The sequence below is a fragment of the Elaeis guineensis genome, chromosome 10, assembly GCF_000442705.2.
Source record: "Elaeis guineensis isolate ETL-2024a chromosome 10, EG11, whole genome shotgun sequence".
NCBI classification, from domain to species: Eukaryota; Viridiplantae; Streptophyta; class Magnoliopsida; order Arecales; family Arecaceae; genus Elaeis; species Elaeis guineensis.
The window spans coordinates 59,719,309-59,791,397 of NC_026002.2; the positions used below are offsets into that span (position 1 = coordinate 59,719,309).

Sequence of the window (72,089 nt, forward strand, 5' to 3'; positions counted from 1 at the left end):
GGAATAAAATGAAAAACCACCACAAAATAATTAAAACCCTAAAGGAACCATCGTCTGAGTGGTCCCATCAGTTATGCCCATCTGCATCGATCGCATTAGGCTGATGTTACATGCTTTAAATACATAAGGTAGATGTCAAAGCAGAAGGGGCGTGGCATTGGTCCGAAGCACTTTTGGAGTACTCCTTTCGCCTCATTCTCAGACTCAGAAGTAGGGAGATAGTGTTATGATGGTTATCGCAAGCACCTCGAATCAGCACTATATCACAAGATATTTCAAATTCTCGAATCATCAACACGACCGCTGACCGCTGTATGAGTTGAAGAGTCTATCTCCATACTAAGCTAAGACATCTTCGAGATATGACCTGTGTATGAGCTGCTCAACCAATTTCTCTTCAACGTACGTGACAGCTATCTATCCCAAATAGATAAGATTTGACAACCATCTCTTCTGATCTCGCGAGAGCGATTAAGAATTAAGGACTGAATTATCTCATCCAGTTTAGCATGACCAACGATCCGACAATCTCGCGACTGTATAATCTCACAGCTAACAATCCAACAATCCGACATCTTTCTATATAAACAACCAAAGCTCCGACAATCCGAATAAATCCAATCAAATCCCTCTCAAAAAATCCGTTGCTGTTCATTTATTCTCTACTTTTCTGACTTGAACATCGAAAAATCCTCACCTAAACTACAACCTCTAATTTCAAACTTATTTTATAGATCACTCCAGCACCAACATCCCTATACAAAAACCAAATGTCCATCATCCGAACTCGATCGATTTCAGCCGCCGTGATTAAACTTTTTTATACTGGGATGCATTGACCCCACCAACATACTCAAAATGATAATAATAAAATAAAAAAATTGCACAATCCAATAAAAACACTACTCACAAAATAATAACTTAAATCAAAGTTTATATATTAATTTATTAAAAAATATATATACAACTGACATCTCACCGTAGTTAACGGATACCCAACTAACAAAACGTTCGCCATCCACAACCATGACACAGATTGCCGTCCACTGAGAAATTAAACCGCTATTGCTCGATTTCAGGGTAATGCCCAACACAGGCCTTCTCCACCTTGATTGATAACTACTGGGTTGAATGGCGGGGCCTTTATGGCAGCTCATACAGCACACCAAGGCCCTAATATTTCTCTCACTTTTACCCATTTGGGAAATAAGAACACATCCGATGCCCCTGCGAGAAGGCAAATCCTTATGCTGCCAAAGTTCCGCAACCAAGATGAAGACCATTATAGAAAATCAGCTTTCGGATATTCCGTGGATCTACCGGAAGATAAATAATATAAAACGCAGAAATATAATGACAAAACAAACTTAGATGTTACAAAAACCACCACATCTTACCCCCAGTAAAATCTGAGGCAGCATAGCGTACCTTATCAACCGTTTTTCAAGATCATCCAAAAAGAAACAATCGAAACATGAATTAGACCACACACAAGAATCGTCCACAAAACCAAAATCCCCATAACCGACTGAGGGAATTTTACTATCAGAACTTGCAAGAAAAATACCGCATGTACCCTCCCAATGCAAACAATTCAGCATACATGATACCAAGTACAAGCCTTAGGAAATCATTGACCGAATCATGCTCAGTAGCATCCATGCCTAGGATACAAGAAGTCAGCTACAAGGTGCTTAGATTGATATTTTAGATTGCCATCTGAACCTAGATGCAGTAAAAAGAAAAGTACAAAAAGAATAGCAAGAGCACATACTACCATCTTAAATAAACTGGATTCCACATGTTGATATCGCTCACACAAACAGAAATAAAACAAGGTAGAAAATTACAAACACAAGCCATCAAAGACACTAACGATGATCCACCTTGCCATCACCAGCATGCCTGCAATCAGAATCCAGTTGAAAAATATAACTATAATTAATTTTCTTTTTGTGATTGAGAGGATCTAAAATGCCTGAAACCATAATAAGAGTCATGGTGGGGAAAACTTAAAATTCAAAATACTTCTGAAATTATAAAAGGTAGAAAAATGAGAAAATGTTGACAGTGGCCACATTTCACCTTTTTTCCCTTCATAGAAAAAGCAAACAAAATGGTCCTTTAGACCACAAACTTAATAGAAACAAGAAGCATTCTGAATATTTGATAATAATTCAATGAACATGAGACATGTGGAACCATCTGCACTTAGGGCATGTTTTTTTTTTTTTTGAATTCGCTACCAGAATCAAAATCAAAATCGATTGGAATGAGAATCGGAACAGCCATATCCCTTGACGTGTTTGGTTCACGACTGGAACTAGAATTATTATGGTACTTGAATATTAGGAAAGAGTAGAGACTGAGTTTGGGGAGATTATGGAATTTATATTCCTTCCTAGAATCAGAATGGGAATATGACTCCCCTCCAACTGCTGGAATGGGTATCATTCCCATTCCCATTTCAGAGTCCAACTCCCCTCAACCAAACATGCCCTTAGATACTTATAAAATTCTTTATCTGCAATTTTTGTACATTGGTGGAGAGCTTGGCCCGACCAACAATGAGTTCGAACCTCTATATTGATGTTAAACATGAGCATTTATTTTTTTGGGGGGGGGGAAAAAGATTGTCAAGGATGTACGTATTAAAATAAACTTGCAAAATGTTATTTTTCTCATGGCCTTAAATTAATTAGGGAGTTTAGACAAGAAACATTTATATTAAAGGGCCTTACAAATAATATAATTTAACATTTTCTCATATACAATATCTATAGGTATAAACATATGTCATTTAGTTAGTACTATATTATATTCTTGACATCCCCATCTCTCCATTTTATCATCTTGCCAAGTCAGACACTTAGATGTGTCTGAATCTGATCATCATGTCCATGTTCATGCAACACTAACTAAAACAGCCGAATCAATGAAAGGATAGCAGACCAACAAAAAAGTAACACCTTAGGGCATATTGCAAGATACCATACTGAACATAATGCAATTGTTTGTTTTTATTAGAAACAAAAATACGTTAAATCCAAATATACCTCCATGATGTAGTCAAATTCCGTGCTTTTCTGTCCAACTGAATGTTTTCTAAAGCATTTGAAGCTCGAATCACATCTTCTGAAAGCTCATCAGCATCATATCTCCAATTGTAATCATCCTTCCGGATATTAGAGGCTGAGGAACCTAATCTCCGGTCTGGAGGAACTAATGTCAGAGATAAAAGGTAACATAAAAGCAGAAGACTAGTTCCATAGATACATGATTGTTAGATACCTGATGACTGGGAAACCAGGACTGGCCTATCATATCCATCAACAAAATTTTGAAACAAGTCAGAAAAGGTTCTAAAACAGTGTCACTACACATGCAAGACTTGCAGATTTACCTTCCCAATGGAGGTAAGCCTCCACCAATGGAAGATGATGATGATGATGATGGCCTCCGAGTGTTTCTGGACTCGGTACTCAACACTGAGTCAGTTTCTGTATTGATCATTCTCCTTCCAGCCGCTCTTGCTTGAGAGAGGTTCTGTTTAACATGATTTCAGAATTGAGGGGGAGAAAATCAAGGGATGTAAGGAATATACTTTGTAATACCACTTGCCAATCATAAACCATAAGAACCACAACGAAGGGGGAAAAAATTTTAAGGAAATAGATACTGAAATACCAGAAAAGGGGCGGATGCTACATTCAGCAAGACTATTGCATCAATAGATAAGATATGACAGCTACCGGAATCAAAAGAGTAACTTCATCATCAGTGTTTAAATATCAACAAGTGCAGCACCATCATGAACAACAAATGGTCTGCTCAGTCTTTCATCAATCACAAATTGACGATACCTAAAGGGCATGCTGGCTAGGTGGCATTGACCATAACAGAAATCCAAATAAATACGGTACAGAGATGGGACCCAAGTCTCATATTGGAATCCAAAGTTCCCTGTCGGTTCTTGTGTACCAAGCTGTCAGCCAAGAGAAGGCAATACGTATTTATTCTGCTCCAAAGAGAGTTCAAAATATTTAAAATCATTCATCAGGAGGAAATACAGTGCAACAACATTGTATGAAGATTAGCTGGCATGCCAGCTGGTAACTTATTATGAGGTTGGTTGGGGTACATATCTTGTCACATAAGCATATAGTGTAGCTATAGACAGCTATTGTATGGGTTATCCCACCTCACCTCATCATAGAGCCGACCTCAACTTAAAGCTGAGGTCACCATAAAACCGACTTCAACTTGAGGCCGAGGTCACCATAAAACCGATCTCAACAGGAGCCAACCTCAACAGAAAGCTGAGAACATCAGGAAGCTGAGCTTAACCTAAAAATTGACCTCAACAGGCTGAGCCCATCATAAAACCGACCTAAACCAGAGGCCGAGCTCATAAGAAAGCCGATCTGAATTGGAGGTTCAGTTCATATAAAATCGACCTGTTTCGAAAGCTGAGCTCATAAGAAAACTGACCTGAATTGAAGGCTGAGTTCATATAAAGCTGACCTGAATTAAAGGCTGAATGCTGATCTCGCTCAATCCAGCTCATCTAAACACCGAGCTACCTGAATTGACTTCTAGTGAAATATTATGATCAGCTCATATAAATACCGATCTAACTCATTTTAGCTCATATACATACCAACCTGAAACAAAGTATTCCATATATCCGAGACGTCCAATCTCATATGATACTTGATCTCACCTCGATCTTTTACCAAGATGAGCCATTGCATTAGCGGCAGCAATCATTCAACCTCGATCTTTTACCAAGATGAGCCATTGCATTAGCGGCAGCAATCATTCTACGAAAGCCCACCACAATCTCTACAACCAAACTACAACTGGCCACGATCTCACATACAGCCATGCTACAACTCATCTCCAGTTGGCACATACAGTTAAATATGACCTCATTTCCAGCTAATACATACAGCTATGCTCTAGCTCACTTACAGCTGGCATCTAACGGCTTAACAAACTCTCTAATGATCTCATCAACCCCTTTATAAATAGAAAGCTAGGGGATCCTGAAGGAAACGTAGGTAGTGCTATGCATGCAATTTCAAAATTTTTGTGCAGCGGAAGAATAAGATTAAACTATTTAACCTAAATCACATGCATAAGATCTAATCTAGACTACCATGCCATGAAAAAAATATGAAATATGATGTACCTTAGATCTGAAAATAAAAACACACATCGATCTCATCGATGCTGAAATCCTACATCTAACTATTAGATCTAACGGTACGATCAAAATAGATTAGAGATGATTACCAAACCAATTGGGTTTTGATCTTCTCTGGTCCAACACTTGGAGAGAGTATTTCTCAGGTCGCTTACAGCCACATGAAGTCGTCCGATCTCTACAAAAAAATCCACGCAAAGACTGACGCAGATCAGGGGCTTGGAGGTGCTAGCCTGCAAGCAACTTCGACAACTGATCTCTTCCTTTTTCTTCAAGCACCTTGGACACTCCGAAGCAAAAGAGATTTGGAGGAGAAAGAGAGGAGGAGAAGAGGCTCTGGAAACAAAAACCAGCAAGAGAATTGATCATAGGACGTCCAAGAGAGAGGACCCTTTTTATAGACTAGGAATTAGGATTTTTACAAGGGCACCAATAATCCACGCCAAAACCACCTTTTGGCATCCCAAAAAATTTCTGAAAAATCATTAGGACGTGGAGAAGGATTCTGGAGTCTCACATGCCAAAGGATTCTCCAAAAAAAATAAAAAAAATAATATGATGCCAACAATATTCTATATATGAAAAATCTCTTTCCTAGTTTACATCTCATCTCTAATTCAGATCGCATTCGAATTAAGTAAGAGATAAGATTATGACTCATCAAATATTGCCACCCACTCTTATTGGACCCTCTATCATGATGCCAAAAATTACAATCCAAATCCAATTAAGCATGGAGAAATTGGCATGGGTTCAAGAGTGGCGCAAGAGATAAGAATAAAGTCCAAGTTGACAAGGACTCTTCATTTTCAATTCTGATTCTAATCCAAATCAAATTTGGATTGAACCCACTGATGGACATGAACCTAATCTAATTAAGAACCAGATATCTCATCAAATTCCTAATCCAATTAGAAATTAGCCGAGTCAAAATCCTGATCGAATCAGGATCAAATTTTTCTTGTAATCAAGCTCGATCATATCAAACCCAATCAGAGTCGAACTGAATCTCATTCAATTAGACTTGATCTAAATCTCTTTGCTCAATCAAATTAAGTCAATTAGTAATCTAATTATTAATTAATTCTTCATAAATAGTAGAGTTGCAGTCCTAGTGGGATTTTTTTTTAGAGTCCTAGTCCGAGTAGAACTCCTCACCAGAGTCACAATCCAATTAGACTCTTCAGCCATCAGATCTGATCAAATTTTCTAATACGTGTGACCCCATAGGTTCGAACCTAAGCCGACAGCATAGGAACAACTTCTAACCATCTAGCAATAATGGCCCGACGATCGAATAGGTCGAAATATTGCAAAACAACCTTTTAGAACATCCTGACGTATGGTTACTGTATAATTCATCTCTTTGACCCAAATGCTCAAGGTGATCTAGGATTTAACTGTCAACCCTAATTAAGTCGACCACATTATATTTCAATCTTTCAAATCTATCACATGGATTATCCTGACCAAGATTTTACTAAATTGAAATACACTGATCCATATCTCCTACTAATTCAGAGGGATCAATTCCATTTTGACTCACACATCGACTTGTTAAGTACTTGACTGCACCCAATATCCTTCTGTAACTGAATTAAAAACTCAGATGGTCCGGTACTAAAATACAGTAAGTTGCTTACAAATCACCGTGGTGATCTCAGATCCAAAAGATACTTATACCCATACCCTTCTCGAGCTACTTTTGATAGCAGAGTGCCCGGCACATGATCACATTCGATGCGAATGTACTCTTACATTTCATCTACACGTCATAACAGTGTCTCCACACTCCTTGGTCAAGAGGACAACCAACTCATATGGCGCGCAACGACCTACACTTGATATCACTATCGTCCTTATAATAGCATATCATTTGGTCGCAAATATTTTTAAGGATTTAACGATAAATCCTCCTTTATCGATTAATTAATAGTCCTAAGGACTTCATTACAATACAGGAGTTCAAAGATGATCAATTTGTAATAAAAAAACTAACTTTTATTAATGAAAATTCATATACAATTTACAAAATGAGCACAATCGTCTAACGATTGATTTTGGGATATATTTTCTAACAACTCCCACTTAGACTAAAATCAATCGATACAGTATCGTATACCCATCCTCAATTTGTGATCATCAAACTCCTTGATCCCGAGAGCCTTAGTAAATAGGTCTGCCAAGCTCTTCTTCTAGTGGATCTTCTAAAGGTCAACGTCATCTCGATCCACGATCTCACAATCAGATGGTAGCGGCGCAGAATATGCTTGGTGCGTTGATGGAACTTCGACTCTTTAGCTTGAGCAATGGCTCCAGTGTTGTCGCAGTATAACAAGACAGGATCATCAACAAAGGGTGCCACTCCGAGCTCGTCGATGAACTTCCACAACCATACAGCTTCCTTTGCAGTATCGGATGTCACAATATACTCTGCTTCGCAAACAGAGTCAGCCACAGTGTGCTGCTTGAAACTCTTCCAACAGATTACTCCACCATTCAGGATAAAAACATAACCCGACGCACTCTGACTATCATCATGATCTGACTGAAAGCTGGAGTCGGTGAACCCCACTAGTTTCAAGTCAGTTTCACCATATACAAGCCACTGATCCTTAGTATTTCTCAAATACTTAAGGATGATCTGCTCACTACCCCGAGTATGCCATGTCTGATCTCATACATGTCATGACGTACATTATAGAATCCACTACTGAAGCATATGAAACTCTACTTATACGCTCTCTTGAGGAGTTGTCGGATAATCCTTCTTCGAGAGAGATTCTTTGACCTATCGAAAGATAGCCTTTCTTGAAATTTTCCATGCTGAACCGCTTCAGCACGATGTCAATGTATATGTACTGGGACAATCCAAGCAACCTTTTCGATCTATCTCTATAGATCTTCATCCCAAGGATGTAGGATGCTTTTCCCAAATTCTTCATAAAGAACTGAGACGATAACCAAACTTTTATTTTTTGTAATGCAGGGATGTCATTCTCGAATTAAAAAAATATCATCCACATACAGAACGAGGAATACAACCACAGAATCATTTGTCCATTTGTAAATGCAGGGCTCTTCTTCATTCCTAACGAAGTCATACGTTCTGATAACTTTATCGAAATACATGTTCCAACTCTTGGATGCCTACTTTAATCCATAGATGGATCTCTGAAACTTGCATACCTTGGACTCATCTGTGGATGTGAAACCCTCAGATTGTATCATATACACCTCTTCTTGCAGCTCTCCATTTAGAAAAACTGTTTTCACGTCCATTTGTCAAATTTCATAATCCATGTATGCCGCTATCGTAAGCATAATCCGAATGGATTGGAGCATTGCCGCAAGAGAAAACATCTCGTCATAGTCAATACCATAATGCTGACGATAATCCTTGGCAACCAAATAAGCTTTATAGATCTCCACCTTCCCATCTACGTCCCTCTTCCTTTTGAAGACCCACTTACACCCTATGGGTTTAACCCCTTCAAGTGGGTCAACTAATGTCCATACATCGTTGACCTTTATGGACTCCATTTCGGATTTCATGATTTCAAGCCATTTATCAGAGTCGAACCTCTGCATTGCATCCATATAGGTGATCGGATCCTCATTGTTCTCATCGAGTTCAACAGGATCCCCATCTTTGATCAAGAAACCGTAGTATCTGTCCAGTTGACACAATACTCTATCGAATCTTCTTAATGGTACCTCTACAATGGGTTCCGGATTTGATCTCATCAAATCCGATTCTGTGGGTTCACTAGACTGTATCGGTTCTACCTGTTAAACTTCCTCAAATTCAATCTTAGAGGCATTAATCCCTTCCCCAAGAAATTTCTTTTCTAAAAAGATTGTCCTAAGATTGACAAACACTTTTTGTTCATCAGCAAGGTAGAAGTAATACCCCTTGATTTCTTTGGGATACCCAATAAAATTACATCTATCAGACCTGACTCCTAGTCCATTTTCAAACGTTTGACATAAGCCGAATATCCCCAAACCCTAAGATGAGTGAGCGCTGACTTACGTCCAGTCCATATCTCATATGGTGTTTTACTTACAGACTTATTAGGAATCCTATTAAGCACATAACAAGCCGACGCGAGTGCATATCCCTAAAAAGATATCGGCAAAGTAGAAAAGCCCATCATGGATCGAACCATGTCCAACAAGATTCGATTTCTCCTTTTCGATACACCATTATATTGTGACTTCCAAAAGGTGTTCATTAAAAGAGAATCCCATTCTCCTCAAGGTATGTCAGAAATTCATTAGAGAGATATTCACCTCATCGATCTGATCGAAGAGTTTTAATACTCTTTTCAGTTTATAACGTTTGAACATTTCAAATGATTCAGACTTGTGTTTCATCAAATAGACGTACCCATATCTCGATAGGTCATCTGTGAACGTAATGAAATAGTGATATTCTCCTCTGGCACTTGTGCTTATAGGTCCACATACATTAGTATGTACTAGACTCAGAACATCACTAGCTTGTTCATCTTTTTCAGTAAAAGATGACTTCGTCATCTTTCCAAGTAAACAAGACTCACAGGTAGACAACGATTCATAATCGTCTTTATCAAGAATGCCTTCTTGAGCTAACCTGTTCATCCTGTTCTTGTTGATATGACCTAGCCTACAATGCCAAAAGTAGGCATCCATGACATTGACAATCCTAGGACACTTATTTGACATGTACATTACATTAGACCTAAATACAATATAGATTCCATTATTTAACCGTCCATGCAAAATTATAACACCATTCAAAATAATATCACAACTTTTTCTTTATCGATATTTCATAATTTGAATTGGCCAAAAGGCCTATACAAATAACATTTAAAAGAAAACTAAGACAGTAATTATATTCATTTAGAACAATAGAATGAGATTCGAATACAAACTTGATGATTCCTGTTGGGTAAAAAATACCCCCCAGCCGAAGTTCGTGTCAGGAATGACCCTCCGGAGATTCTACCGACGTCCGACTTTCGACGACATCTTTCCAAACCTCTCCGACAGCCGAGCCTCCACAACATTCTCAAGTTATGCCGACGGATGAACCCCTATCAGTGTCAACCGGATTCTCCACAATGGACGGACTCCATCCAAGTTTCTACGGTGGTTGCCCACCTTCTAGACTTCGTCCGGACTCCTACGGGAGCCGGACCTCTTCCCCGAACTCCAACTGTAGGCAGCCTTCGTTCGGACTCCTACGGGAGCCGGACCTCTTCCCCAAACTCCAACTGCAGGTAGCCTTCGTCCGGGCTCCTACGGGAGCCGGACCTCTTCCCTGAACTTCGACTGCAGGTAGATTTTGTCCGGACTCCTACGGAAGCCGGACTCCTTCCCCGAACAAGTAGACTTCATCCGAGCTCCTACAGGAGCCGGACTTCCGCCCTGAACTCCTGTTACAGGTAGACCTCACCCCGAACTCCTACAAGGGCCGGACTCCAAGCTTCTACTGCAAGCGACCCACTCCGAGCTTCTGCTACAAACGATTTTCTTCAAATTTCTACCACGAGCGGTCCGTGTCGGATTCCCACTGTAAGCCTTCACCCGAGCTTCCATTGTGAACGAATTCCTTTCGAATTTTTATTGTAGACAGGCCTCGACCGAGATTCCTCGATAAATGATCTCCATCTGGGCTTCTACGGAGATCGGACTCCGACCGAACTTCTATAGCGGACAAACGCCGGGTTCACGGAATCCAGCAGCTGGACCCCTCCAACAGATGAACCTCTCCAGCGCCATCTGACATCCACCGCCGGTCGACCCTCTGTCGAATTCTGCGCAAAATCGAATTACGTCTGCGGAAAGCCTCTGACCGAGCTCCTACGGCAAGTGGTCTTCGCCTGCAGTCTTAACGCCCAAGGCACCCAATAGGATTTGCAACATCCGAGCTCCTCTTAGATGGATAGCTACTCTCCGCCAGGCACCTCAACCGAACTTCGGCCGATAGGCCTGGACCCCCTGGCAGGCCATAGTAACGACCACGACTCTGCTCCACTTCCTGCGACGGATTCCGCGCGGCTCCATCACTCCCTAGCAGGCCATAGTAACGGCCACGACGCTGCTCCACTTCCTGCGATGGATTCCGCGCGGCTCCATCACTCCCTGGCAGGCCACAGTAATGGCCACGACTCTGCTCCACTTCCTACGACGGATACCGCACGGCTCCACTCTCTGGCAAGTCACGACAACAGACGCCGCTCCACTCCCCGCAACAAACTCCACATGGCAGGTCACGGTGATGGCCACGATTTCACTCCACTACTCTTCATAACAAACTCCTCCTGGCCCCGAACGGCCCACTGTCAGACGGTTACAAATGTCGCTATCAGTCTATTGCACCCTCCGTCTATAAAAAGAGGACCCCAGATACGTTATTTTTTAAGCTCTAATTTCTATCTCAAAACTCTGCTAAAATTTTCGTTCGAGCACTCCATTCTTGTTGAGGCAGAGAATTGACTTGAGCGTCGGAGGATCTTTGCCGGAGCACCCCCAACTCCGGTTTAGACTTCCTTTGCAGGTCCCGGTGGTGACCGCGGCTCTCTCGACTCCAGCTTCTCCGACGCCGGCGGATTTTTGCACCAACAGGATTGGCGCTAGAGGAAGGACTCTGTATCTTCGCAGTACCCTTGTTCTTAAAGGAGCGCTCAACGGGACCGCCTCCGGTCATCTTTTCCGACATCCTCTCCTCCTTCCCCCACTAGATCTTTGCCCGATGCCTCCCCGCAAAGCATCCACACGGCGATCCACGGCCTCCGCGGCCAGATCTCAGGCTCCGGCCTCACCTCCAGTTTCCCAGCCTCCTCCGGCAACGACGGTTGGCACGGAACAATTCGACCTACTGGCCCAGCAGGTCAGAGGCGTCGCTGAAGCGGTGCAGGCCATGCAGCAGCAGCAACAACCGCAGGCGTCAGTGCAACTGGAGAGAACGTCGCCGGACTCCAAAATCCGACGGTAGGACGGGCCACTTGGGCCAGCCGCCCCGTCTTTCCCGGAAAGACGAATCCGAGGGTGGAGAGCCCTCAGTCAGATCACGATTCCACCCCTGAAAGATCTCTACCTCCATTCTGCTAGAAGACCCTCGAGACCCGTAGTCGAGAGGATTTTCTGGACCGGAGGCTCCAGGAGATGAACCGGTGGATCGAAGAACTCCGCCACGCTCCCTCCGCTTATGGTGAGGACATTTGTACTGACCCTCCCTTTTCTCAAATGATCATGCAGGACCGATCCCGCCAAACTTCAAGCTCCCTCAATTTGAAAGCTACGCCGGGACTTCGGACCCAGTTGACCACCTGGAGGCCTTCCGGACAATGATGCTGCTTCATGGTGCACCCGACGCCATCCTATGCCGAGCTTTCCCGTCCACCTTGAAGGGAGCGGCGAGAAACTGGTACTCGACGTTGAAGTCGGGTACCATCTTTTCCTTTGATCAGATGAGCCACCAGTTTGTGGCTCATTTTGTTAGCAGCCGGCGTCCCCGGAAGGGTTCAGAGTCCCTCATCAACATCAAGCAGAGGGAGGGGGAGTCCATTCGGGCTTACGTCAACCGTTTCAATGTCGCCGCATTGGAGGTCCGAAACTTGGACCAATCGGTCGCGATGGCCGCTCTGAAAGGCGGCCTTCAGAAGAACGACCTTCTATTCTCCCTGAAAAAGTACCCCAGGGATTTTGCTGATTTGTTAGCTCGGGCCGAGGGATACGTCCGAGCAGAAGAAGCCTTCAAGATGAAGGACAAGGAAATCGTGAGAGAGCGGCAGGCGGGAGACTCGAGTAAGCCCGCAGTCGAGAAAGGGGCGAGAGAAGCTCGGCCACGTTCTCGAACTCCCTCCGAGCACAAGCGCGCCCAGACTCCTCCCCGAGCGCGCAGACAGAGAAGCCCGGAGCGCCGGATCCGCCGGGGGTCTCCCCCAGGAAGATTCCGCAGCTATGCCCCCCTCAACGCATCGAAAACCCAAGTGTTGATGGAGTCAGAGAGCAGCTCCCAAAGCCAGAGAGGATGCGCACACACCCCGGAAAGCGCAATCCTAACAAGTTCTGCCTCTACCATCGTGACCACGGCCACGACATAGAGGAATGCATTCAACTCCGAGACGAGATCGAGGAGCTCATCAGACGAGGTCGGCTCGACAGGTTCATTCGGCATCGACCCGAGGGTAGAGAAGATCGGCCAAGGGCCCTGCCGCAACCTGAGCCGCCAAGAAGGGAATAGCAGCCCGGAGATCAGCCTCCAATTAGGATCATCAACTCCGTCTCTGGAGGACCTTGATGGAGAGCAGACCTTCTACAGTCCTGAGATTTAAAAAACCTGTAAATGTATTGCGAACGACTTCGCTTTAAATCAAGATTCCTTTCAGATTTGCACATCTTCCCCTTTTGGCATGGACTTGTAATGGCAGGGGATAACCCCTTCAGACAACGAAAACACCTAATATGGGTGAAATCGAAGGCCTGATTATTTTTAGACCGGATGGGGGGAGAGGCCCTACAGCGCCCATACGCGCCCCCACAGCCATGTTAGGGACAGGAGGAGAACCTCGCCCTAACATGAGCAAGATCGAAGGCCCGATTATTTTTAGATCGGGTGGGGAGAGAGGCCCTACAGTGCCCATACGCGCCCCCACAGCCATGTTAGGGACAGGAGAACCTCGTCCTAACATGAGCAAGGTCGAAGGCCCGATTATCTTTAGACCGGATGGGGGGAGAGGCCCTACAGCGCCCATACGCGCCCCCACAGCCATGTTAGGGACAGGAGGAGAACCTCGCCCTAACATGAGCAAAGTCGAAGGCCCGGTTACTCTGAGACCGGACGGGGGGAGAGGCCCTGCAACGCCCATACGTGCCCCCACAGCCCTATTAGGAGCGGGGGAAGAACCTCGTCCTAATCTGAGCTGAGATCGATTACATCAGAAGGGAAGAACATCGTCCTGACACCGACTAAGGTCCGGTCATTCAAGACCAGATCAGAAAAAGGGAACCTTCTCAGCGGTCCCTTCGCGCTCCCGCGACCCCACTAAGAGCAGAGGAAAAACCCTCACTCGAAAAAAGAAAAAAGAAAAAGGGGAGGGGAGTTAAAAAGGAAAGCGACGAACTGTATCAGCGACGAATGGAAAACAAATTACATCAAAGATGCAGGGAACCTCGTCTCAGCGAGGATTGGGGTTCTTATCAAAATCTTCGATCTTCAAGAAAGCTCTCAACACAGGCCAGGGATAAGATGGCTTCCTCAGGACGACGAGAAGCTCGGACCTCCGAGCTCGAACTCTGAAAGGAGGCGTCAAACCCGAGCGGCCCCGAACAAATCTGCGGCCATGAACAAAAGGACGGGTCAATGCGACGGCAATCGGGTACCTCCGAATGGCATCGATATTGAGCAAGGCAAAAGCCGAAAGGAGCTCGGCAAACGACAATTCAACATGCGAGTAAAAGAGGTAACGAAAAATTCTCTTCTCATGTCATTAATTAAGTATACATTACAGAGCCCTTGAGGCTGAAGAAGAAAGATGACAAGAAAAGCAAGCCGACGCGACAACAACCAAAAACCTCCAGACGACATCGGCATCAAAAAAAAAAAAAAAAAACAACAACAACAAACAAACAAGCGGCAAAAGAAGACATAGAAGGACGAAAGGCAAAAAGAGCCCTAAGGGGGCCCGGCTTCCTCCGACTTCGAACTTTCGACTTCGACCCTCATCAGGGAGTGCCTTAAGCTCTCGACTTCCTCTTCCAATTCCTTCTCCCTCATTAGCATCTCCATATATCTCCGATGAAGCCGCTGGCTTTCGTTCTCCGCCTCTCGGCGCCTCTTTCTCAGGACCTCGGATTCCGCCTCCACGTCCTTGACTGCCTGCTGCTCGTATACCAGCTGGATCTTCAATTGCTGTAGCTCGGCCTTCCCCTCCCCAAGGGCGACAGATAACTCTTCTACGGTTCTTCTCAGGGATTGGAGTTCGTCGGGATCCCGAACAGGAGCAAACGGAGCTCCTTCAGATAACTGCCTTCGAAGGCGGACAATCTCGTCGGTCGCCATCCTGAGCTTCCCCCTATAATCGTCCACCTGCTTGCACCAGCCGGCCCGGCACGCGTTATAGCTCGCCTCGGCATCCTGGAGCTGTTGCTGAAGGTCAGAGAACTTCCTCAACCATTCTCGGCCACAGTCAGCCCGAGTCGAAAGCCAGGACGAGCTTCCTTCCAACTGGCTGATCCTCTCCTGTGCAACCGACAGCTCCGCTCTGAGAGAGCTGATCTTGGCAGCTTGAGCCCAAGACCGGTCGCTGGCGCGCTTCTTGTATTCCTCTAGCTCCTCGAAGTTCGTCTTCCTCCGGCTGTACTCCATGATCCCCTTCACGTGGAGGTTCCGGAAGTAGGTGGCCTCCGCAGTGGCCTCAAAGTGGCTCTCCCTCAACCCGCGAAGTTCGTTCTCCATCTCCTTCGACCTTTTTGTTAAATGACGAACTTTCTTCCTCAGATGTTGGATCGTGGACTTCAGCGGACTCCCTGTGGCAAGGAAAGTGCTTCGGCAGGACACTGCCAGCGGGAGACAAAAGCGTCAAGGCGCGTCTCATTGCAGAAAGAAAAGAAAAAGGAGTGGAGAAGCCCTCCATAAGGAGAAACCCAATTTTATTGATCGAATGTTTCTTAAAGACCAAAGGGAAAAGAAAATTTGTAATAAAAGAAAAATACAAAGTCAGAGATCTCAGACCTCTGAAATAGGAGTTGGGGAGCTCGGTGTTCTTGGAAGGGGAGCTACGGTGGCAGTGGCAGTGGGAGAGGGCCCGGCTTCGTCTTCAGACGCCTCGTCCAAGAAGCTGAGATCGAGCTCGAAAAATTTCTTGACCATCTTCTCTTGGCAGAGCTCGAATCCTTTGATGAATGCTTCTTGGACGAACTTGACGTTCAGATCCCTCATCTCCGCGGAGGCCTTGAACTCCACCGCTAGAATCCTGGCCTCCGAGATCAGAACCGGAATCTGCTCCGTCAAATTTGCGACCTCGGCCTCCGCCTTCCTCACCATCTCCTCCGAGGTCTGCTTTTCTTTCTCAAGGGCCTCTTGGAGGTTGGCTACCTCGGCAGCTTTTTTTTTTAGGCGAGCGACTTCGGCCCAGCGACTCTCCTCTGCCTGGATGGCGTCTCTCGTTCGGTTCGTCGCCTCGATATTGACAAGGAGCTGGTGCCCGATCTGCAAGGGCGGCCAGGAGGTCAGAATGAAAGTTGAAGAATTAATTAAACGAAGGAGCGAGGAGGAGGAAAGTGAACCTGTTTACCTCGAGAAAGGATCCTAGAGAGTCCCAAATCCGCTGATCGAGATCGACGCGAACAATCCTCTAGATGACTTCGGACAGGATGCAGCCATCGACCAGTCGCTTTATCAGGTCCCTGTCATTAAAGGGATTCTCCCTCAGCTCTTCTTCGGAACCGTGGGACTCTTCGATGGCGGCTCGGCGGCTACTCACCCTGCGGGCCACCGACTTCCTTCTCCTCCCCCTCTCAACCCCTGGCACCTCCTCGAAGCGGGCCCCCGAAGCGGGAAACTCAGCGGGAGAACTCCTTGAAGAGGCCCGGGGAGCCGGAGGTTCGGCGTCTGAAGGAACGTCGACCGCGAGAGCCGCCTGGGCAGGCGTGGCCGAGCTCGTTTCCTCCGTTCTGGCCTTCTTTGCCGACCCGGAGGCCGCGGCGCCTTTCCTTTTGTGAACCTTGAGGCCCCTGGCAAGCATCCGTGCTGCTTCGGCGTCCATTCCTGAAAAAAAAAAAGGGAAGATCAGCAATGGGATGAAAAAGGAAGAGGTGACGCGCAAAAAAAAAAAAGAGAGAAAAAGAGAAAGGAGACAAGAAAAGGAGAAAAGAAGAAGAAGGGAAAGATGGAGTACTCGCAAGATCCAGAGGGCTCAAGCCGATGTTGAACAAAAACTGCTCCTTCAGAAGATTGGGAAGGGAAGGAGTTGGATAACTAAGGAGCTTCCGGGCGGCCTGAAGGTTGTCCTCCCCCAGGCTGGGGGCCCGGTGGACAGAGTCCCTCAGGGAGCCCCAAGGGGGCAGTCCCAACGTTAAGGTCGGACATTGAACGTAAAGAAACTTCTCCTTCCAGTTATGGATTGAAGAGAGAGTACCTTTCAGCAACCCCTTCTTGCCGAACTGAGGAGAGAAGTACCATCAATCCTTTGCCGAGGGGTGGCGCTTGAAGGTGTAAAAATACCTAAACAAAGAAAGAGATGGCTGAACTTCGACTACGTGGCAAAGGGAGAGGAACCCTATCAGAAACCTAAAGGAATTCGATGCGACTGAAGCTAAAGAAATGTCTAGAAAACGAAAAAGAGCGACGACAAAAGACGGAAGCGGAAACCGGAGCCTAGCACGGAAGGCCTCCTGGTACAGGAAGAAACGACCAGGCGGGGGGTGCTAGCCCGATCGACGGGACCAGGAAGCTCCAGATCGTACTCCGGAGAAACTCCATACTGAACCTTATCAGTAAAAGTTCGTCCGGAGTCAGAGAACAGGAAATGACGCCCGGTGCGAAAACCGAGCGAGGCCCAGCCCTAGATTTGGGTTCGTCTACAGTATGAGGATTCTGGGGGATTGAAGCGGACGAGCTCCTGGAACCGCTAGAGGCGGAGGTGCCAGAAGACATTTCAAACAAGAACCCTAAAAACCCCGGAGGAATCAGGCGAAATAAGAGACGAAAGGTTTGCGGGGGACCAAACCAAAGGAATACGGCAGAAGAAAAATGGAGAATGGGCACCTAGATGGCAAGAAAAGGAACGAAAGTTCCAGGACTAACCTAAGTCGCTCCGAAGGATGCAGAGGTGCGAGGATAGGGATGACTCGAAGAACGCTTAGGGCCAAGGTGGACGCCAAGGTCAGAGCTCTCGGAGAAAAGGCAGACACCGACAGAACTTTTAGGCGGAATGAGACTCCTGGAGGCGGAAAGGCGGGTTTAAATAAACCCTGGGATCCGGCGCTATGATGATCGTGGATCTCCCCAGGCCGATCCGCGCTCGCCACGTATCCCACTCGCCACAGCAGGCGGCTAAAAGCGGCTGACAGCTAACAAAGCCATTACTGCGCCGTACTTGGGACAACGCTCCAACGGGAATTCCGAAAGGACTCTTCGGATCGCCCCGATTTGAAAAGACTCCAGCACGCGCACATTAAATGCCAGGATTTTCGAGGACGGTCGCGCGCAGGATTCGAAAGGGCAACTTCGATTGTGAAAATTTCTCTATACTTCATTCAAAATTCGAACTCGGAAGTAGGGAGACTGGTGTTGGGTAAAAAATACCCCCCAGCCGAAGTTCGTGCCAGGAATGACCCTCCGGAGATTCTACCGACATCCGACTTTCGACGACATCTTTCCAACCTCTCCGGCAGCCGAGCCTCCGTAACATTCCCAAGTTATGCCGACGGATGAACCCCTATCAGTGTCAATCGGATTCTTCGCGATGGACGAACTCCATCCAAGTTTCTACGGTGGTTGCCCACCTTCTAGACTTCGTCCGGACTCCTACGGGAGCCGGACCTCTTCCCCGAACTCCAACTGCAGGCAGCCTTCGTCCGGACTCCTACGGGAGCTGGACCTCTTCCCCGAACTCCAACTGCAGGTAGCCTTCGTCCGGGCTCCTACGGGAGCCGGACCTCTTCCCTGAACTTCGACTGCAGGTAGATTTTGTCCGGAATCCTACGGGAGCCGGACTCCTTCCCCGAACAAGTAGACTTTGTCCGAGCTCCTACGGGAGCTGGACTTCCGCCCAGAACTCCTGTTGCAGGTAGACCTCACCCCGAACTCCTACAAGGGTCGGACTCCGAACTTCTACTGCAAGCGACCCACTCCGAGCTTCTGCTACAAACGATCTACTTCAAATTTCTACCACGAGAGGTCCGTGTCGGATTCCCACTGTAAGCCTTCACCCGAGCTTCCATTGTGGACGAATTCCTTTCGGATTTCTATTGCAGACAGGCCTCGACCGAGATTCCTCGACAAATGATCCCCATCCGGGCTTCTACGGAGATCGAACTCCGACCGAACTTTTATGGCGGACAAACGTCGGGTTCATGGAATCCAGCAGCTGGACCCCTCCAGCAGATGAACCTCTCCAGCGCCATCTGACATCCACCACCGATCGACCCTCTGTCGAATTCTGCGCAAAACCGGATTGCGTCTGCGGAAAGCCTCTGACCGAACTCCTACGGCAAGTGGTCTTCGCCTGCAGCCTTAACGCCCAAGGCACCCAACAGGATTTGCAACATCCGAGCTCCTCTCAGATGGATAGCTACTCTCCACCAGGCACCTCAACCGAACTTCGACCGATAGGCCTGGACCCCCTGGCAGGCCATAATAACGGCCACGACTCTGCTCCACTTCCTGCGACGGATTCCGTGCGGCTCCATCACTCCCTGGCAGGCCATACATAGTAACGGCCACGACTCTGCTCCACTTCCTGCGACAAATTCCGCGCGGCTCCATCACTCCTTGGCAGGCCACAGTAATGGCCACGACTCTGCTCCACTTCCTGCGACGGATACCGCGCGGCTCCACTCTCTGGCAAGTCATGACTACGGACGCCGCTCCACTCCCCGCAACAGACTCCACGTGGCAGGTCACGGTGATGGCCACGATTCCACTCCACTACTCTTCATAACAAGCTCCTCCTGGCCCCGAACGGCCCACTGCCAGACGGTTACAAACGTCGCTATCAGTCTATTGCACCCTCCGCCTATAAAAAGGAGACCCCAGATACGTTATCTCTAAGCTCTAATTTCTATTTCAAAACTCTGCTAAAATTTTCGTTCGAGCACTCCATTCTTGTTGAGGCAAAGAATTGACTTGAGCGTCGGAGGGTCTTGCCGGAGCACCCCCAACTCCGGTTTAGACTTCCTTTGCAGGTCCTGACGGTGACCGCGGCTCCCTCGACTCTAGCTTCTCCGACGCCGGTGGATTTTTGCACCAACAATTCCTAAAGCTAGAACTGAAACTGATCTTCCATCTCCAACATTCAGAAATCTCTCGCCATCTCCAAACCTCTCACTGATCTAAAGACCCTGCAACGAATTGCAAATATTAATGGAGCTTTCGGTATCCAATACCCAGGTCTTGTATCAAGAAAAGAGAAATTACAAGGTGTTATCACATAAGTACCTTGTCCAGCAACCAATTGCTTCTTCTTTTGCCTGTTCGGATCAAGAGAAGCTTTATACTGAGGATAATTCCTCTTCTAGTGATCCTGCTTCTTACAAAAGAAGCACTCTGCCTGACTCTGATCAGCCTTAAACTTGGACTTCTGGGTCTGACTCCTAGCACTCTGCACCTTTTTATTTTTTTTTCCTTTCTTAAAGGGACGACGACTGTCCGAAGAAGATCCTTTCACTAAATTTACCGTCTCCTTGTGGAACTGATAATCCTTCTCAAAAGTCTGTATCAACCCCAACAAACCGTGGTAATTGACTACAGACTTCGTCATTTTAAAATAACTGAGAAACAATAAGTAGGACTTGGGCAGAGAGCTTAGGATCGCATCCTTCCCCAGTTGTTCAAACAAAGGAAAGTTCATTTTGCTCAGTTTCTCGATCTACTCGATCATGTACAATACATGATCGTAACAGATGCACCCTCCCTCATTTGAGCATTGAAAACGACGCAACTAGTCTTGTGCCGCTCAACGTCATCGAGAGTACTAAAGGACTCTCGCAATACTTGAAACATTTTCTCTGACTGAGCTTCTTCAAATTTCGACTGAAACTCGTCATTCATGGAGGCTCACATGATGTAATGAACCATGGTGCGGTCGTTAAGCCACTTCAAATAAGTGTCTCGGACCACACTTCGGATGTTGAGAGCAGGCTCCTCAGGTGCCGGATCCATAATCAAATACAGGATCCGTTCGTGCTCCAGAACGATCTTTAACTTTCGATATCAGTTATCGAAATTGGGTCTCGTCAACTTCTCACTGTCTAACAATGATCGGAGCGACAAATTTGAGACCATATCTGCACACGAAAAAATCAAAACCTAATTAGTATATAAATTTATTAAGCCTAAAGACATGGACTTTAATCTAAAAGTTCTCACACTATTTTATACGAATCGGTAGCCTCTACCTCCATTTCGAGAAATTACTTTAATTCTTTAGTGGGTACTAAAATCCACACAGATTGCACATGAATCCGACTTTGGCCGGCTCACCCATGTGCATCCATAGGTATGTTCATTAACCAATTGTTTCACCAAACAATTTCTAGTAGTTCATTTAGCCCCAGATAACTTTTCAGTTGACTTTGGTCTTCTCTGCAAGCCCCTGGTTAGATCCAACTATTAACATGATCATACTTACGAATCTAACTACCAAATGATTAAACCCGACTTTGACCGACTAACCTGACCACCTGACAGATAGACTCAACTAAGTCATCATATTATGAATAATAATTCCAATAGCAGATGAGCACCAGACCTTTAGGCCTCCAATGATCATCATACTAATAGACCCATTATCACCCAACTTAATGGAAGGCTATGATCCAGTTATCACCATAACCAGCTCATTATCACCTAATAATTTAGAAGATTTAATTTTGATTTTTGAAAAAAGAAAAGAAAAGATCAATCAGTAAACCATAATCCTCCCACTGGCTTCACTAAGTCATTGAATCGGATTAGGTCATGTTGATTGAACTGACACCTAGATCAGTCATACTGATCAACCTTAATGGCATGGACTAACTCGAATCACTTAGCGATCTAATCAAAATTTAATTCACCAAATTAGCCAGGTAAGTGAGATCGGTGGGAGGGTCTGCCAAGCTTGTCTTAGATACCATCGAAATGGCCAGATAAATCGCCCCCAATTAAAAACCACCGATCGAAATGCCAAACTTATCTTAGACACCAATTGATTAACTAGTTTCGATTTGACCAACTTAATGATTTAGGTTCAACCACTAAGCACAATCAAGATCCATTTAGTCTAATCAAAGACATGGACTTGACCATCTACAACTATTGTATTAGAGAAACCCTGATTAATCTAATTCAATATTTGGTTAGACTTAATCAATTTCTCTACATAGTCAATCAATTCTTTGATTCTAACCTTAGGTCTAACCCAATTAAAGAGGACCTGATTTGAGCTAATCCATGCCCCATGTTTTATATAATATCTGTTGGGTAAAAAATATCCCCTAACCGAAGTTCGTGTCAAAAGTGACCCTCCAGAGATTCTACCGACGTCCGACTTTCGACGACATCTTTCCGAACCTCTCCGACGGTCGAGCCTCCGCAACATTCCCAAGTTATGCCGACGGATAAACCCCTATCAGTGTCAATCGGATTCTCTGCGACGGACGGACTCCATCCAAGTTCCTACGGTGGTTGACCACCTTCTAGCCTTCGTCCGAACTCCTACGGGAGCCGGACCTCTTCCCCGAACTCCAACTGCAGGCAGCCTTCGTCCGGGCTCCTACGGGAGCCGGACCTCTTCCCTGAACTTCAACTGCAGGTAGATTTTGTCCGGACTCCTACGGGAGCCGAACTCCTTCCCCGAACAGGTAGACTTCGTCCGAGCTCCTACGGGAGCCGGACTTCCGCCCTGAACTCTTGTTGCAGGTAGACCTCACCCCGAACTCCTACAAGGGCCGGACTCCAAGCTTCTACTGCAAGCGACCCACTCCGAGCTTCTGCTACAAACGATCTACTTCAAATTTCTACCACGAGCGGTCCGTGCCGGATTCCCACTGTAAGCCTTCACCCGAGCTTCCATTGTGGACGAATTCCTTTCGAATTTCTATTGCAGACAGGCCTCGGCCGAGATTCCTCGACAAATGATCCCCATCCGGGCTTCTACAGAGATCGGACTCCGACCGAACTTCTATAACGGACAAACGCCGGGTTCACGAAATCCAGCAGCTGGACCCCTCCAGCAGATGAACCTCTCCAGCGCCATCTGACATCCACCACCGATCGACCCTCTGCCGAATTCTGCGCAAAACCGGATTGCGCCTGCGGAAAGCCTCTGACCGAACTCCTACGGCAAGTGGTCTTCGCCTGCAGCCTTAACGCCCAAGGCACCCAACAGGATTTGCAACATCCGAGCTCCTCTCAGATGGATAGCTACTTCTCTCTGCCAGGCACCTCAACCGAACTTTGGCCGACAGGCCTGGACCCTGGCAGGCCATAGTAACGGCCACGACTCTGCTCCACTTCCTGCAACGGATTCCGCGCGGCTCCATCACTCCCTGACAGGCCATAGTAACGGCCACGACTCTGCTCCACTTCCTGCGACGGATTCCGTGCGGCTCCATCACTCCCTGGCAGGCCACAGTAATGGCCACGACTCTGCTCCACTTCCTGCGACGGATACCGCGCGGCTCCACTCTCTGACAAGTCACGACAACGGACGCCGCTCCACTCCCCGCAACAGACTCCACGTGGCAGGTTACGGTGATGGCCACGATTCCACTCCACTACTCTTCATAACAAGCTCCTCTTGGCCCCGAACGGCCCACTGCCAGACGGTTACAAACGTCGCTATCAGTCTATTGCACCCTCCACCTATAAAAAGGGGATCCCAGATACGTTATTCTCTAAGCTCTAATTTCTATCTCAAAACTCTGCTAAAATTTTCGTTCGAGCACTCCATTCTTGTTGAGGCAGAGAACTGACTTGAACGTCGGAGGGTCTTGCCGGAGCACCCCCAACTCCGATTTAGACTTCCTTTGCAGGTCTCGGTGGTGACCGCGGCTCCCTCGACTCCAGCTTCTCCGACGCCGGCGGATTTTTGCACCAATAGGATTGGCGCTAGAGGAAGGGGTGTGTCTTCGCAGTACCCTTGTTCTTAAAGAAGCGCTCAACGGGACCGCCCCCGGTCATCCTCTCCGACATCCTCTTCTCCTTCCTCTACCAGATATCCATCTGATGCCTCCTCGAAGGGCATCCTCCAGGCGGTCAATGGCCTCCGCGGCCCGATCCCAGCAGGCTCCGCAAGCTCCGACCCCGTCCCCGGTTTCCCAAGCTCCTCTTCTTCCGACGACAGCAGTCGGCATGGAGCAGTCCGATGATCGGCCTCCGACCGATTTCATCAACACCATCTCGGAAGAATCCCGACAGGGAACAACCGGTGTACTGGCCGAACCTCCCAAGCGGCAAAGGATTGAGGAATCCATAACCTTTACTGAGGAAGATGCTCAGGGAGTTCAATTCCCTCGTAACGACGCGGTTGTAGTTTCTTTAAATATAGTTGATTACGATGTGCGCCGCATTCTTGTCGACAATGGAAGTTCGGCCGATATTTTGTTCTACGACGCCTTCTCAAAAATGTCCATCCTTGACGGTCGTTTAGGGCCAATTAGCTCCCCTCTAGTAGGGTTTACCGGCGATGCTATCCCGGTGGAGGGGGTAATAACTTTGACTGTAGCCGCAGGTCGATATCCAAGACAGTCTAGAGCTTTGGTGGATTTCCTGGTGGTGAAGGCACCGTCGGCCTACAACGCAATCCTCGACCGACCTGGCCTCAACGCCCTCCGGACCGTGGTGTCGACCTACCATCTGAAATTGAAATTCCCTACTAGCCAGGGGGTCGGAGAAGTCAAGGGAGACCAAGCCCTGGCCAGACACTGCTACAACATAGCCTTGCAAAGAAGTGACCAATCTGACCTCTGTCCGGTTGATAGATTGGACGCCCGCGACGATCTCGCTGAGGAAAGGGGCGGGCCAATCGAAGATCTGGTTTCAATCCCTTTGGACGATGGGAATACAGAGCATGTGGTGAAGATCGGCTCCAACCTGGGGGAAGAGGTGCGGACGCAGCTCATTGATTTCCTACGAAAGAATGCAGATATTTTCGCTTGGGTTCCTGCGGACATGCCGGGGATTGACGCAGAGGTCATGGAACATCGTCTGGCCGTTGATCCAAAGCATCGACCGACGAAAGAAAAAATCCGAAGTCATGCACCGAAAAGGCAAAAAGCGATAGCCGAGGAAGTGGATAAACTCCTGAAAGCCGGATTCATTAGAGAGGTCAATTATCCTGACTGGATTTCCAACGTTGTCCTAGTCAAAAAGGCAAACGGCAAGTGGAGGATGTGTATAGATTTCAAAAAGCTGAATAAGGTCTGCCCAAAAGACAGCTACCCTCTGCCCGGGATTAATCAACTGGTGGATGCAACTTCGGGCCATGAGCTTCTCACCTTTATGGACGCATTCTCCGGCTATAATCAAATTAGAATGACGTCAGAAGACGAAGAAAAGACTGCTTTCATTACTAACCGTGGTCTTTACTATTACAGGGTCATGCCCTTCGGCCTCAAAAATGCAGGTGCGACCTATCAGCGGCTGGTGAACAAAATCTTCAAGGAACAGATCGGCCGCAACATGGAGGTCTATGTGGACGACATGCTCGTGAAAAGCAAATCTTCAACGAACCACGTCGCCGACCTCGAGGAGACCTTCGGCGTCCTCCGGAAATATAAAATGAAGCTGAACCCGACTAAGTGTGCTTTCGGAGTGACCTCGGAGAAGTTCCTGGGATTCATGGTATCGGGGCGTGGAATTGAAGCCCATCCAGAGAAAATTCGTGCCATCCAGGAGATGACCGCCCCGAAGTCGATAAAAGAGGTCCAATGCCTTACAGGGATGGTGGCAACCCTGAATCGCTTCATTGCAAGGTCGGCCGAACGGTGCTTACCCTTCTTCCAAACCCTCAAGCAGCCAAAGAACTTCTATTGGACCATTGAGTGTCAGCAGGCGTTCGAAGAACTAAGAAGCTACCTCGGCTCACCTCCGCTATTGGAGGAGCCCGAGCCCGGGGAAGAGTTGTTTTTGTACTTGGCGGTCTCCCCTATGGCCCTCGCAACAGTGCTTGTTAAGGAAGAAGCAAAGATTCAACGGCCGATCTACTACATCAGTCGCGCGTTGAGAGACGCCGAAACCAGGTATACCAAATTGGAGAAACTAACTTATGCCCTATTGATTGCAGCCCAGAGGCTCCGACCTTACTTTCAAGGGCACACCGTAACGTTGCTCACCGACCAGCCGATTAAGGCGGTTCTGCACCGGACGGATGCTTCTGGGAGGATAGCGAAATGGGCGATCGAGCTCACAGAATTCGACATCAACTATCAACCTAGGCCGACAGTAAAAGCCCAGATACTGACAGATTTTATAGTAGAATGCACTATCTCGGAGGAGGCCGAACCTGAACAAGGTGAAGCTGACGGCCTGAAGTCCCGACTGAACTCCCCTGAAGAAGAAACAGACCCCCCTAATTGCTTTTGGGCCCTCTATGTGGACGGATCCTCCAACATGTCGGACGCAGGCGCAGGCCTGATTTTGATCAGCCCGGAGGGGATCGTCGCAGAGTACGCGCTGCGCTTCGAATTCCCCGCAATGAACAATGGAGCGAAATACGAAGCTCTGGTCACGGGATTGAGGATCGCCAAAGAAGTAGGAGTAGATCGGCTCCAAGTTTACAGCGACTCCCAATTGGTGGTGGGACAAGTCAGCGGAAACTACGAAGCACGGGAGGACAGCATGGCTAAATATCTTGAAAAGGTAAAGGAGCTCGTCCCCGCCTTTAGTAGCTTCAATATCAGGCAGATTCCAAGAACGGAAAATACAAGGGCCGATCTTCTCTTCAAGTTGGCTACGCTGGCTCCGGCTGAATTGCCCAATGGTGTTCTCTTTGAAGTTTTGAAGTGCCCGAGTACGGAAGAATCGCGGCCCGTGATGGAAGTCGGCCATGAACCCAGTTGGATCGACCCTCTGGCAGCATATCTCAGAGACGGGATTCTCCCTCATGATGCAAAAGAGGCTCGGAAGCTCAGAAATCAAACCTCCCGATACATCCTTTATGAGGACAAGTTGTACAAGAGATCATACTCTTTGCCCCTTTTAAAATGTCTCCGACCTTCGGAAGCTGACTACGCCTTGTGAGAGGTGCACAAAGGGATCTGCGAAAGCCATCTGGGGGCTAGATCCTTATCCCACAAGTTGCTCCGCCAAGGGTATTACTGGCCGACAATGTATCGTGACTCCATTGAATACGTCAGAAAGTGTGACCGATGTCAGAGATATGCCAACATCCAAAGACAGCCCGCCTCCGAGGTTACACCCTTGAGCGCCCCATGGCCATTTGCGCAATGGAGAATAGATATCCTTGGACCCTTTCCCGTGGCGTCGAGGCAGAGGAAGTTCCTCCTAGTAGCAATTGACTATTTCACCAAGTGGATTGAAGCCGAACCGCTGGCGAAAATCATAGAAACTAAAGTGCAAGACTTCATCTGGAAGTCCATCGTTTGCAGGTTCGGCCTGCCGAGAACTCTAATTATTGATAATGGGCGGCGGTTTGCAGGAGCGAGATTCGCCAAATTTTGTGAAGACCTGAACATCTCCCACAACTTCACATCGGTAGCCCATCCTCAAGCCAACGGCGAAGCTGAAGTGACCAACAGAACTCTGCTACAAGGAATCAAGACAAGGCTCGAAAAAGCGAAGGAAACTTGGACAGACGAACTTTATCATGTGTTGTGGGCATACCGAACTACCCAAAGGTTACCCACGGGGGAAACCCCCTTTGCTCTAACCTTTGGAATGGAGGCCGTTATCCCAATTGAGCTCAAGCTCCCGTCGACACGAGTCGTGACATTCAACGAACATCATAATCCGCAAGGCCTTAAAGCCAACCTCGACTTGTTAGAAGAAAAGCGGGAGGCAGCTCAAGTTCGGATGGCAGCCTACAGGCAGAAAGTCGCCCGCTATTACAACTCCCGGATCAAAAACAAAGTCTTTAAAGCAGGGGACCTGGTGCTTCGACGAGCCGCCGTCTCGCAACCTCAGGATCGAGGAAAGCTTGCCCCAAATTGGGAAGGCCCGTACGAAGTCAAGGAGGTGATCCGGCCCGGAACTTACTACCTCAAGGAGCTCGGAGGAGCAGACCTCCCGTGACTATGGAACTCGAAAAATTTACGAATGTATTACCAATAACTTTACTTTAAATGAAAGTTTTATATCCACATGTCTTCTCTCTTGGCACGAGCCTATATCGACAGGACTCGAAACAAACCGTGTCGGGAGCAGGAGAACCTCATCTCGACACAATCGAAGGCCCGATTACACTTAGACCGGATGGAGGGAGAGGCCCTACAACGCCCATATATGCCCCCACAGCCCTGTTAGGGACAGGAGGAGAACCTCGCCCTAACAGGAGCAAAGTCGAAGGCCCGGTTATTTTTAGACCGGATGGAGAGAGAGGCCCTGCAACGCCTATATGTGCCCCCACAGCCCTGTTAGGGACAGGAGGAGAACCTCGCCCTAACAAGAGCAAAGTCGAAGGCCCGATTATTTTTAGACCGGATGGGGGGAGAGGCCCTGCAACGCCCATATGTGCCCCCACAGCCCTGTTAGGGACAGGAGGAGAACCTCGCCCTAACAGGAGCAAAGTCGAAGGCCCAATTATTTTTAGACCGAATGGGGGGAGAGGCCCTACAGCGCCCGTATGCACCCCCACGGCCCTGTTAGAGACAGGAAGAGAACCTCGCCCTAACATGAGCAAAGTCAAAGGCCCGGTTATCTTTAGACCGGATGGGGGGAGAGGCCCTACAGCGCCCATATGCGCCCCCACAGCCCTGTTAGGGACAGGAGGAGAACCTCGCCCTAACATGAGCAAAGTTGAAGGCCCGGTTACTCTGAGACCGAATGGGGGGAGAGGTCCTGCAACGCCCATACGTGCCCCCACAGCCTTATTAGGAGCGGGGGAAGAACCTCGTCCTAATCTGAGCTGAGATCGATTACATCAGAAATAAGGGAAAAACATCGTCCTGGCGCCGACTAAGGTTCGGTCATTCAAGACCAGATCAGAAAAAGGGAACCCTTTCAGCGGCCCCTTCGCGCTCCCGCGACCCCACTAAGAGCAGAGGGAAAACCCTCACTCGAAAAAAGAAAAAGGAAAAAGGGGAGGGGAGTTAAAAAGAAAAGCGACGAACTGCATCAGCGATGAATGAAAAACAAATTACATCAAAGATGCAGAGAACCTCGTCTCAGCGAGGATTGGGGTTCTTATCAAAATCCCCGATCTTCAAGAAAGCTCTCAACACAGGCCAGGGATAAGATGGCTTCCTCAGGGCGATGAGAAGCTCGGACCTCCGAGCTCGAACTCTGAAAGGAAGCGCCAAGCCCGAGCGGCCCCGAACAAATTTGCGGCCATAAACAAAAGGACGGGCCAATGTGACGGCAATCGAATACCTCCGAACAGCATCAATATCGAGCAAGGCAAAAGCCGAAAGGAGCTCGGCAAACGACAATTCAACACGTGAGTAAAAAAGATAACGAAAAATTCCCTTCTCATGTCATTGACTAAGTAAGCATTACAGAGCCCTCAAGGCTGAAAAAAAGAAGCGGGCCGACGTGGCGACGACCAGGAACCTCCAGACAACGTCGGCATCAAAAAAAAAAAAAAAAAAGGGAAAGGGGAATACCACACTAACAATAGTGAATGAAAGAAGTTCGGCAGGCGACAACTTGACGCAAAGTACGGGCAAGGTAACAAAAATCTCCTTTTTATTCTTGATTAACAAGGGGTACGGTACAAAGCCTTGAGGACCGAGGAAAAAAAGAACATTACTACAAGACTTGAAAAGAATACATTAAAAATCGCTCCAAGCTTTCGACTTCTCCTTCCGGTTCCATCTTCCTCAGCAGTATCTCCCAGCACGTGTGATGAATCCATCGGCTCTCGCCGCCGCCTCGCTCCGCACCATTGCCAAAACCCCAACCCTAGGGGGAAAAGGGGGGGATAAAATTCAAGGGGTAACGACGACGACGACCTGTATCGGGAAGAACTGGAAGCACCCCGAAGGCCGCGATGACGCCGGAGGCATGCGCCACCACCGCGTGCTTCCTGATAACCACCATCCCAGGTACTTCGGCGAGGTCGGCATGTGCTACTTCCACCGCCCCCGCAACAAGTTCTACTGTCCCGCCGTCAGCGCCGACTGCCTCTGGTCCCTTGACTCCGACGACGTCAAGGAACCCGCCATGGCTTATGACGGCAACTCTACCCCCTTGACCGGTGTCGCCCCGTTCAACTACTTCGGAATTCTCAGGTAGGACGCGCTCACTGGCTGGTTCCATTATCAAATCCCTGTTGTTGAAGGAATTCTCCCTCGAGCCCCCTGCGAAACTATGGGAGCCCTCGGTGGCAGTTCGGCAGCCGCTGAACTCGCAGGCCACTGTTTCCCCCCTCCTACTCTCGATCCGCAGCATCCTCTCGAGATTGACCTCCGGGCCAGAAGCCCCAGCGGGAGGATTCTCCGAAAGGGCTCGGAAGACGGAAGGCAGCAGGAAGCCGGCGGAAATGGCGAAGATTGGCGCGAACAATGCTTAGGGTCGAAAAAGGCGCTGATGGCTAAACCCTCGGGCAGAAGAAAGGCGTCGTCTGGACTCTCAGGCAAAATGAAGCCACTGGAAGGAAGGAGGGGACTTAAATAAGCGACGGGGTCCGGCACAGTTATGATGGCGGATATCCCTAGGTCAACCAATGCCCGCCACGTGTCCCACTCACCGTGGCGCAGGGCTGACTGCTGGCGGGACCATTATGGCGTGGCGCTTGGGATTACGCTCCGGCGAGAATTTCGAAAGGACTCTTCGGATCGCCCCAAAGACTCCAGCACGCGCGCATTAAATGCCAGGATTTCCGAGGATGGTCGCGCGCAGGATTCGAGAGGGCAACTTCGGCTGTGAAAATTTCTCTGTACTTCCTTCATTCGAACTTCGAACTCGGAAGTAGGGGGACTGATGTTGGGTAAAAAATACCCCCCAGCCGAAGTTCGTGTCAAGAGTGACCCTCCAGGGATTCTACCGACGTCCGACTTTCGACGACATCTTTTCGAACCTCTCCGGCGGTCGAGCCTCCGCAACATTCCCAAGTTATGCCGACGGATAAACCCCTATCAGTGTCAATCGGATTCTCCGCGACGGACGGACTCCATCCAAGTTCCTACGGTGGTTGACCACCTTCTAGCCTTCGTCCGGACTCCTACGGGAGCCGAACCTCTTCCCCGTACTCCAACTGCAGGCAGCCTTCGTCCGGACTCCTACGAGAGCCGGACCTCTTCCTCGAACTCCAACTGCAGGCAGCCTTCGTCCGAACTCCTACGGGAGCCGGACCTCTTCCCCGAACTCCAACTGCAGGTAGATTTTGTCCGGACTCCTACGGGAACCGGACTCCTTCCCCGAACAGGTAGACTTCGTCCGAGCTCCTACGGGAGCCGGACTTCCGCCCTGAACTCCTGTTGCAAGTAGACCTCACCCCGAACTCCTACAAGAGCCGGACTCCAAGCTTCTACTGCAAACGACCCACTCCGAGCTTCTGCTACAAACAATCTACTTCAAATTTCTACCACGAGCGGTCCGTGCCGGATTCCCACTGTAAGCCTTCACCCGAGCTTCCATTGTGGACGAATTCCTTTCGGATTTCTATTGCAGACAGGCCTCGACCGAGATTCCTCGACAAATGATCCCCATCCGAGCTTCTACGGAGATCGGACTCCGACCGAACTTCTATAGCGGACAAACACCGGGTTCACGGAATCCAGCAGCTGGACCCCTCCAGCAGATGAACCTCTCCAGCGCCATCTGACATCCACCGCCGATCGACCCTCTGCCGAATTCTGCGCAAAATCGGATTGCGTCTGCGGAAAGCCTCTGACCGAGCTCCTACGGCAAGTAGTCTTCGCCTACAGCCTTAACGCCCAAGGCACCCAACAGAATTTGCAACATCCGAGCTCCTCTCAGATGGATAGCTACTTCTCTCCGCCAGGCACCTCAACCGAACTTCGGCCGACAGGCCTGGACCCCCTGGCAGGCCATAGTAACGGCCACGACTCTGCTCCACTTCCTGCGACGGATTTCGTGCGGCTCCATCACTCCTTGACAGGCCATAGTAACGGCCACGACTCTGCTCCACTTCCTACGACGGATTCCGCGCGGCTCCATCACTCTCTGGCAGGCCACAGTAATGGCCACGACTCTGCTCCACTTCCTGCGACGGATACCGCGCGGCTCCACTCTCTAGCAAGTCACGACAACGGACGCCGCTCCACTCCCCGCAACAGACTCCACGTGGCAGGTCACGATGATGGCCACGATTCCACTCCACTACTCTTCATAACAAGCTCCTCCTGGTCCCGAACGGCCCACTGCCAGACGGTTACAAACGTCGCTATCAGTCTATTGCATCCTCCGCCTATAAAAAGGGGACCCCAGATATGTTATTCTCTAAGCTCTAATTTCTATCTCAAAACTCTGCTAAAATTTTCATTCGAGCACTCCATTCTTGTTGAGGCAGAGAACTGACTTGAGCGTCGGAGGGTCTTGCCGGAGCACCCCCAACTCCGGTTTAGACTTCCTTTGCAGGTCCCGGCGGTGACCGCGGCTCCCTCGACTCCAGTTTCTCCGACGCCGGCGGATTTTTGCACCAACAATATCATTATATCTAAATTACAATTCTAGATCTATTAAGTTTAACACTTAATTTTCAATTAAGTTTTGCATCAACATGGTTAAGGATTTTGAAAACAATTTTCACGTGTAAACCTTTTACATTAAATCATAAAATCTTTTAGATCAAATCTAAATTTTTATGATTTTAAATCAAAATAATTTTAATTAAATAAAATTAGATGTAACTAATTTCTTTGTAACTTGCATAACATACAACACCTAAGATTTCAAAATCTAAGATTTTGCAAGAAAGTAAGTTTTCTCCTTTCGCTTTCTTCTTTATGGGACCTCACAGTGGCACCTCTACACGCCATAAAACCCTATTGAATGAGAACACGCCATAAAATCTTATTGAATGAGAAGAGAGGGTCATGAAACCCTACTTGCTCCTATGACCGGACGGCCTGGTGATTATCCAATCCGAGTACTTTGCTACTCAGAACATCTAATCTAAACAAATAATAATCAGATCTGAAAATAAACATATATAGATCTAATCTAAATCATAAATAATCAGATCTAATAATAAAAAATCAGATCTAAAGGCATAATAATTCATATCAAAACAACCATGGCTCTGATATCAATTGAAAGAAACGTAGATAGTGCTATGCATGCAAGTTCAAAACTATTGTGCAACGGAAGACTAAGATTAAACTATTTAATCTAAATCACATGCATAAAATCTAATTTAGACTATCATGCCACGAAGAAAATATGAAATATGATGCCCTTTAGATCTGAAAATAAAAACACACATCGATCTCATCGATGCTGAAATCCTAGATCTAACTATTAGATCTAACGGTATGATCAAAATAGGTTAGAGATGATTACCAAACCAATTGGATTTTGATCTTCTCTGGTCCAACACTTAGAGAGTGTGTTCCTCAGATCGCTCACAGCCACACCAAGTCGTCTGACCTCTACAGAAAAATCTATACGAAGACTAACGCAGATCAGAGGCTTGGAGGTGCTAGCCTGCAAGCAACTTCGACGGCTGATCTTTTCTTTTTTCTTCAAGCACCTTGGACACTCCAAAGCAAGAGAAATCTGGAAGAGGAAGAGAGGAGGAGAAGAGGCTTTGAAAATAAAACCAGCAAGAGAATTGATCATAGGACGTCCAAGAGAGAGGACCTCTTTTTATAGACTAAGAATTAGGATTTTTTCAAGGGCATCAATAGTCCACACTAAAACCACCTTTTCGCATTCTAAAAAATTTCAAAAAAATCATGAGGATGTGGAGAAGGATTTTGAAGTCTCACACGCCAAAGAATTCTCCAAGAAAAATAAGAAAAAAAATAATATGATGCCAACAATATTCTATGTATGAAAAATTCCTTTCCTAATTTACATCTTATCTCTAATTCGGATCGCATTCGAATTAGGCAAGAGATAAGATTATGACTCATCAAATTTGTCGCCCACTCTTATTGGACCGTCTATCACGATGCCAAAAATCAGAACCCAAATTCAATTAAACGTGAAGAAATTGGCATGGGTTCAGGAGTGGTGCAAGAGATAAGGATAGAGTCCAAGTTGACAAGGACTCTTCATTTTCAATTCTGATTCTAATCCAAATCAAATTTGAATTGAACCCACTGATGGAAATGAACCTAATCTAATTAGGAACCCAGATATGTCATCAAATTCCTAACCCAATTAGGAATTAGCCAAGTCAAAATCCTGATCGAATCAGGATCAAATTTTTCTTGTAATCGGACTCGATCATATCAAACCCAATCAAAGTCGAACTGAATCTCATTTAATTAGATTTGATCTAAAGCTCTTTGCTCAATCAAATTGAGTCAATTAGTAATCTAACTACTAATTAATTCTTCATAAATAGTAGAGTCCCAATGGGGCTCTTTTTCAGAGTCCTAGTCCGAGTAGGACTCCTCACCAGAGTCACAATCCAATTAGACTCTTCAGCCATCAGATCTGATCAAATCTTTTAATGTATATGACTCCATAGATTCGAACCTAAGCCGATAACATAAGAACAACTTTCTATACCAATCGATGTAACCATCTAGCAATGATAACTCGACGATCGGATAGGTCGAAGTATTGCAAAGCAACCTTCTAGAATCTACTGACGTATGATTACCGTATAATTCATTCCTTTGATCCAAATGCTCAAGACGACCTAAGATTTAACTATCAACCCTAATTAAGTCGACCACATTATATTTCAACCTTTCAAATCCATCACATGAATTATCCTGATCAAGATTTTACTAAATTGAAATACACTGATGCATATCTCCTACTAATTCAGAGGAATCAATTCCATCTTGACTCACATATCGACTTGTTAAGTACTTGACTGCACCCAATATCTTTTCGTAACTGAATTAAAAATTCAGATGGTCCGATACTAAAATACAGTGAGTTGCTTCCAAGTCACCGTGGTGATCTCAAATCTAAGGGACACTTATACCCATATCCTTCTCGAGCTACTTTTGATAGCAGAGTGTCCGATACATGATCACGTTTGATGCGAATGTACTCTTACATTCCATCTACACGCCATAACAGTATTTCCATACTCCTTGGTTAAGAAGACAACCAACTCAAATGGCGTGCAACGACCTACACTTGATATCGCTATCGTCCTTGTAATAGCATATCATTTGATCGCGAATATTTTTAAGGACTTAACGACAAATCCTCCTTTATCGATTAATTATAGTCCCAAGAACTTCATTACAACATAGGAGTTCAAAGATAGTTAATTTGTAATGAAAAAGCCAAATAACTTTTATTAATAAAAATTCATATACAATTTACAAAATGAGTACAATCATCTAACGATTGGCTTTGAGACACATTTCCCAACAGATCCTCCAGGTAAGTTCTGACTATCAAATCCCAAGCTCAAACTAAAGTTCAAATTAGAGGAAGACTCTGCCGCTGGGACACTAGCTCCCACAAAATCACAAACCATCTAGTTCCACACACTCTCCTGCTCTCTATTCTACTTTTTTCACCTTCTATTCTCGAGGGTCGAACTGACTTAAACATCAGATGATCAAGAACCGAAGGATCTCCAGCCGGTTTCTTGATTTGTTTTGCAAGTTTCTTAAAGACTCGCCAGATCGGATTGCTACAACCCCTCCAGCATGGCTTCTTCTGATCTCATCATCTTAGATTTTGAGCCTCGCAGCAATAGATTGACGCTAAGAGGGCCCTTGCCCAAAAAACTTTATGAAAAAATGATGAATCAGAAAACACAAAACAACTACGTGCCTTTACTGTCTCTCTCTGGAGATGTGCCAGAAGCAACTTCACCTCCATTTTAATGAAGATTTAGGGGCAGATGAAAGTTATTCCTTGAAAGGATAGCACACTGATGATAAACCTTCAGTAAAGTTTTCTTTAATATCTCATTTCTTATCCACAGGAGGTTAAATCCCTCTGTGTAATCTTATCAGGTCACATCACCCTTAAAACTTTAAGTTGTCAACTCATGACATTAATGGAGACAGCCTCCACATACTGTGAAGTGACAACACTCATCAATTCAGAAAACCAAAGGACCAGGCTCGGTACTTGAGAACAAGGCTCGGTACTTGAGAACAATGATAGGGGCAAAAATGTCTTTTTCGACCTCTTTTCCCAAGACCCTCAAATATAACTCATGACCTCTATGGTAATAAACTCTCATGCCCCATCTACTATTTTATTCCTTTCTTGCAGATCAATAGGTTCTTGAGCACATGAGTCGAAAAAATATCAAAACAAAGACAAGAAAGTTTGTCCAAACAAAATATCTGTTTGAGAAAACTCAAATTCCGATTTGAGATGTGAAGACAACATACTCTTGAAAAGAAAGGAGATGAAACATCTCAAGATGAAATTCATCTGATATATCGGGGATCCAACCTATCCATGACGACATCGGATAGAGGTATTTCTTAAACCTCTATTACATTCAATTTATTATAATTGATTTGTTCTTAGTTAATTGATTTAATCTTTAAAGCCGTATCATTCTTAATATTTTAAAATTTACTTATTATATTAAGCTATATATGCTTCATGATTGACCCAATCGAGCTCAAATAATATTCATGTTGTAAAGGGACGATATCTTTAGTCCCACATTAGTTAAGAGGAAAGAAAAAAAAAGAGAAGAGAGGAGAGAGTCCTCGTGCCTGGCCTCAGACATGGCCGAAGCACCTTACTGGTGACATAACATAAAAAAAAAAAGAAGAAAAGAAAAGAAAAAGATGAAAGGGAAAAAGAGGGGAGAAGAAAGTCGGCTCGGCACCCCCTCCACCCGAGGTCGCCCGCGGGCCACCCGCACGCCCTCCCGAAGCCAAACACCGCCAGCTCAGCCGAATCGATGGCCTCCCACCACCGGCATAACGGATTGTTGCCCCATACGCCTCCAAGGGCCGAACCCCGACGGATCGGCCATTACCAAGACCTTCCATGGCCTCCCACCACCGGCACACCGGATTGGTGCCCCGTGTTCCTCCCGAGGCCAAGACCAATGAATCGGCCTTCACCCACATCTCCAGTGCTTTCGTGCGCCCCCTGGACCCCAGACCAGCGATCAGCAATCACCAGAGCCTTCCGTATGCTCTCATGTGTTCTCAGGCGTCGAATCCCGTCCGGCCAAAGCCTCCCAACGTCAAAATGCCACCAGATCGGTGTTACCGACGTCGAACTCCTTTGGATTAACGGCCCCGATGTCTCTGGTTCCCCTTCTCGCGCTCGCATGTGTTCCCAAAGTGAAGCCCCATCGGGTCATTGATTTTCTGACGTCAAATCCATCCGCGTCGATGGCCCCTACTGTGTTCCTTCCGACGCCAAACACTGCCAAGTCGATAATTCTTCGACATCAAATCCCTTCGAGTCGACAGCCTCCCGATGTCAAGAACTTCCAGATTGGTCACCCCTAGGCCTCCCACGCTCTGTGCCTCCCATCGCTGACTTCCCGACTTGGATGACTTTTCCCACTGTGCGTGCGGTCTCTCTTTCACCCAAGGCCTCCGTGCTTCCCACCTTGGACAACGCCAACATGACCTGTGGGTGCCTCCAAAGCCCGCACAGTCCCTCCTTCGCCCGAGGCTAACTCGCACATCTGACCTCGGATAACGTTGAGGTGTCTCCAAAGCCCAGATCAAAGTTGATCCAAAAAAAGAGAGAGAGAGAGAGGAGAGAGAGCTTGATCACCGATCGAAATTAAAGTGATCCAAAGCATGGATCTAGGTAAAGCCGAATAAGAAGCAATCAAACAGTACTCACGAGTTCCCAAACAAAAACTCCTGATAAAAGACTCTTAAGCTTCCATCTGCTTTTCTCTCTCTTCCTTCCGCAGGATTAAAGAAGAAAAATAGGGCCAAGCCGAAATCAAAATCACGATCAAATTGACGTCAAAAACAAACCAACGTGAAGCAAAAATAAGCCCAAATCAAGGTAGGGCCTAAGCTCGAGCTGAGGCAAAGAACAGGAAGGGGTCAAACAGAATCCAAAGGCTTTCAAATAATTTATAACCTCCATGGTAACAGACTCTCAAACCCCATCTACTATTCTATTCCTTCCTTGCAGGACAACGAATTCTTGAAGCACATGAGCCAAAACAAAAAATAAACAAAGCTATGATAAGTATCAAACCCAAAGATAAAAAAAGGCTCAACAAGAGGCTAAGCTTATCAAAAAGCCAACCTCAACAGAAAGGTTCAACAGCGGCTCATCAAGAAGCCTAGCTCATCAAAAAGCCAACCTTATTAGAAGGGTGAAGGCTGAGCTCATGAAAAAACCAACCTCAACAGAAAGATCAACTGCAACTCATCAGAAAACCTAGCTCATCGAAAAGCCAACCTCATTAAAAGAGTGAAGGCTGAGCTCATGAAAAAAACCGACTTCAACAGAAAGACTCAACAAAGACTCATCAAGAGATGAGACACTCAATCTCCAGATAAAATCTCCTCAAAATCCAATCCTCAGAATTGGTAGAGCTCCGAGAGGTATGGAGATAAGATCTCCTCAAAATCCAATTCTCAGAATTGGTAGAGCTCCGAGGGACAAAGATAAGATCTCCTCAAAATCCAATCCTCAGAATTGGTAGAGCCCTAAGAGGCATTAATGGAGATAAGATCTCTCGAATACCGATCTACAGATCGAGGTTATCTCTCAACTCGATAAAATACCGACCTAAAAGTCAAGGATATTTTGAAAATACCGATCTCAGGGTCGAAGTTATCTTTTCAGCTCTATAAAATACCGATCTCAGGGTCGAAGTTATCTTCAACTCTATGAAATATTGATCTCCGGATCGAAATTATCTTCGAATTCTATTACAGATCTCCCGAAATCCAATCTCCAGATTGGTAGAGCCTTAAGAGGCACAAATAGAGATAAGATCTTCTCAAAATCCAATCTCCAGATTGGTATAGCCTGAGAAGCATGAAAATAAGATCTCCTCAAAATCTAATATCTGGATTAATAGAGCCTCGAAAGACACAAATAGAGATAAGATCTCTCAAACACCGACCTCAGAGTCGAAGTTATCTTGATATTCTATCAAATACCGATCTGGAGGTCAAAGTAATTTTTCAGTTCTATAAAATATCGATCAAGAGGTCGAGATTATCTTTCAATTCTATCAAATACCGATATGAAGGTCGAGGTTATCTTTCAATTCTATCAAATACCGATCTAAACGTCGAAGTTATCTTGGATTTCTATCAGATACCGACCTCAAGATCAAGGTTATATTTCAGCTCACATAAATACCGACCTCACAGTCGAGGTTATCTTTTCAACTCTACAAAATACCGATCTCACGATCAAGGTTATACCGACCTCGTGATTAAAATTATCCTACAAAATACCGATCTCCCCATACTTAGAATTCTAAAAATTTTCAAAAGTATTATCAATAAAAAATGCTCCGATGAGCTTATTCTTGCACATTATCTTCCAATCTATGAAAATCCAATCTCTGGATAAGTAGAGCCTCGAAGGACACAAATGGATAAGATCTCCCCAAATCCAATCTTCGAATTGATAGAGCCTCAAGAGGCACAAATGGAGATAAGATCTCCCAAATATCGATTTACGAATCGATGTTGTCTTTCAGCTCATATAGATATCGACCTCAGGATCGAAGTTATTTTGATATTCTATCAAATACAGATCTCCGAATCAAAGTTATTTTAGAATTCTATTGTTGATCTCCGAATTGAAGTTATCTTGAAATTCTATTATCAATCTCCGGATCGAGGTTATTTTGAAGTTCTATTAAATACCGATCTCCTAATCGAAGATATCTTTCGATCTACTAAAGGTTACAAGCATTTCACTTGAAAAATCAAATGAAACAAATTCGCCACCTCGAACAAACTGAGAACTTATTTCTTAGATTATTTCTTTCATTCAAAACAACTTCTTTGGACTCAGAAGTGGAGGGCAAGTGTTATGGAGGTTATCCCACCTCACCTCGTCGTAAAGCCAATCTCAACTTGAGGCCGAGGTCACTACAAAACCGACTTCAACTTTGAGACCGAGATCACCATAAAACCAACCTCAACGGGAGCCGACCTCAACAGAAAGCTAAGAACATCAGGAAGCTGAGCTCAACCTAAAGCTGACCTCAATAGGCTGAGCCCATCATAAAGCCGACCTGAACCAGAAGCCGAGCTCATAAGAAAGCCGACCTGAATTAGAGGCTGAGTTCTTATAAAATCGACCTGAATTGGAGGCTGAATGCTGACCTGGCTCAATCTAGCTCATCTACACACCGATCTGAGCTATCTAAATTGACTTTTGGTGAAGTACTATGATCAACTCATATAAATACCGATCTGATTTATTTCAGCTCATATAAATACCGACCTCAAGCAAAGTATTCCATATATTTGAGACGTTCGGTCTCATAATGATACTTGATCTCACCACGATCTTTTATCGAGATGAGCCATTACATTAGCAACAGCAATCATTCTACGAGAGCCCACCACAATCTCTACAACTAAGCCACAGCTGGCCACAATCTCACATACAGCCATGCTACAACTCATCCCCAACTGGCATATACAGCTAAGTATGACCTCATTTCCAGCTAATACATACAGCTATGCTCTAGCTCACTTACAACTGACCTCTAACGACCTAACAAACTCCTCCAACGGCCTAACAAACTCTCTCACGGCTTCATCAGCCCCTCTATAAATAGAGGACCAGGAGATCCTCCAGATAAGTTCTAACTCCCAAATCCCAAGCTCAAACTAGAAAGAAACTCTGTCGCTAGAACTCTAGCTCCCACAAAGTCACAAACCATCTAGTTCCATACAAATCCTCCTGCTCTCTATTCTATTTTTTTCACCTTCTGTTCTCGAGGCTCGAACTAACTTAAGCATTAGAGGGTCAAGAGCCGGAGGATCCTATTCGATTTCTTGACTTATTTTGCAGGTTCCTTAAAGACTCACCAGATCGGATTGCTACAGCCTCTTCAGCATGGCTTCTTCCAATCTCGTCATTTCAGATTTTGAGCCTCGCAGCAACAATAGCTATTTAAACGACTCCTAGCAAGCCACGAGTAGGGAAAGGAGCAAAAGATAATTGAAAAGCCATACATGAGGAAAAGGACATTAAGCTCAGAGCAGCTAATTGAATATAGTGGATGTGATCCCTTATTTATTGAAATCATAATAACGAGACCAACAAATATAAAAGTTATATTCAATTTAGGAATGGGCTTGGGTTGAGGAGGCATCAAACCTACAAAATCAAGGATTTCTCAGACTTCAAAAGAATGTCTTAAGACATGGCAACCCCTGCAAACCAGTTACCTTTGTTGCCTAGGTAGCTGCTAAAGTATATACATTTCTACTTGTTTCTTCTTTCTCTTTTTCAATGCAAAGGTGGGGGACCCAGCAACAACTCATTAAGAAAATGAAGTCAGTAATATCATGAGTATATGAGGACAAAAATAAAAGATTGGAACGTGTCCAACCTGGGCCAAAGGTAGCAGTCTAGGAGTTAAGAGTGAGGATATCAATTTCTTTCACATTTGGTTTGCCAAAGATACTTGCTCAATAGGAATAGTCATTTATCATTCTATATTAGGCTAAATTTCTGTATAATTATCTTACACATGCAACAAATTCTAAAAACATATGCATGCATGAAAAGATTGCAACAAATCCTTCAACCATACCAAACCTATTTATAATCAGGTACCAAACCCAATTATTTCATATGCACACATACACAAATTGTCAACCCACTTATGCCTTCACTTTTTAGTTGTATGCCTTATAAAAAAAATAAAAACAAAATGAAGCTGACTAGAAGGGATCTATGGTTGGATAAAAGATGAGATAGATAAAAGAAAGTATAGTGGAAAAAGCATGACAAATCCTAAATATGCTATCCACTCCAGCTTTCTGTTCTCGTTCACTATTAACTACAAGACCTCCTCAATCACCTGAACCAAACCAGCCCATAACCCCCTGACTGTTACCACTATCATAGGTGCTTAGGGCCAAGTTTTAAGGGTTTGTCCAACACATCATGACCCATCAGATCCATGGGTCAAATCCAAACCCAATCCATTTACAAATGAGTTGATCTCAAGTAATCCAAACTCAACCAAATTGTTGAAAACGTACATCGAAACCCATTCATTTAGCAAGGTGAGCAGGTCCAACTCAAAAATTGCCACCCTATTAGAAGACAAGGCTTTTTCATTTTGGACAAAGGAGGATCATTAAGTGGAAAAGGGCTAAGCCATGGACACCATTTGGTGAAGGATATGAAAATCTACCAAAATGAATTTGTTAGACAATCTAGAACTGTAAAACCAGAACTTGTTCTTGCTATAGTTTCCTTATTGCATATAATTATGACCTATAATAGCAGAAAAAATGCAGTGTGGTTGGAAGAAGGCCCATTTAATAGGGTAAGATATTTTTTTGGCTCAAAAAAAGTTACCTTAACCATCTCAAACTCCTTTATGTTGTTTTTTCTTTTCTTTTTTTTTTTTTTTTGGGGGGGGGGGGGGTTGTAGGGGCGTGTGGAATATATATAGCACACATATAAACTAAGTTGTGGGTAATTATTAAACCAATTGAACTTTTTATTCATCCAAATATTTGGGACAATGTCCTTGTAGAGCAAGTGCAGACTGGTGATTAGTGAGTAGGGCAACTGGAAAAGTTTGAAGGACATGCAAATAAAAAAGAGTTTGCTTGATGAGGACCTCCACTTCAAAATATTCAAATGGCCCACTAAAATGAAGTACAGATTAATGTTGATAATGGATTAATTCACTGCTGAACAACCAAAATTATGGCCCACATTAATAACTTGATCATATATTAGTTAATTAGATATTAAGACCCTCAGGAGCTGTATCCAACTATGGAATCGCTTATTAATTGATTATAAAAGCTATCAAGAACGGATATGGAAGAAAAAGATCTTAATACCAATTATATTATATAAAGTGTTGAATGACTATGCTTGTTACCATAAATAAGTTATTTAAACCAAAGTATTCAAATTAAAAAAACCTATTATACTAGACTTAGTTGAACGCACATGGATACTAAAACACTAAAGCCCTTGATTTGCCTCGTAAACCAAATACAAGTTTTAAAGGATCTTCCTATTTTCTGTTCGCTAAATACTTTTAAATTAAACATGCATCATTAATCAAAATAAAACCTACCAGCTTTTATGTCATCTTGATAAAATTGCTAGTGTATTCAAACCTAAAAGTAAAACTGTAGTTACATAGCAATGAGCTGATAAAGTAAGAAAAGCAGTACCAGACCTCATATTTTAAATATCCTTCAAGAACATCTAAAAGTAGAGGACCAGTTTCACCACTCCTATTCATGTCATACCCATTTTTGCTACTAAAATCTCGCAGTTCAGCTTTCCAAAAATCCTTTGGCTGAAAAGCAGAAATAGCATAAGAAGGTAAAAATTGTTATCCCAATTATTTATGATCAAGCTCTGTAAGATAGCAGCTCTGCAGAACATAGACTAAATTACAAGATTACCAAATTACACTCAGGCAAGTAAACTTTGAGCGTATGGCCTAGCTGGGCCCACTCCAAGTATTCACATATTAGTGCAGTGAGTAGCCTTCCTGTAACAAGTAGAAGGTATTTATCACCATAACTAGAAATAATATTAAAAACTAAAAGCAGGTCTCACAGATCTTACAACAAAGGGAAGGAAGACTCCAATGCTTTATCCAAATCATATTTATTACTTCTATTGAGCAGATATTAGTTCATCTAGTTCTAAGATTACCTAGAGCACATAAAATGGATTTAAAATCAAAAAACTGAAGTTTGAACCACGAGAATTTAACAAAACACATCTAATTCAAACAAGGTTATGCTGGGCTTGACTAAATCACAGCTTAACTCATGTTATACAATATTGTGTGATATAAATCACAAGATTATCTATAAATAGATTAAGCCAATTACAATAGCAGATGGAAGAATCAACTTGGTTTATGGCTTAAATCATTTAAGTAATCTATAGAAATGTTTACGATTTTATTGTGTTGATAGTTTGCTAGGTTAACATATAAGGTCAAGTGCTTGTGAGTTGAAGTAGCCACAATTTCATACAATTCAACCAAGTCAACCAAACTAAGAGAACCATGATCATGAACAAGCAGTGAAAAACACATCTCAGATCTTTTTTCGAGACCTTAGGTAACAAAAAGAATGCACTTATTCCGAGTCTAAACAATCCTGGTGGTCTAAATAGAAAGACACATGAGCAGTAATACACCTGAATGCTAAAAAATAATATAAATCTAACCATGGATCCACCATATTTATGAAAGCATTAGCAGAAACCTGAAGGAGAGGCATGCAGCTGCTTAGCACGATCATTGCAGCTACCAAGCAATGCAGGGGGTACGCCATCTTCATTTTCAAGAACCCGATCCTCTTCTTCTATTGCCTCAAAGACACTCGCCCTCAGCTCAGCCTACCATAATATTTGACACAAACCATAAAAATCCTAAATTAGCTGTTTCAACAAGTAATCGCTGGATATTTAAATAGCCTAGTTGCAAACTGCAAAAAGTACCACCATGCAATGCACAAGATTAAAGACTGGAACTCAAATAATGTCATCAGAACAGTTTGCACCAAACAGAAAAAAGACTATAGCGGAAATGATTTAACTCTACAGAGAAACACTAATCTAAGCAAACTGGCACAGAAAAGCATCAAATCATAGATCCCATGTTTAAAAACCAAACTTTTCTTCACTGACTGGTCACTAAGGTCAGGACACAATTTCAAAGAAACACCCAGCTTTTGGGATTCCATGCGGCCACAAAATGCAGTACTAGGTCAAGAGCAAAAACCCTATAAAACTTGAAACCCTGCCATCAGTAAAAACTCCTATAAAACTATAGCCAAAGACCTTAATTTCTTCAATTTACCAACATCGTGCTACTACATTACAGCACTCGCTTGGAATTATAAAAAAAGAGGATAAGAAAAAGCCCATCCATTAAACCCTACAACAGAATCAGTTCCAAAGATAGACAAAAAAACCCATACATCAGGACGAATCTCTCCAGAAAACATTTGCTAATGTCGAATTCGTACGGTAAAACTAACAGAAAAACGAAGGAAGAAGACATGAAACCCTAATTTCCCCAAGAAAGCAGCGCCGATTTTGTTCGATGCAAGCAATAAAGAGAGGAGGGGGGGATGAGAGGGGGAGGGGATTACCCTAATCTTGGCGAGGATGCCTTTCTTCTCGAGAGTGCGAGTGACTAGGGTCTTCAGGTCCATCATCTCCCTCGCGTAATCGTCCATCTCGCCCTCGCCCTCGCCCTCGCCCTCTCCTTTTACAATCTCTCTTTCTCCGCTCCCCCTCCCATGCCCGACGAAGTCTCCAGATAGAATCAATAGATAAAACCTCGAGCTCTCTTTATCCCGTCCGTTGGCTTCGCTCTTTCTTTTCTTTGCTCCGGAAGGAGAGTGAAGAGACAGGGTGCTCCGGCGTAATGGCGTCCACGTAAGGCTATCAGTCCGGGGAACTACAATCGTGCAAGAAAGTCCACTTGAAAATGTTAATAGAAACCGTCCAGATCCTTGCCATTTAGTATTCAATCAATCAAAACCATCTTCTTGACGGCTGTGATTCAAAATGGGCTGGCTCGGTGTCCGTGTAAGTTATATAGAGCTAAAGTCATCAGATCAGTTGCCGAATCCAGTCTGGAATCAGCCACGGTGAAAATCACTGCCAGCATTCACGGTTACTACGCAACGCAACCACGTCGAACAATCGGAGACTGTATGGATCGTAAGTAGGGTTAAACATGAGTCAGATTCGATCAATTGAAAAAAAAAAATTTATCCAATCAAATTCAATCAGATTGAAAAAAATTTAACCATGGCTGGTCGTTTATCATGTATAAACCGTTTGAAATCAAAGTAAACTGTTTGTAGCGGATTCGGATGGGTTGTGTTAGTTTAGACTTCAATATTGATCCAATATTGATTTTAAGTCTAATATTGACCCACTTAAGTTTATTTATTTTTTTATTAATTTAATGTAAAAAAAAGTCTAAACCTGATAAGTTACAAATTTTTGGTTTATTTTTGAACATGTACAAAACAAGATAGAAAAAAAGAATTTACTCATCTGAAAGCAACTATATCTGAAAGCTTTCACTTTAGAATTGTCTCAAATTAATGTGCTTCCATCAATAATTCAACATTTATATTCTTATGAATATAAATGGATGATAGAATATTTTCTAGAATGAAGTATTGAAGTCTAAACGATATCGTCCCAAAAGGAAAGTGAGTTTATAAAATACTACATCGATTGAGTTCGGTTTCATACAGACTGAAAGTGTAGAAACCGAATCGAATCATAAATAACCAATTTTTTACAAATCTCAACCCAATTCCATCCGATTTATGTCTTTCAATCGATCAAAATCGATGTTTATTGGGTTCAATTGGATGGATTTTTTCGGATTTCGATTATTTGCTTAACCCTAATCATAAGCACCTTAAGCTAAAGCCATCACATCAGTTGCCAAATTCAAAAATGGAATCCCAAATCGTCGCAAGCTCGATTGCATTTATTGCCCATTGGAACCACATGATGTCGACCCTTGGATCCGCAATCACCTGCGAACGCATTCGTTGTTCACTAATTTAATACCTATGGATGGTTAAAGCCAGTGGATCGGTTCAACTTTCAACCTACTGTCTCCTTCAGGTGCTGTCTCTCATTCTCAATACGGTTCGACAGCTCTTCTTATTGTTAAATCAAAAAATAAATAAACAATATTTGGGATTATATCGTAATATTCAATCAGAAGACATGTGGAGATTTTGACCATATGAAGTCACACATCATCACCGATCAGCACTTCGGACTGCCAATCTATAGAAAAGGAGCAAGAAGTCTATAGAGCTCCCCCCACCTTTGGCCGAAGGTCAAAGGACTGGTGAGGAGTCCCTTTGAGGTCTCCTCTGACCAGAAGAGATCCCCTCCACCTCCAATTGAAGGTCAAGGGATCGGCGAGGAGCTTCTCCAAAGCCATATGGACAAAAAGTGCCTCGCAAGTGATAACAATGGCCATCAAATCCAATGTTCATCGCTGAACCCCCCCATCAGCTATTAATCCCAACGTTAGCTGCCAACCCCAGTTCCTGGCCGACCCCAAATTCGGCTACCAATTCGAGCCTTACTCACCGACCTTAACCTCGACCACATATATGGAACCACCTGCCAAAACAAACCCGATCCAAGGATCCTACCTCTTTTTAAATTCAAAATAGTCCAATTGGCTCTGAGATGGATAAGACAGGTAGTAGATAAGGCAAACATAAAAGGTGCAGGATTTCATGCATGAATTTCAAAATTTTTTTGAAATATAATGCAGCGGAATATGTAAATTAAATAATTTAATCTACAAATGCATGTAATCAAATTACTAAATCCTACAATTAGGACATATAACATGTCATATTGCATTTATAAATCAGAAAATAAAAGATTTGGTATTGATCAAATCAATACCCTAGATCTAAAATATTTTTAGATCTAAAACCTAGATCATATCTAGATAAAAGAAGAGATCAGATCTCTTACCTTCATACGGGTCAAGAACTCCATGATTGATTTTCTTTGTTGCTTTTGGAGCCGCACATGCGTCCGACCTCTATAAGTGATCCGCACAAGGCTGTAACAAAATCAGAGATTCGTCGAATGAAGATCTGCTCGAAGTACTAGCTTCTTGCAGATCTCTCCGGATGGTTAATCTAAAAAATATTCTTCGGATCTCTTGAACATTCCAAGAGATGAAGAATATGAGGAGGAATAAGAGAGAAGTCAAACCTTTTGATCTTCCTAAAATCAAAATTAATATTTAATAGAAAAGAATCCTAAGAGAAGACAGATCTGCTCCTTCAGTACATCAACAATTGATATCCTAAAAATATCTCTATGCTAGGACATGAGAAGACCTTCTTCTCTTGATATTTTTTAGTTTTCAGATCTTATGATATCTGATTTTTCTTATAGAAAAATCCCATAATTTATGGAGAAGAAGGATTCTAAAAGAAATCTTAAGAAAAGATCTTATTTTCTTCTTCTTCTTCCATCAGAACATGATCATATCATGTCCAAAATAAGATCACCATGCTCCAACTCTTTAGAGCATGAATTCACCACGCCATCCCTCTTTCTCTTTCAAATTTTTTATCATATAAAAAAAAAAATAAAACAAAGAGATATTAATATGAAAGGAAAAACAATAAGAGAAGATAATATTCTCTCTTACCTTTCTCTCTACAAGACATCAACCTTTGATCTCTTGATTGAAGAATTTTCTTCAAGAATTTTGGCATCTCAAACCACCCATGTAATCCTTCTTTCTCTCTCATATTTTTATCACATAAAAATATAAAAACAAAGAGAAAAAAAATAAGAAAGAAAACCAATAAGAGAAGACAATCTTTTCTCTTACCTTTCTTCTCTACAAGACATCAACTTTTGATCTCTTGTTAGATGACTCTCCTTCATGAATTTTGGTACCTCAAATCTCCCAGGTCTTTTTCGTTCTCCTCTGGTATTTCTCTCAATTTTTCATAAATTTTTGACTCCTATATCATGGCATATGGGGCGGCCTCCTTTTATATGGCAGACTATGTCATAAGACCTAGTCTAATAAGGAGTCCTTGGGGCGTCCAAGAGTTGGACGCCCCCTATCTCATTTATTTCATGGATAGTATGAAAATAACCACAAAAGGGGCAACAAAAAGGAGGATAAACATGGGGAAAGTTGGCACAAGAGAGGGAGGGAAGAGTCCTTGTGAAGAGGGACTCTTTCAAAAAGAGAAATAGGCTAAACCACTTTCCACAATGAACCAAATTAATTTTTATATTGAATCAAATTAAATCTGATTCAAATCTCTAAAATAAATGGTGTGAAATTACTTTTTTTAGATATAAAAATCATAAAAAAATTATCTAGAATTAATTAGTGGGCGTGGGTTTTGATTTTCTTAGGTGACGCAAGAGAAGATGGAATCCTAATCTAACTAGGATTCTTATTTAGATTAGATCAAATATTTTAAACTCAATTTAAATTAATTATAATCTAATTAATGGTGATCCTAATCCAACTAGGAGTCTAATTAAATTAGATTAAATTATATTTAATTTAAATCCTAACTTAATTAGGAATTAGGTGTATACAAGTCCTAGTCAAACAGGAACTTGTTCTTCCTTGCAACTGGCTTATCCAATAAATCAATTAGACTTAATCTAATTAAATTTAAACTAATTTTAATTGAATCATATTTAGTTAGACTTGATCTCAATCCAATTACTCAATCAAATTGAGCCAATTAGCAATCCAATTGCTAATGATCCTCCTGCAACACTTGCATTAGGTCAAACATCAATCACATTGATTGTTTAACCTTAGAACGATTCTCAATCGTCGATTAACCATCTGATTAGGTTACAATCTCTTATGTGTGTGATCCTATAGGTTCGAACCTAAGCTGGTAACACAGAAACTAATTTCTATACCAATCGAAGTAACTATCTAGCAATGGTTCCCGACGTTCAGATAAGTCGAATGTATGCAAAGCAACATTCTAAGAATCCTAACCCATGGTTACCATATAATTCATCCTTTTGATCAATAATACTCAAGATAACTTCGAGTATGCTGTCAATCACTCAAACAAGTCATCTCTATTGTGTCTCAAAATTTTGCAAATCCCGTGACTCCTCACGAGGATTATCCAGCCTAGATTTTGCTAAATTAAAACACAGCAAGACATTCTCTTCCTGAAGTTAATCAGGAGTAGTCAATACCATCTTGACTCACACACAGACTTCACAAGTACTTGACTGTATCCAAAAATCTTTCGAACCTATATTAAAAATACAGGCAGTCCGGCACCAAAGCACAGTGAGTTGCTTGCAAGTCACCGTGGTGATCTCAGGTTGGAGGGATATTTATACCCATTGATCTTAGCTAACTACTCTTGATAGTAGAGTGTTACATTGATCACGTTCAATACAGATGTATTCCTACATCTCACCTGGATGCCATATCAGTGTCTCCACACCACTTGATTACGAAGACAACCAACACATATGGCATACAACGACCTACACTTGATAAGTTATCATCCTTGTTAATAACTTATCATTTGATCATGAACAATTTAAGAATCATCCGATAAATCCTCTTTTATCGATTGATTGCAGTTCTAAGGACTTCATCATAATTTAGGAGTTCATTTAAGAAAGATAGAACTTTTATGATGAACTTGCCAAATAACTATTATTATTAGATAATTCATATACTAATTTCAATCATTTATCACTTAGATGATTGATTTTAGGATATATTTTTTAACAATCACATCTCAAATATCCTAACCCGAGAACCCCACATTGCACATCCAAATTGATTGGGATAAACATGAAATGTTGCCCTTAAATGACTCCCACCTTTGCTTATAAATAGAGACCCCTAAAGGATCTTCGAGATACGTACACTATTCTCCTATGTACCATCTTTATTTCTATTTCTTCAAATCTGACTTGAGCATCAAAGGGTTCCTACCGAAGTCATCTTGGGTTAGGACTTGTTTTGCAGGTCATTTCTCAAGAGAATGTTAGATGCATGTCCTAGAAGTCAATCTTGACTGATGCATATCTTTCTCTAGAGCATATTTTTGTACTTATCGGATAATTTTTTATTACCAATCATATTGTATGTGTCCATAATTTATCTTAAAAATTAACAAAGATGATTTTGTATATTCTCAAGATGTTAAGAATTAAAGACATACATAATTAGTAGTTAATTTCTAAATACTTTCGATCATAGGATCATCATAGAGGATAATGATCAATCTATTTAGATCAGTGCATAGATCACCTCTCTTTTGGATAGATGAGTCTTGAGTTTGCGATGTAGGGATACTGGAGTGAGAATACAGATGGTTGTTAGAGAATAACTTGCACTGAGCATGACCAATACGAGAAACCACTTAGATGTCTATTCACTCATTAATGATTTTCTCGATGCTACAGTCGCGTGACTAGTCCTTTGACCTATAGTGTGTTGGATATTCATTGCGAGGCTACATAATTTGACTGCATATTTTCTTAGTCCCTAACCATTTGGATCCTTGCTGTGTATGTTGGCTATAGTAGATTTAGATTTGCTGTTTGAGTATGATGCACCTAGATAGAGTCTATCAATCTTGATAGAAAAGGAATAGTCCTATGCGATTCGCGAGACTAAGTTTAAGAAATCTTGTTGGGATACGCAGGAGTTTCATGCATATATTTCAAAAATTTTATAGTGGAAGAATATTAGATTAAACTATTTAATCTACAAATACATGCATAAGATCTGATCTTAAAACTCCTACAAATAGATCTATGACATGAATTTATATGCATAAAAATTTTAATTTACAATAACAAGCATGTGAACCAAAAATCAGTATTCAGCAATATATCTAATCTACTACTATTAGAGTTTTGAACCCAATATCTGAACGTGGGTAGTCAAACTCCACGGTCAAGAATGTGGATCTAGAAGTCTTCTCTGGTCGCTCACAGTCGTATAAGTATCCGACCTCTACAAATGATCCACACGAAGCTCTCGGACCGATCAGTCCTTCACAGGAGTGCTAGCTCGCGTAGTCGGCTTCTGATGGTGGATCTGATTTAATCTCCTTCTTCGATCACCTCAGACCTTTTCAATGTCGAAGATAGATCAGAGGAGGATGATGGAGAAAAATCAGATAAAGACTCTCTTTTCTTTGATTTTTTCTCTCCCAAAAATCCTAGAACAATTCTAGGTCTCTCACCCGAGAGGAGATAGATCTCCTTCTTTATTCATGCCAAAGAAGATAGAAGGACACCCAAACCTCATGCCCCAAAAAAGTTATTCAGCCCCTTTCTTCCTCTGGTATCTCATGGTGAAAACCTCAGAGTTGTTGGCACACAAAAATCAAGTATTTTTATAGTTGCCGGCATCATCGATTAGATAGGATAAGAGCCAAAATTTGTTGCAATTCAAACCATTTTGAATTTCAATTTAATCTCAACTTTTTCTCACCCTTATCTGACTTAAAGAGAGACCTACCAGAAGATTTGGGCATGTAAAACATATGGGAGCACTTCCTTTTTGTCACACAAATCAGGGTCCTTCACAAGGTGCCGGTGTGTGGGAGGATAAGGATAAAAGTTTAGGTTTAAATTCAAACCTTTTGAATCTAACTTAAAACAAACCTAATCCAATCCAAAGAGAATAACAAAAAGGGTGTTAGCTTCTAATTTTCTCATGCATAAACTAATTTTGTGCGATGGAAAAAAGCATGAGTCTTTTTGGGTGGCACAAGGGAGAGAGTCCTATTCATTTGAGACTCTACGGTTTAGCCAATTGGATTTCTATAAACCCAATCTAATTAAATCTAAATAAAATATGATGAATCTAATCTAATTAGGCTCCTATAACTTTAATTAAATTTGATTAAATCAGTAAATTAATTGAGCCATAGATCCGATCAAATCAGGATCAATTCTTCCTTACTGATTAAGTCATCTCATAACCTAATAGACTTGATTTGATTGAATCTAATTTAATCAGACTTGATTCAGACTTTAATATTTAATTAAATTGAACTAATTAATGATCTAATCACTAACTAATCTTTCATTAATGATAGAGTTCCAGTCCAGTGGGACTCTTCACCAGAGTCCCAGTCCAGTGGAACTCTTCAGCAGAGTCTCCATCCAATGGGACTCTTCATTAGAGTCCTAGTCCAGTGGGACTCTTCAGATCAACCATCTGATCAGAAAGAAACTTCTAATGTGTGTGACCTCATAGATTCAAATCTAAGTCGATAGTATAAGAATAGATTTCTGTACCAATCAGAGTAATCATCTAGCAATGATACCCAACATCCAGATAGGTCGAATGTATGTAAAGCAACACTCAAGAACCTACTTGGATATAGTTACCATATAATTCATCCCTTTGACCCTTGATGCAAGGATAACTTAGAGTTTAAACTGTTAACTCTTAATAGTACATCCATTATATATCTCAACCTAATAAATCCTATGACTCCTTACAATAATTGCCATGGCCAAGGTTTTATTAAATTGAACACAAAGCAATCTCTCTAATCTGTTGAAGTGATCAATTCTATCTTGACTCATGCACCGACTTCACAAGTACTTGACTGTATTCAGAAATCTTTCGATCTTAAATTAGAAATTCAGGTAGTCTGACACCAAAGCACAGTGAGTTACTTACAAGTCACTATGATAATCTTAGGTTGGAGGGACACTTATATATATATCCCTTCGGAATAACTCTTGACAGCAGAGTGCTCCAGAGTTGGTAATGTTCAGTGAAATGCATTCCTACATTTTACCTGTATACCATACCAGCATCTCCATACTCCTTGATTAAGAGGACAATCAACTTATATGGCACACAACGATGTATACTTGATATGTTTATCATCCTAATAATAGCATATCATTTGATCGCAAACTTATTTAAGGACTCAACGATAAATCCTTCTTTATCGATTTAAAATAGTCCTAAGGACTTTCATCATAACACAGAAGTTCGATATAGAAGATGTACAAGCTTATGATAAAAATTATCAAATAAATATTTTATTAACAATTAATTTATATATAATTACATCAAATAGCATAACCCTCAACAGACTGATGATTGGTTTTGTGACACATTTTCCAATAACTCCCATTTATACTAAAGTCAATCGGTATAGTATCGTATATCCATCTTCATTTTGTGATCTTCGAACTCCTTTACCATAAGAGCTTTAGTGAATAGATCGGTCAAGTTTTTCTTTTCATCGATCTTTTGAAGGTCGACGTCACCTCGATCTACGATCTCTCAGATAAGATGGTAGCGATGCAGAATAAGCTTCATCTGTTGATGTGTCTTCGGCTTTTTTATCTGAGCTATGGCTCCAGTACTATCGTAATAAAGCAGAACTGGACCATCGATGGAGGATGCCACTCCAATCTCGATGATAAACTTCTTTAGCCACACAACTTCTTTTGCAGTATCGGATGTCGCGATATATTCTACCTCGCATACTGAATCAGCTATAGTGTGCTGCTTAAAACTTTTCTAGCAGATAGTCCCATCATTTAGGATAAAGATATATCTCGACACACTTTTGCCATCGTGACGATCTGACTGAAAACTGAAATCAGTGTATCCCACGAGTTTCAAGTCAAATTTTCCATAAACGAGTCACTGGTCCTTAGTATTTCTCAAATACTTAAGGATGATTTTTACAACTTTCCAATGGTTCTCACCCGGATCTAATTGGTATCTGCTCACTACTCCTAATGAGTATGATCATCTGATCTCATACATGTCATGACGTACATTATATAACCTACTACCAAGGCATATAGAATTTTACTCATACGCTCTCTCTCTTGAGGGATTGTTGGATAATCTTTTTTTAAGAGAGAAATTCCATGATCTATCGAAAGATAGTCTTTCTTGAAATCCTCCATGCTGAACTGTTTCAGCATGGTATGTATGTACGTAGATTGAGAGAGTTCGAGCAGCCTCTTAGATCTATCCCTATAGATCATCATCCCTATAATGTAGGCTGCTTCTTCCAGATCCTTTATGGAGAACTATGACGACAGCCACACTTTTATTCCTTATAACGTAGGGACATCATTTCTGATTAAGAGAATATCATCCATATACAAAATAAGAAATATAATTACTAAACTATTAGCCTACTTATATATGCAGGATTCCTCTCTGTTCTTGACGAAGCCATACGTTCTGATCACTTTATCAAAATATATGTTTTAACTCCTGGATGCTTGCTTCAATCTATAAATGGATCTCTGAAGCTTGCACATCTTGGACTCATCTGTGGATGTGAATCTTTCAGGTTGTATTGTATACATCTCTTCGTTCAGCTCTCCATTTAGAAAAGATATCTTCACATTCATTTGCTAGATTTCATAGTTTAGGTATGCCGCTATTGCAAGTATGATTCAAATGGACTTGAGCATTGCCACAGGAGAGAACGTCTCATCATAATCAATACCATAATGCTGATAATATCTCTTGGTAATCAGACAAGCTTCATAGGTCTCCACCTTTTCATCTGCACTTTTTTTTCTTTTGAAGATCCACTTACACCCTATGGATTTTACCCATTCAGATGGATCAATCAATGTTCACATATTATTAATCTTCATAAATTTTATTTTAGATTTAATGGTTTTTAGCTATTCTCAGAGTCGGACCTCTATATTGCATCCATATAGGTGACTGGATCCTCATTGTTCTCATCGAGCTCAACAGGATCCCCATTTCGGACCTAGTAACCTAAGTATTTGTCCGACTGATGTGATATTCTACTGGATCGCCTTAAGGATATTGGGCTTCGGGTTTGATCTTATCAAATTTGATTCAGATTTAGCCACTGGTGTCGGTTCTTCTACCCATCGAACTTCGTCAAGCTCGACTTTGGAGGCACTTATTCCTTCACAAAGGAACTTCTTTTCCAAAAAATATGTCTTACTGTTGACAAATATCTTTTATTCAGTAGAAAGGTAAAAGTAATATCCCCTTATTTTTTTGGGGTACCCTACAAAATTATACTTATCAGACCTAGATCCGAGCTTGTCGGTTTGTAATCATTTGACATAAGTCGGACACCCCCAGACCTTAAGATAAGTGGGGTTCGGCCTACGCCCTGACCATATCTCATATAGTGTTCTACTAACTGACTTGCTTGGAATATTATTGAGCATAAAATAGGTTGTCTTAAGTACATATCTCCAAAAGAAGATTGACAGACTTACAAACCCCATCATGGATCGAACTATGTCCAACAAGGTTTAATTTCTTCTTTCTAAAATACTATTATGCTGTGGTGTCCTTGGAGGAGTCCATTATGAGAGAATTCAATTCTCTCTAAGATATGTCAGAAATTTACTGAAAAAGTATTCACCCCCTCGATCAGACCGAAGAGTCTTAATACTTTTTTTTCAGTTTGTTTTTCTACTTCATTATGAAATCGTTTGAATATTTCAAATGATTCGGACTTATGTTTCATCAAGTAGACATACCCATACCTAGATAGATCATCTGTGAATATAATAAAATAGCTATACCCTCTTCTGGCACTAATATTCATAGGTCCACATGCATCACTATGTATTAAACCTAGAACTTCACTAGCTCGTTCATCTTTTCTAGTAAAAGGTGACTTAGTCATCTTTCTAAGAAGACAAGACTCATAGATCGACAATGATTCACAATCATTGATATCGAGGATATCCTCTTGTGCGAATCTGTTTATCCTACTCTTGTTAATATGATCGAGCCTGCAATACCAAAGGTAGGCATTTGTGACATTATCTAACTTTGAATATTTATTTAAATTGTACATTATACTCACTGACTGTGACAAAACATAGATACCATTTCTTAATTATCCTCGTATTATTATAACATCATTCATAATGATATCACAATAATCATTTTTTATTGATAAACTATAATTATTTTTGGTAAAAAGGTCAACAGAGATTATATTCATCAAGAAAGATGGACAATAGTGACACTCACTTAAAATGATACTATTAGATTTGAAAACAAACTCGACGACTCCTAAAGTCAGGATTGAAACTTGACTTTCATCTCCCATATTTAGAAATCTCTCATCGTTCTCAAATTTTTTACTAACTTGAAGTCCTTGTAATGAATTGTATATGTGAACTAGACTTTCGATATCTAATACCCAAGTAGTAATTACCACATATAGAGAAATTACAAGGTGTTATCATATAAGCACCTTGACCAGCAACTAATTGCTCGTTTCTCTTTAGCCTATTTGGATCATAGTCTACTTGACTTGGTTTAACCCTAAACTTTTTAGTTAGATTGGGCTCAAGATCAATGTTCAACTTCTGATATTGGCTATCGAATTTGGTTTCAATAAGCTCATCACTGTCAAACAATGAGTTGACCAACAAATTACTAGTCATTTTTGAAAAGAAAGAAAAATATAGACCTAATTAGTATATGAATTAATCAAGTCTAAAGACATGGACTTTAGTCTAAAGGTTCTCCCACTATTTTATACGAATTGGTAGTCTCTAACTCCAGTTCGAGGAATTACCTTAATTTTTTAGCGAGTATTAGAATCCACACAGACTACATACAAGTTCGAGTATGGTCCGACCAACTCATATGCATCTATAGGTAGGTTCTCAACTAATTATTTTTTTAAATAATTTTTAATAATTAATTTTACCTCAGGTTTCATTTTAGTAGGTGATGGGCCTCCATTGAAAGTCCTGATTAGGTCCAACTATTAATATAAACCTACTCAATAATTCTAACTAATGAATAATCGGGTTCGAGTATGACTCGACCAACCCAATCATTCATCATATAGTACAATAGAGTCATTATATGATGAATAATAATTCTATCGTTTAGAGAAACATTAGACGAATGACGCCTATAATGTCATTTAGAAATAATGGACCTATTATCATTCACCTTAATGGGAGGCTATGATCTATTTATCACCATAATCAACTCATTTTATGCACCTAATAATTTAGAAGATTTGATTAACATAATTTAACAAATTAAATACACAGATCAGCTAATCTCAATCCTCCCACTGACTTCACCAAGTCAGATCATGGTGGACTAGAAATAAGTCATTCAACTAAAAAGTCATTAATTCTCCTACTGACTTTATCAAGTCATATCAAGGACAAAGACAAGTAGAATTAGGAGCATCTAAATCAATCGAACTGATTTTCTAGTAGCATAGAATCAAACCCCAATCATTAAGAGATCTGATCAAAATATGATTTACCATATTGGCCAAACAAGTGAGATCGGTGGGAGGGATATGTTATTAACTCGTCATAAACTCAATCTATGCGAGTAGCTCTCAATTAAAAATTACTGATTAAGACTGCTAAACTTATCTTAGATACCAACTGGTTAATCAGTTTCAATTGGATCAACTTATGAATTTAGATTTGACCGCTGAGCTCAAGATCAAAATCCATTTGGGTCTAATCAAAGACATTAACTTGACCAACTATAATTATTATATTGGCTCTAGAGAAATTCTGATTTAATCTAATTTCTCTTCTTAGTCCATTTAATCTTTGATACTAACTCCAGGGTCTAATCCAATTAGGAGGATCTGATCAAGCTAACCCATAAATCTATCATCCATATTTTATGCGAATGACATTAGATTTTTAATTCATAATTCTAAATCTAATATGTTCAATTTAATTCTTAATTAAGTTTGGGACTATAGATAGAGGTTCGATATTTGAAAATAATTTCAAATTTTATAAAATATTTTTATAATTAATTTTTATGCATAATTATTTAGATCTAAAACTTGAATCAGCTCACCTCTGGATTGAGCCAACTCATTGATGATGAATTATTAATCATAATTTTAGTTTGTTTCATTGAGTCAGCTTCATAAAAATTGAGCTGACTAATTAGGGTCTTGAGTCGACCCAAACAATACTGAGTCGGCTCAACAGGCAAACTACAACAATTGTATTAATTTTAGATTAAAATAATTCTACATAAATAGTAATAAAATTAATCATAAATTATTTTAGAACTATTCTAAATATGTTCATGATTCTAGATTTTATTTGTAAAGATTAGATGCAAATATTTTTCAGACAATGTATCATATACACAATCTTAAGATTTTATAAAAAAATAAAATTTTCTTTTCGCATTCATCTTCATAGGATATAGTCATAATGGTACCCCTACACATCATAAAAAGATCCAATTGAATGAGAAAAAGAGAGATCTAATCTTTATTATTTCCTATAACCGGACAGCCTGGTGACAAATCCAATCCGATTACTTCACTACTCAGATTATCTAATCTAAATAATTTAGATCTAATCTAAATTATTTTAGATCTGATTATTATATTTTGATCATATCAAAATCAGATAACAATCATCATAAATAAATTTTATATGTTTCAATTTAAAATTAGATTTTATAAGGATCAGTACAAACTAGGACAATCTTTGCACTGTAAGGAGTAAATCTTACAATAGAACAACCTTATATCAGTTTGTATGACCAGATCTATAACTAATTTTAGATTTAAATATTATATATCAGATCTAATCTAAATTAAATTATAGATCTAAATACATATAATATCATGTCATATCGAATCGTGGCTTTGATACTTTTGTTGGGATACGCAGGGGTTTCATGCATGCATTTCAAAAATTTTGCAGCAAAAGAATATTAGATTAAACTATTTAATTTATAAATACATGCATAAGATTTAATCTTAAAACTCTTATAAATAAATCTATAATATAAATTTATATACATAAAAATCTGAATTTAAAATAACAAGCATATAAATCAAAAATTAGCATTCAGCAATAGATCTAATCTACTACTATTAGGATTCCGAACCCAATATTTGAGTGTAGATAGTCGAACTCCATGATTGAGAATGTAAATCTAAAAGTTTTCTCTAGTTGCTCCAATCGCACAAGCATCCGACCTCTACGGATGGTCCATACGAAGCCCTCGAATCGATCAGCCTCCGCGGGAGTGCTAGCTCGCGCAGTCAATTTTTGATGGCAGATCTGATTTGATCTTCTTTTTTTATCACCTCAGACCTTTTCGATGTTGAAGATAGATTGAGGAGGATACTGGATGGTGGAGAAAAATCAGATGAAGACTCTCTTCTCTTTAGTTTTTTCTCACTCAAAAATCCTAAAATAATTATAGGTCTCTCACCCGAGAGGAGATAGATCTCCTCCTTTGTTCATGCCAAAGAAGATAGAAGGCCACCCAAACCTCACACCCCAAAAAAGATATTCAGCCCCTCTCTTCCTCTAGTATCTCATGATGAAAATCTTAGAGTTGTTGGTGCACAAAAATCAAGTATTTTTATGATTGTCGACATCATCAGATTAAATAGGATAAGAGCCAGAGTTTGTTATAATTCAAATCATTTTAAATTTTAATTTAATCTCAAATTTTTCTCATCCTTATTTAACTTAAAGAGGAACCTATCAGAGGATTTTGGGCATGGAAAATATATGGGAGCACTTCCTTTTTGTCACACAAATCAGGGTCCTTCACAAGGTACCCGCATGTGGGAGGATAAGGATAAGATTTTAGGTTTAAATTCAAACTTTTTGAATCTAACTTAAAACAAACCTAATCCAATCTAAAGAGAATGACAAAAAGGGTGTTAGCTTCTGATTTTCTCATGCACAAACTAGTTTTGTATGATGAGAAAAGGTGTGAGTCTTTCTGGATGGTGCAAGGAAGGGAGTCTCATTCATTTGGGATTTTAAGGTTTAGCCAATTGGATTTCTATCAAACTTAATCTAATTTAATTTAAATAAAATATAATAAATCTAATCTAATTGAACTTTCATAATCTCAATTAAATCTAATAAAATTAATAAATTAATTGAGCCATATATCCGATCAAATCAGGATCAATTTTTTCTTATCGATTAGGTTATCTCATAACCGAATCAGACTTGATTTGATTGAATCTAATTCAATTAGACTTGATCCAGACTTTAATATTCAATCAAATTATGCTAATTAATGATTTAATTATTAACTAATCTTCTATTAATAATAGAATCCCAGTCCAATGGGACTTTTCACTAGAGTCCAAGTCCAGTGAGATTCTTCAGTAGAGTTTCCGTCTAGTGGGACTCTTCACTAGAGTCTCAGTTCAGTGAGACTCTTCAAATCAACTATCTAATCAGAGAGAAACTTTTAATGTGTGTAATTTTATAAGTTTGAACCTAATTCAGTAGCATAAAAATAGATTCCTGTACCAACCGGAGTAACTATCTAGTAATGGTACTTGATGTCCGAATAGGCTGAATGTATGCAAAGCATCACTCAAAAACCTACTTGGATACAGTTACCATATAATTCATCTCTTTGATCCTTGTATATCCATTATGTGTCTCAACCTAATAAATCCTGTGACCCCTCACAAGGATTATCCTGGTTAAGATCTTACTAAATTGAAACACAAAGTATTCTCTCCAATCTATTGGAGTGATCAATTCCATCTTGACTCATGCACCGACTTCACAAGTACTTGACTGTATCCAAAAATCTTCTGATCTTAAATTAAAACTTCAGATAGTCTGGCACCAAAGCACAGTGAGTTACTTGTAAGTTACCATGATGATCTCAGATCGGAGGGACACTTATACCCATATCTTTTCGAAATAACTCTTGATAGCAGAGTACTCCAGAGTTGATAATGTTCAGTAAAATTTACTCCTACATTTTACCTGCATGCCATACCAGCATCTCCACACTTTTTGATTAAGAGGATAACCAACCTATATGACACACAATGACCTACATTTGATATGTCTATCATCCTAATAATAGCATATCATTTAATCTCGAACTCATTTAAGGACTAAACGATAAATCTTTCTTTATCGATTTAAAATAATCTTAAAGACTTTCATCATAATATAGAAGTTCGATATAGAAGATGTACAAGTTTATGATAAAAATTATTAAATAAATATTTTATTAATAATTAATTCATATATAATTACATCAAATAGCACAAACATCAATAGACTGATGATTTACTTTGGAATATATTTCTCAATAAATCTCTGGTCAGAGTAAGTATAAATATTGAAAAAAAAATTTATAAAAGTCATAAATAAACTCGAGTTGAGTTAATCTAGCATATAACTGACGATGGAGTTGGACGAGTTCTTCATAACCTCTGTCTAGTCAGGACTCACAATAGAGGAACTGTATCATATGATAACTGTACCTAAGAGTTCATTTTTCTATTCTGCTAGATTGTCATTACGGACTGTTAGGCATCACTGGTGGATCGTGAGAACTCATTAGGATCATTTTTGGATCAACAATCTTTTTTGGGGTAAGTTAGAATCGTTCCAGCCTATCAAAAAGAGTTTCGATGATACTGTGATGGAGATCACAATATATTTTATTATCAGATAAAATAGAATCTAAGGAGTCATACACAAAAAGAGCATGATCTGATTAATGACTCAGATCATATTTGAATTATCAATTAGATTGATGGTTTGAATTTTGAAAACTACTAATTTATAAATGTTACAGATATCGCAACTGCTAATTGTTAGTACAGAGACTTAATTATAAATATTATAATTTAATTAAGATTGATTAAATTATAGATGAAGTCTTAATTAATTTAAATCAGATTTAATTTAATTGAGCTTGATTTAATTTAATGCTAATTGGGTTCAATGATCCAAATCAGATTTAGATTTTAATTCTGATTGGATCAGGTTTGACAGCCTTTCGAGTTCGATTCGATTCGAGCTTAATTTGAACTTGATTTGGAGTTTGTTTGAATCAAATTGACCCAGACCCTTTGAAATCAGATTCTCTGGGCTTCTCTCTCCACTTTGTATGAAGAAAGGAAGGATGGGCGGTGATTTTCACATTGGTTTTCTCATGTGCGCATGTGAAGGGGTATGGAGAGATAGTTATTTAGTTTCTTGATTAGTTAGGACTCTTATTTGGATAAGAGATAATGCCTAACTAATTTAACCTAATTTTCATCTAATTTTGGCATAGGAAAGAATGTATTTGTACGACAATATTATAAAAAGGGGAGAGTTTTTGCGTGAGGTAGTAGCATATGTTGTGTGTATTAACAACCTTGTTCCCTCTTCCTCATCTACACCAATAACTCCTTATCCCTTCCTTTCCATGCCCTTGTTCCAACTCTTGATAGAGATCTAGACAAGTCTTAAAGAGAAGAAAAGAAAATCAAGAAGGGTTCTTGATTTTTCTTGATGGTTAGGACCAATCCCCTAAATTCTATACAAGGCTATTTCAAGTAATATAAGGAAAAAGGGCCCAGATCCAAAATTGAGGAGCAAGACCTGCAAGGTGCTAGCATACCAGTGGCCTCGGTACTTTGATCAGACATCTTTGTGTAGATACCAGTAAAGGTCGGATGCTTGCGTGGCTCAGATGCGACCCTAGACATCAGTAAGATCTGAAACAATTAGGTATGGAGATCGGATCTCCTGTTTACTTGTTACTTTTTTATTTTATTTTTAGATTTCAGATTTTTGGTGATGTGTTCATGTCAAGATCCAGTGCATGATCTTCAGATCCGATCTAGTATGTGATTTAAATTAAAAAAATTTAATTTATTTTATTTTTGCTGTATAAATTTTAGTTTATCAAAAATTTTAAACTACACAAATGAAATCACCACTTTATAACGGTGGTATCAGAGCCACGGGTTTTGATACGAATATGAAACCACTCAGATCTGATTTTTGATTTAGATCTAAAAGATAGGATTAGTTAATTTTAATCTAAGACTGAGATAAGGTTGTCCTGATATAGGGTTAACCCCCTTATACTAAAAAAGTTGTCTTAGCCCTAGATAGATCGATTTGAAAATTATTTTTGAAATAAAAAAAATCTAAAAATTTAGATTTAAAAAATGATATATCTGATATGTCATGATTAGTATTAGATCTGAAATTAAAATAATTTAAGTTTGCATTGGATTGATATAAAGTTGTCCTAGTATGGTGTGAACTGATTTTTGAAAATTATTTTCAAATCATTTTAATTTTAGATCTCATATGTATGTTGTAATGTGATTACAAGATTATTTTAAATCTAAAATTATTTCAGATCTAAAATAAATCATGAGTGGTTCAGCTCTGAAATTAGTTTTAGATCTGAATACATTAATTAAAATTTAATTTGGATCTACTATGGTTGTTGAAATTATTTCATATATGTGATATATGATTGCATGTATAGATCTAAATTATAGTTCATATGTATAATATGTAAAAGATAATTAGATCTAAAATTTAATCTTTACATATGTGATATGTTAGATTAGATCTCTTTGTAGCTTAGTATTCGGATTGGGATAATCACCATGACCGTCTGGTCATAAGAGAAAGAAGAGATTAAAATCTCTCTCTTGTCCATTCGACGGATTCTCTTATAACGTGTAGGGGTGTCGATTATAATATTTCTCATGAAGAAGAACTACGAATGAAAAATTGTATGTGATACATGTTTTGGATCTGATATGCATGTATTTTTATGCATTTTCAGTAAATGATATATCTGATATATAGCTTTTCACACATGATTTGAAATCTAATTTCTATAAAATTTTAGATCCAAAATCTTAGGTTCTATTTGTATGAAATTCTGAAACTATGGTTGATATGCCTGTGGAGTCGACTCAATTCTCGTTCGGGTCGACTTGAGTGCTTGTCGAGTTGACTCATTTTTGTTGGACTCAACTCGAGATTCTGATGGGTCAGCTCATTTGCAGATGAGCCGATTCAGTTTTGCGAGCCGTAATCTACAGGTTTCGATTTGTCACAGTTGAGCCGACTCAAGATCCAGAATGAGTCAACTCGAGGTCAAGGGAGAGTCAACTCAATTTTGCAATAGTAAATTGTATGAGATACAATCTTAATTGGTTTAGAATAAAAAATTATTTTGATATCTAAACTAAAATCCATGTTCATAATGTATTTAATTGAGAATTAAGAATTAAAATTAAAATATCTAAAATTATGAATTTAAGATCCAAAATTTCAATGCATAAAATATGAATTTGGGATATGGATTGAACAAATTAGGTCTAGAGATGAAACTACAACTAGGGTTATTGATTAGATCAGGTCAGAACCTTTTCGATTTTGAGCAATTGATCGAACCTAATAAAAAGTTACTTGAAAATAGGTCAAAGGGGCTTAAAATTGAGTTTAGTTGTAGTTAATCAAATCGATTAATATGTGATGTGAATTGATTAAATCAAGATCAAATTTAGCTCAGTGGTCTAAGCCCGAGTAGCTAGGTCGATCATTTGATTCTAATAGATCAATTAATGTCTAAGATAAGTTTGACAGCTCGATCGATAGTTTTTAATTTAGAGCATGCTTACCTAGCCATTTCGATGGTGTCTAAGGTAAGTATCGATCGATCCTCTCATCGATCTCACTTACTTGGCTAATTTGGTCAATTAGGAATTGAATAAGGTTGTTTGGTCATTCGTGTTCACTTATGCCGACTAGATTGGTCAGACATGAGATATGCTGATTTGAACTAGATCAGTCATCTACATCAGATGTATGTGACTATTAGAAGAGATCTAAACCTAAATCTCTCCTCTAAATATTAAATCTAAGGATCTTCCACCATTGTAGAGATGCGGGTGTGTTATAGCCCAAAACCAATTCAGCCCACCAAAGCCCAAAATAAAAAAAAAATAAAAAAAAAATAAAAAAAAAATAGAGGATTCAAACCGGGAAGAAGACTCCCGATAGGAGTCTTCTTCTCCGGCGAGACCCAGGCGAGATCGAAATCCTAGGACCCCTCGGAGTCCTAGGATCCCCTATAAGAAGACCTCCTCCTCCCTAGAGACCGAACATCGGCCTCCTCCCTCTCTCTTTCTCTCCGTCTTTCTCGATCGAAGCCGCAGAGATCGTTCGGTTTCTCGCCATGATTGCTCGCCGGTGAGGTCACCGGAGGCCGGGGTGAGTCTTCCTTTCCTTCCTCTCTTCCTTCTCTATCTTTCCGTACTTTTGCTTGAGGCGGCCGGCGACGAGTGTCGCCGATTTTCGGTCGGGAAAGAGACCCTATTTTTGGGCCTCTTTTTTCGTGAATTTTTCAACGCCGGCGATCGAAATCGATCGCCGACCATACTCCTCCATGACCGGGGGAGTGGCCCCCGTCTGCCGCCGGCCTCCGCCGCAGCGATCGTGGCCTGAACGGCCCGGCAAAAGGAGGGGACGTCGGTCGCCTGTTCCGGCACGAGAAGAAGAAGAAGAAGAAAAAGAAGAAAAGAAAAGAAAAAAGAAAAGAAAAGAAAAAGAAAAGAAAAAAGAAAAGAAAAAGAAGAAAAAGAGAAAAGAAAAGAAAAAAATAAAATATAATAAAATATAATAATAATAATAACAAAATATATATATATACTTATATATATATATAAATAAATGAACAAATAAATAAATAAATAAATAAATAAAAATAAAAAAAATGATGAGAGAGAGAGTTTCTCTCTCTTCTCTCTCTTCTTTCAGTCTGAATCCTGATTTTCTCTCTCTGGAATTGAACTTTCTCTCTCTACTTTCTCTCTCTAGAATTTTCTCTCTCTAGGTTGTTTTTCTCTCTTGATGGATTTCTCTCTCTCTAAAGTTATTCCTCTAGGATTAGCATAGTGGAAGGCTTCATCTGATGATTTTGATCGAGTTTAGGGAAGAGTCTGATTTTAAGTGAGATTTTGATTTTGGAATTTGTTAGATTTAATTTTGAATTAAAATTAATGTAAAAATATAATTTTGGATAATAGGCATGAAAGAATCTCCTAGAAGTTAGTCGATCTGTTCATTCAGTGCTCCGTGAAAGGTAAGTAATGAATCATCTTCTCGAGATATTCCATATTTATTCTGAAAATAAATAATTATTCTCTGAAATTATGCATGATTTATGAAATTATGTTTTGTAAGAAAAGTACTTTTGAAATATTATGGTATGTCGATTTATGCACATGTTCAGTGAAAAATTATGATATATTATGATTCAAAGTATTTTGATACAGATCGAATTTATGCTCTCAACCTAACTATGTTTCAATGGGCCCCACCAATGGGGATTATACGTTGGTACTCAGTGGACCCTGCCAGTGGGGGTTGTACGCTGGTGTTTGTGGACCCTGCCAGTGGGGGTTGTGCGCTGGTATTTGTGGACCCTGCCAGTGGGGGTTGTGCGCTGGTATTCTGTGGACCCCGCCAATGAGGGTTAAACGTTGGTCATAGTCAAGGCTGTTGAGTTACGAATCGAATAGGATTTATGATTATATTATATGTGAATATTTGAAAATATTTGATTTGTATTAAATTAGCATGAAATATACTCTTATGTTTATTTGCAATATTGTTCTTGGAAAATATATAATATCTAAAATATCTAGTTGAGATATTTGTTACTTACTGGGCTGTCTAGCTCATTACCTTTCTTTCTATTTTTCAGATTCAGATAATTAATATCGAGCGTGGAACGAAATATTGAGACAGAGCTTTTAGAAGCGAGATTAGCATTATCAACTTCATTGAACTTAAATCTATTATTTTATTTTTAATAAAATTTTATTGGATGTAAGACATTTGATTTAATTACTTGAATTACAGTTGAATAATAATTATTTGAATTTATTCTGCTGTGATGCATTGATATCGTGATGAGATGCCTTGCATGCTTATGGAGAGAGTTCTTCATGAGTATGCGGCGGTTGCTGCGACCCTCGATTCATAATCTCGGGTCGGGGGCGTGAAAATTAATATGGTATCAGAGCATAAGTGGATAAATTATGACACATAGAATTTGACATAGTATGAGTGTAGGTGGGTAAACATTAGGAATATTGGGACATTAAAGTATGAGCATCATAATAAATCTATCCTAACAAATAGATAAATGAATCTAATAAGGTTTTACTACTACAAGGTTACCATGCCTCCCCGTAGAATGACAAGAACTACTCAAAGAATTGCAAGAGAGACATCACAACCATGGGATGGTAGCACTCCCCATCTGACCAGTGGCAACCCTCAGGAGGAGGGAGTCGTAGATCCTAATGGGAGTGCTTCGAGAGCACGTCAAGAACCAGATATGGCTCAGTTAATGCAGACCCTAATCAGGATGGTACAAACACAACAACAAATACAGCAGCAAATGCTTGAACAACAGCAGATACAACGAGATACATAACAACATCAGCATCCACCACCACAACATGGAGAGCAACCAGTACAACAGAACAATATTTTAGAATTTAAAAAGCTTGCTCCTCCAGCTTTCAAGGGGACTACTGAACCTTTGGAGGCTGATAACTAGATAATGGAGATGGAGAAGGCCTTCGCTGTCCAGGAGTGTCTTGATGAAGAAAAGATTCGATATGCAGCTTATTTACTACAAGACGAAGCATACAACTGGTGTCAGCGACTATAGCGCAAGCATGAACAAGACGGCGAAATACTTACCTGGGAAAGATTTCAGATTGCATTCTACGATCAATATTTTTCTCGGAGTATAAGGATCCAGAAAGAGCAAGAGTTTATTTATTTGAAGCAAAAGGGTATGAGTGTGACTGAATATGAAGCAAAATTTACAGAGTTAGCAAAATTTGCCTCGAAATTAGTGGATGGTGAGCAAGAACGTGTTCACAAATTTGAGATGGGACTGAGAACTGAGATTCGAAAACAAGTGGTTCCATATGAATTGACAACTTATGCCGATGTGGTAAACAAAGCACTGATAATTGAAAGGGAAGTCAATGAAGAATGCATGGAAAGGGAAAGAAAGCAAAGAAAGAGAGAAAAATCAAATGATACACAAGGGCAGAATAATAAAAATATCAAAAGATCAGCTAAGGGAGCAGTAGACAATAAGACTCAACAGATTGATAGTGAGCCGTGCTCCAGATGTGGCAAAAATCATGCAGACAAGGATTGCTATTGGAATACAGGTGCTTGTTTCAAATGTGGTCAGATGGATCATAAAATTGCTAGCTGCCCGCTAAATACTGAAAATCAAGTTGGCCAAAGAACTTATGAAGGACAACATAAGAGTGGTGGACAGATTTCTAAAATCCAGGGAAGAGTTTATGCGCTTACTCAATAGAATGCACAAGCTTCCAATACAATGGTGACAGGTATGAAAAATTTCGAGGACGAAATTTTTTTTTAGGGATGGAAAAAATTATAGCCCAAAACCAATTCAGCCCACCAAAGCCTAAAATAAATAAAAAAAAAAACTAGAGGATTCAAACCGGGAAGAAGACTCCCGATAGGAGTCTTCTTCTCCGGTGAGACCCAGGCAAGATCGGAATCCTAGGATCCCTCAGAGTCCTAGGATCCCCTATAAGATGACCTCCTCCTCCCTAGAGACCGAACATCGGTCTCCTCCCTCTCTCTTTCTCTCCGTCTTTCTCGATCGAAGCCGTGGAGATCGTTCGGTTTCTCACCGTGATTGCTCGCCGGTGAGGTCACCGGAGGCCGGGGTGAGTCTTCCTTTCCTTCTTCTCTTTCTTCCCTATCTTCCTGTACCTTTGCTTGAGGCGGCCAGCGATGAGTGTCGTCGATTTTCGGTCGGAAAAGAGACCCTGTTTTTTAGCCTCTTTTTCCGTGAATTTTTCGACGCCGGCGATCGAAATCGATCATCGGCCATACTCCTCCATGACCGGGGGAGTGGCCCCCATCTACCGTTGGCCTCCGCCGCGATGGCCGTGGCCTGAACGGCCCGGCAAAAGGAGGGGACGCCGGTCCCCTGTTCCGGCACGAGAAGAAGAAGAAGAAGAAAAAGAAGAAAAGAAAAGAAAAAAGAGAAAAAGAAAAGAAAAAGAAAAGAAAAAAGAAAAGAAAAAGAAGAAAAAGAGAAAAGAAAAAAAAATAAAATATAATAAAATATAATAATAATAATAACAATATATATATATACTTATATATATATATAAATAAATGAACAAATAAATAAATAAATAAATAAAAATAAAAAAATGATGAGAGAGAGAGTTTCTCTCTCTTCTCTCTCTTCTTTCAGTCTGAACCCTGACTTTCTCTCTCTGGAATTGGACTTTTTCTCTCTACTTTCTCTCTCTAAAATTTTCTCTCTCTAGATTATTTCTCTATCTTGATGGATTTCTCTCTCTCTAAAGTTATTCCTCTAGGATTAGCGTAGTGGAAGGCTTCATCTGATGATTTTGATCGAGTTTAGGGAAGAGTCTGATTTTAAGTGAGGTTTTGATTTTGGGATTTGTTAGATTTAATTTTGAATTAAAATTAATGTAAAAATATAATTTTGGATAATAGGTACGGAAGAATCTCCTAGAAGTTAGTCGATCTATTCATTCAGTGCTCCGTGAAAGGTAAGTAATGGATCATCTTCTCGAGATATTCCATATTTATTCTAAAAATATATAATTATTCTCTGAAATTATGCATGATTTATGAAATTATGTTTTGTAAGAAAAGTACTTTTGAAATATTATGATACGTCGATTTATGCACATGTTCAGTGAAAAATTATGATATATTATGATTCAAAGTGTTTTGATACAGATCGAATTTATGCTCTCAGCCTAACTATGTTTCAGTGGACCCCGTCAATGGGGATTATACGTTGGTACTCAGTGGATCCTGCCAGTGGGGGTTGTGCGCTGGTGTTTGTGGACCCTGCCAGTGGGGGTTGTGCGCTGGTATTTTTGGACCCTGCCAGTGGGGGTTGTGTGCTGGTATTCTGTGGACCCGCCAATGGGGGTTAAACGTTGGTCATAGTCAAGGCTGTTGAGTAACGAATCGAATCAAATTTATGATTATATTATATGTGAATATTTGAAAATATTTGATTTGTATTAAATCAACATGAAATATACTCTTATGTTTATTTGTAATATTGTTCTTGGAAAATATATAATATCTAAAATATCTAGTTGAGATATTTGTTACTTACTGGGCTGTCTAGCTCATTACCTTTCTTTTTATTTTTCAAATTCAGATAATTAATATCGAGCGTGGGATGAAATATTGGGATAGAGCTTTTAGAAGCGAGATTAGCATTGTCAACTTTATTGAACTTAAATCTATTGTTTTATTTTTAGTAAAATTTTATTGGATGTAAGACATTTGATTTAATTACTTAAATTACAGTTGAATAATAATTATTTAAATTTATTCCGCTGTGATGCATTGATATCGTGATGAGATGCCTTGCATGCTTATGAAGAGAGTTCTTCATGAGTATGTGGCGGTTGCCGCGACCCTCGATTCACAATCTCGGGTCGGGGGCGTGACAGGGTGCCTTTTCTGATATTGATCATTTTTGACTGATCACAGTGGTTCAATTGTATTGGAAAGGCACAACTATTCTATTGACATTAGATATCCTGGGATAAAGATAGAGTTGGACCTAATAACTATTAGGTGAGGGATCCAATGATGACTTTGCACCCACTGGTGAAAGGTGGGTCGGGCTTAACTAAGGAGTGTAGTCAATAACTATTAGGTGAGCCTACATGACTTAGATACCAAATCGTTGTAATATGCTTAGAGAAGTATCTGGACAAAGAGTTATCCATGCATTAGTATACGTATCACTAATAACTGTTAGGTGAGGTGTCGTGCATTGATGAGACTGTAGCACCCACTAGAAGTCTAATTATCATGTTAGAATTTTTATTTCTCCATCCGAAGAGTGTGAGAGACTCAAAAAATTAATGAGAACCTCTATTTATTTTTAAAATCTCTAAAATAAATATTTACAAGTCCAATCATCTAATTAAATCTTTACTCTCTACGATTTATAATGTCAGCTTCCAATTCTTTAGTCGAATCCTAGATATCAACCATTTAGCCAAAATCAATTACATATTTTGGCTCAAAAACCTAAGAATCATTCTTAGTTTTTGAAATATTAAGTCATGTTCTTGATCAGATTGTCCCAATATCATCAATTTGTCCAAACCATAGTCAATGAGCTATACTTGACAAATAGCTAGATAATGATAATTAGGTTAAGTGCTATAAACTGGAGTCCATGCTTGATGAGCTCCAATATGTGCATAAGGATATGTAGACTACCAACGACATGCTGACTCATCTGCAACAGTTGTAAGATGATCAGAGTTGCATAGTGCATGAGATGCATGATGGATAATT

General features: G+C 41.5%; 1 protein-coding gene across 1 annotated transcript; it reads right to left on the reverse strand.

Annotated features, from left to right (window-relative positions):
* Positions 1-1,604: 1,604 nt before the first annotated feature.
* LOC105035204 (protein TONNEAU 1a) lies at positions 1,605-45,767 on the reverse strand. Its single transcript, XM_010910658.4, has 8 exons — positions 45,455-45,767; positions 44,564-44,696; positions 43,745-43,833; positions 43,513-43,635; positions 3,404-3,546; positions 3,292-3,317; positions 3,057-3,213; positions 1,605-1,905 (listed from the first exon to the last, which is right to left on the reverse strand). Exons 1-8 carry the CDS (start codon positions 45,539-45,541, stop codon positions 1,872-1,874), a joined length of 792 nt encoding a protein of 263 aa, XP_010908960.1. The 5' UTR covers positions 45,542-45,767; the 3' UTR covers positions 1,605-1,871.
* Between the last annotated feature and the right edge of the window lie 26,322 nt (positions 45,768-72,089).

Excerpts from the sequence above, each read along its gene's own strand:
- LOC105035204 (XM_010910658.4), bottom strand. The coding sequence starts at position 45,541 with ATGGACGATTACGCGAGGGAGATGATGGACCTGAAGACCCTAGTCACT. Across the intron at positions 43,834-44,563 it reads GCTGCATGCCTCTCCTTCAG|GAAGGCTACTCACTGCACTA; the intron begins GTTTCTGCTAAT and ends TACTTGTTACAG. Across the intron at positions 1,906-3,056 it reads AATTTGACTACATCATGGAG|GCATGCTGGTGATGGCAAGG; the intron begins GTATATTTGGAT and ends TTCTGATTGCAG.